The sequence below is a fragment of the Aythya fuligula genome, chromosome 14, assembly GCF_009819795.1.
Source record: "Aythya fuligula isolate bAytFul2 chromosome 14, bAytFul2.pri, whole genome shotgun sequence".
In the NCBI taxonomy this organism is placed as follows: domain Eukaryota; kingdom Metazoa; phylum Chordata; class Aves; order Anseriformes; family Anatidae; genus Aythya; species Aythya fuligula.
Genome location: NC_045572.1, coordinates 10,031,409 through 10,103,497, shown reverse-complemented (window position 1 = coordinate 10,103,497; position 72,089 = coordinate 10,031,409). Strand labels below are relative to the sequence as shown.

Here is a 72,089-nt window from a genome sequence, read left to right as displayed (position 1 = left end):
TATAACTTAATATGTGTATGTGGAAAACTTCTGCCAACATGAATGTAAACTAAGCAGAAGCACTGCACGTGAATATGCCATTTTTAACTTACCTGGTAACTCTTCACAGATTAGTATATTCTCTTTCCTAAAAACTCATCAGACTGTGAGGCCAGAAATTCTGATTACATTTGTAAGCATACACTGTATTATCTCAAATTGTGTAGCAACTACAATGTCTCTAATTGAAGTTGTCTCAGTACAGAGCACCACTTTTAATTCCTTAGTCATTTTCCAGTAATGAAATAGCGGCATTCGGGGCACAGTGTGAGGACATGTTTGATGGTTATGTTAAATTGTATTACAGTTACCTTTGGGGAGCATCTAATTTATTTATTGTCAGTATGAAACCAACCACTATTTTCCAATTTTCCAATGTGAAGGAATAAATTATTATTCATCCAAGTACAGCCTTAGACCTGTCTGTGAATAACAGTTTAATTACATGTATATACTTAACATGTTCAGGAAAACTTGCACATATTTTATGTTCGTATTTTTAATGTTAAAGACTGCAGAAAACACTTCTGATGTCCTTTCTCCCAAGTAATACACTTTTCATAAGACCCTCAATGAAAAATAAGAGTTGTTCAAATTTGGCTTGAAGAGCATGAAGTATGCAATGAGTTCTATAATTTCTGAGTTGTAAAGCATATTACAAAACAAACAGCTTAGTGGACCTTAAACCTCGAGATCTTAAACCTTGAGGACTTGCATTATTAACTTGTTTTCTCTAGGATAGCAAATACACTTAGTTCATTACCTACCTTCTCCATTAAACTGACTACAAGCAGACAGTCGACTTCTGAACTTTTCATTTTCTTCAAGCATTTTTGAAATTACTTTCCAGACTTTAATCCAGACTTTGTACTGAAAGACAAAATTGATTTTTTCTCGATGAAGCATATAAAAAGTTTGTGTCAAAACATCTCCTATATGGCAGACTTCTCCAGCATGACTACGAAGTCAGAGGATTAGAGGCGTTGATGTCAAGGAGTGGCGGAAGGATATATACATGGGATATACTGGAAGTCATCTCTTATTTAAAAGTAAAAAAACCTTTGAATTATACCATAATTTTTCCACATGAGATACCACCCTACTTTCTGGCCTAGCACTCTTGTTTATCCAGGACTTGCGGACTTCTAGATAAGAAGAACTTATGCAAACTTGCACAGAGCCATTAAATTATCTTCAAAGTCATCCAAAATGGGAGGAAAAAAAAAAAAAAAAAAAAAAGAGAGAGAGAGAGAATAAGACAAGATTGCTCATTTTTACCAGGACAAAAAGCTTTTCTGCTTAATCCCTCAGCAACAGCATAATTCAGACCCCATGCCAAATCCCAGCACAGCAATGGCCTGGACTATTTGATATCAAGTCAGTATTTATCTGTTTTATAGATGTTGATGACCTTTATTTTAGAGACATAAAACTCCAGCTATAGTGGGCATATTTCAAGTGTGCATTAAGAATATTAAACTGGAACTGTTGACAATGGCATTCAGAAAGAGAAACAGACTAAGAAATATAAATGGCTGTTAACATGCTAACGTTATGACTTTTGCTGGACCCCATCCGTGAAACTAGTTTAAATCTAAAGATAATTCCTTTCTCATGGACGTTTATTGCTAAAACATAATACATTTTCCTCATTCTTTTTGAAGACTATTTAATGTACTAGAAGAGTGATATTATAGTATGTTATTAGCTGTTCCTCTGAAGTCAGTAGTATTTTTCTGGTTTTAAATCAAGTGTCTGTGACATTACTATATTATAGTCTAGCTGATTACTTGTACCTCACACATTACAAAATCTCATAATGGGTTACTGTTTTAATAAATGTGCCTTTTTAAATTTCAAGCATTTGTTGAACTACTGAACAGGAACAGAAATACATCTGTGAAACAGAAAGTAATTTCATATTGCTACTATTATAGTATTAGTACCTATTGTTCTCGACTTTTTTTTTTTTTTTTTTTTTTTTTTTTTTTAACCTGTGGAATTTCTTTGCTTAAAACAAAAGAGGAAGAGAAGGTGCAGAAGTTTTTTCCTGCCAGGTTTCACCAAGCAAGGTGTACAGCACCCTGGCCCCAATCCAAGAAAGCATTTCAGTACATGTTTCAAGTCAACAGAATACTCTCATTCTTCAAGGTAAGCACATACTTAAAAGCTTTATTGAATAAGAGCCAGAATTTTAAAGCCCTGAAAGAGAGAAAATAATTCCAATTTTCTTTTCTGTGAGTAAGGCTTTCAGAAACAGACTACCAATTCAATCTTTTAATCTCCCTTATGCTCTCACATAGACATATATGGAGCAAGCAGGAAGCTATTTTCTCAAATGCAAAGGCAGCTAATCAGCTCCCACATTTCATACCTTTTTCTTCTTTCGTTTAATTACTTTTTCAACGTTTCTTGATGGGCAGGGAAAGTCAAAGGTGTCAGGCTTCTCCTTTTGAAGGTCATCTAAGAAGAGAGTTTAGATAGCATATCCTGAGTGTTTACAGTAAATTCTTGAGGAAGCTGTAGCATCCCATCCTTCCAGAGGTGCTTATTTCTGGTCCCAGTAGGTTACAGAACATCAGTCCTCACATCATGCCATCATCTTGCCCATTTTTACAGTATAACCATGTGGCAAGTGGGTGTCTCACAAACTTCACAAAACAGATTTCAAAACAGTACAGCAACCACAAATGAAGACAACATGTTTCTGGGCAATACAACTAGCTTTTAATTCCCTTTTTATCTCCTCAGTATGGCAGCTACAAAAGTTTCAGCTGAAGGAGGAAATGGTGAGTACACTGAGGCAAGAAATCACAATAATCACCTCTGCTAGTGCTAAAAAAACAGAAGCAAGGAGAAGCAAGGCTGGGCTCTTGGAGTTGAGACACACAGCCACAAGGAGGAAGGACTGAGATGAGTTCCCAGCAGGGTGAGGACAGCAGGCTTCCCAGGAGCTGCTGGACAGGCAGGCGAGGTGTGCAGATGAGTGAAAGGGTACATCCATGTGGGGTTGTTGAACATAGTCACAGCTGCGGGCTCATCCCCTCCTGCAGCATGGCTTTAGGGTAAGCCAGCATTCTCCAGGCCACCACAGCCCCATTGCCAGTCACATCATTGCAGTAGGACTTCCAATTGCCAGTAGTCACAGGCTGTCTCCGAGCCACTGGGTGCCATCACTCAGATAAAAAAACAGCAGAACTGGTGATATTAATGACAGCCTAATATAGCATCTCCCTTTGTCATCTTCAGAAAAAATGGCTTTTAAAAAGGAGAGGAAAAAAAAAAAAAAAAAAAAAAAAAAAAAGGAAAGAAAATAAAACATCTGAAGATCAACAAGTTAACAACACTCAGGACCACCCTATCTCTGTCACCCAGCATTTCCAACCCCCAGCCCTGGATTCTTCTCTAGAAGCCAGGTCACGCTCTCCATTTTCTCTCCATTTCATCTTGTGCAGCAGAGCTATGTTTCATAACAGACTGAAAACAGTGGGAAACTGCCTAATCTTTCTTGTGTGCTTTAAATAAATAAAAGGCACCCACACCCATGCCCATCCCAACTTTCTTTGGTCCCAGCCACAAAGAAAAAAAATTAAGAAACATCTTTAGGCTGTTACAGCAAGGAAGGAGCAAGCAGCACAGTGACACACTGGTTAGAGGGGAATCTCCTCAGAAAAGGCAGAAAGGGCACAGAACTACAAGGTGTAACAGAGCAGCTCCACAGATGCTGGTTATTTTTGGCCTCATCCCAGGAAAAGACAAGGTAGGCTGTGCTGCATTGCAGCCACCTCACCTTGCAGGCTGAAGACACTGCAGCTCAACAGAATAAGAGTTTGGGGCAAAAAGACTGAATTTTTCACTCACGTTGAGTTTAATACCACAATCCAATCCCTCCCTAAATACCCAGTCTACCTGTCCACAGCATGTCAAAAAAACCTTTGTGCCACATTCACCTCCCAGTATGCACAGTCTGATTGGGACAACGCGCCAGCCCAAAGCACCACACAGAAATGGTGTCCCCTGAGAAGAGAAGGACATGGCAAGGGCCTGACCTCAGCCCATGCTCTCCCAAGGCATGGAGGTCCCCAGGCCCAGCAACACGTACCACGGCACAGGCTGGTGTCCTTCAACCCACCACAGCTCTCCACCGCCTGCACCCTGCCAGCAGCGGCCGATGGCTTGGGGTCAGCCTTGTCCCAACGCGCCTTGGCTGCCCCATGCCCCCTGCTCCTGTCCACGGGGCTCTGCTCAGAAAGCAGGATCCTAGACTGGCCCACATCAGCCCACTTGTAGCCCCTGCCACAGCGGATGAGGGAACCGCAGCGGTGGGAGCCAAAGCTGTTGACATAAATGTGTGGCACAAGCGGCCTCCCCTGGCTGCAGCCAGGCTCCATCTTTGGCGGACAGGCCGGGAGGGCGCTGAGGAGAGCCTGGGGAGGCGGGGGCTGAGGGAGTGGGTGCCCAGCCACTGTGCTCTGGGGTACATGGGCATGGTGTGGGGGCCCGGCAGAACACCCCTCCTGTCACGTACACAGAAAAATGGTTTATCACAAAATTCCAGCTGTCCAGGAAGCATCCCCCTGGTTTGATGAGCCCACTACGAGCTGGTTATAACTCACTCCTCAGATGAGATAGCAACCTATTCCACAGGGATGCCTTTGGCCACCATTATAGAATCACAGAGTGGTTTGGATTGGCAGAAACCTTAAGGATTATTTTGTCCAACCCTGCTGCCGTGGGCAGGGTCACCTTCCATTAGATCAGGTTGCCCAGGGCCCCATCAAACCTGGCCCTGAACATGTCCAGGGATGGGGCATTCACAGCTTCTCTGGGCAACCCGGTCCACTGCCTCACAACCCTCAGAGTAGAGAATTTCTTTATGTCTAATCTCAATCTACCCTCTTTCAGTAAAGGTTTAGCACAAAGGACACAGCCTGAAGTCATTTATTGATGTATTTGATGCAAATTATTGACAATCCAGGCTGAAGGCAGTCCATCTTTGGTGCAATTTCCAGAAGAAGAATAATTGGCACCCCTTTCATGTGGGCCCTTCTATGGTCCTGTGTTAATACCGTGAGTTTTCACACCAGTATATCCCAAACTAACAGCCTACCTGCCAGTGCATGGGTCACGGGTGGGTGGGTTTCCAGCCACCAGCATTTATGGAATATTAATTAACTGTTGTCATTTTGTCCTTCTAGCAACAGCTGATGAGCATTGTGTGACACCACTACAGCAAGACGTTCCTTGTCAGGCTCTAATGAGATGAGTCCCACTGCAGCACCGTGGTTAGGACGTATTGTCAGTGATGACAAGCAGGATTTCTCAAACAACAGCACACCTCTCATCCTCTCATTGATTTTTGCTTTAGCATTGAAATACTGCTCTGTATTATTTTTCAGCATTTCAGCAACCTTAGCTCTCAGGAGGGAAAGCATTACAAATTAAAGTCCGTGAGAAGACTTGTTCTGACTCACCAACAGGAGCACATGAATGGCACCAGCAACTTGTCACCCTGGAATCTTCCCCAGCTTTCAGAGACCATAATGCTGAGAGCCCTCAAGGTCTCCAGAGCTGCTGTCCCCTTGTCCCCTTGGCAAGGCAGGGTGCTGTGCAGAAGGACCCCACGAGATGGCAGCCTTACCTTCCAAACAAGAGCCTCCCGTGTCCCCGCAGGAACCTGAGATGTAGGCAGGGGAGCCAAGGGGAAGGAAAAACCCACAGCACTCTTCTGCGAAGTATCCCAGGATTTTCAGTTATTTTATACACTGTCGGAAAAAGGCATCTTGTGTATGCAGTTGAAAAAGAGGGAAATAACTTCCAGAAGCTCAGCCTGACAGTTTGCCAGAGTAATTTGTTATGTCCGAATGATAAAAGGACATCTACTACAGGATCCAAAGCACATGGAATGAAAAAGAGGTTGAAGTTATATAATATAACCACCGAGACTGTGTGTGTGTTGTCCCCCCTCTCCCCCCGCCACACACACACACACAGGGGAAAAAAAAAAAAAAAAAAAAAAAAATAAAAAAAAAAAAAAAAGAGAGAGAGAGAAAAAAATGAGAGAGAAAAAGAAGGCACCAGAGCCTCACGCCTCACTCCTTTCTTTTCAAAGACCTGAGCTGACAGCTTAGCCTAGAGAGGTAGCCAGTGTGTTCAGCTTGGGGGAATGAAGCTCAGAGGGAAACAAACAAATAACTTCATTAAAAACTGATCCCAGCATACAAAGTTTGTCATGTCCATTAATCACAAAGACTTGGTTAAGAAAGTGCTTCTTTTGCTGAAATACACAGGTCTCAGTCCACAACCACCCAGAGAACATAAATCCACGCACATAAATCTAAACAGCACCCATTTTCAGTACATGACTCTTCACACTTTGCATGACCACTTGCTGCTGCATGATCCTGACCAGGAGTTCGCTTTGCCACCTGGCTGCTCCTGTCCTGTGGCCCTTTCAGGGCATCGGGGCTGCCACATCAGTGGGTTTTCTCAGCACCTGTATTTATGGCATATTCTTCCACACAATTTGTGTTTTGTAATACAAATACACATCCCTTTTGTGACGCATTTTGTCTACGTTCCTCAATAGCACATTGCCAGGACTTTGATTCCAAAAGCAAATTCATCTCAGATCCCATGTAGAATCTGTTACTGCTGACAAAAACAAAAAACAAACAAACAAACAAACAAAAACAAACACGAAAGTCTCTGAGAAATCTGCAGAACTGGACACTTCTTCGCGCTCCTTTCCACATGTGAACTGACTACCAGCTACTTCTGTGTTTGCTATTTTGAACAAACCTCTCAGTTTTTCACCACATCTTTGTCTAGTTAAAAATACACCCGACTGTAGCTTTCAGTCTGCACCTCGTCATAGTTTGTTTTGTATTCAGATGTCAGCTTCTCCAGCTCAGAACGTGCATTGTTTCCCGCATTCTCTTGTTTCAGTTTTACTTGGTCAAGTATGCATCATCTTCTGTTAACCTCAAATACCATTTTAAAATAACAAAGGTTTGGTGGTAGCATGCCTACAATTTATGCCAAGGAGGAAGGAAAGAGCCAACAGGCCATTGCTGCATGCACATTTGGTGATTTATCTCATGTCACTCCCCAGCAAAAAAGAAACCCATTCTCATTTGAGATTTGTTTCTCTGTGAGGATTGTTTGCTGTGGACTGCAAAGAATTACTCAACATAATACTGGCAAGGCAGATTGCTTATTAAATACTACATTACCGTTATCAAGTTCAAATTGTGAATCCATCTAAAATATGAATTTTAACACTCTTAACCAAGATTTTAATGTAGAAAGTATGCTAATTCCGAGAACAGCTACAGACAAACCTTGTTAATTATATCCTCACCAGTAGGACAAACAATTATGGTATCTGTCGTCCTCAAAGAAGACTTAATAAGAGTCGCTGGAGTGAGGTATTTTATTAGAAGGTGGTTACTTTACAGAACACACTGGAGACCATTTATTAGTATAACTAGGAATCATTATGAAAACAAAACCCACCACTTCTGGTAAATCTAAGCAATGCATTATGCCTTCAGTTTTTGCTTACTTGTAACTTTTCATAATTTACAATAGATCTCAGTTAATTATGTAAGCAACAACACAGTGCAGCAGAGGCATAAAATGGCCAGCTGCCATTTTAACACACCTGCATTTCATATTAATGAACCTGCATATCTCAGATTGCCTTACAAACCATGCATGTGGGAATCACTTCATCCGCACCACTCATAAGGAGAGGCATATTTTCCCATTTATCCATGCTGCACATAAAAATATTTAGCACATTATAAACCAAGTTTGTTACACAAAAGCCTGAGCACCCCCTTGAGAGATTTTCAAGTCACTGGGAAGAACCACGGACTTTATAACTAAAACCCAAGTCAATGAGACTGAAACCCTTGGTTTGGAAGAACTTCATGTTACGGTATTTAAATAAAGATTCCCAATCTGAAATATAAACTATAGTGACTCAAAAAAAGGCAAAATGATCACTGCAGTAATGCCAGAATACAACAGCCTTCTTACTGGAAAAAAACTCGTCATGGGAATATCACAAAAGTCAGGTAAGGACTTCAGTTTCTCTGATTTATCTTTTCCATGTCAATGTGCAAACTGCTTTTATTTAACGGTGACACCCTTTGTTTCCAAGTTGGTGATAAGAATACTTTACCTTGTCTCTTTCAAAAGTTAGGCTGCAGGGATTATAATACTGAATGTTACTATTGTAATTCTTGGAAATGTGTACTCAGACCTTCCATGAACAAGCAGATGGAGAAGGTCAGGCCTACCTGATATAAAACTCCAGATTGTCTTCTAAAAGTGTGGAAGAATATGTAACCACCAATGCACCTGTCTGCGTAAGAGAGACAGTTCTGTGTAAGTACAGTATAAATAGCACTGAACATACTCTTTCCTCAGCAGCGGGTGCACTCTGTGATGGCACTGGGACCTTAGCACAACTGTTCCAGTCCCCGAACATTCATTCCCTTCCCTAACTCCAGAGACAAAAGGATGCTGCCAGGAAAGGAACAGAGCAGGGCTTCTGTCTCCAGGGATTGCCAGTTCTGCAGAGAAAATTGAAGCAGTCCCTGCTTTGTTCTGCCATTAAATTCCTCCAAACACATCCTCCTGTGAAAGCAACCCTTGAGCAAATTTCCTCACTACTGACTGAAGAACTGAGTTGATTCTGCCAGTGTGTACAGAGCAGCATCTGCCTGTGAACAGCTGGCCTGCTGAAGCAAAGCTGGGGGCTACTGCCTGCTGCTTACGATGAGAATGTTCTTCAAAAACCTAAAAATCACATTTAACTCGCTGAAAGAAAATTCAGAATGTACTCCATACACAAACCAATACCAGGAAAGTGCTTAAAGCGACAAGCACTGTCTTGAAAAATGGCACTTTGCTAAACTGACAACTTAATGCTTTCACATGCATAGCAAGGCAAAAACAATCACTAAGCAAACTGATCTTGGTTCATGAGTCAGCAGCAGTGTGAGATGGCGATTTAGATCAAGCAAACAATTTCTCAAACATTAGGTTGGAGAAGGTTGGCGGACTTTTTTTTTTTTTAATGTTTTGCTCTATGTGTGAATTGATATCCCCCACAGATTACAAAATTGTGTTAAGAGTTACTAAGGCACACAGCATGTGAGAACTGCATCTACACCATCAGTCTGCCATTTAAGTGAAACCAATGTTCTTTGCTCGCATGAAAAGCAAACCAACTCACTCTGCTATGCAGATTTGGAATCAAAAAAATGCCACATCACCAAGAGCAACAAAACTAAGTCCATTTTAAACATCAACATTCATGCAAAATCAAAAACCTGTTCTCACAGTTCCCCGGTACCTGTGTTGTGTTCAGAGGATTTACTCTCAGCTTTCATGACTCACTAAAATTAAATTTCAGGAAGAAAAAAAAACAATCAAACACAAACTTTATATATTTCCATATTTTATGTACACAAAGAGAACTGAGAACTTTTGACTAGCAAATTTTTGGAAAGGAACCTGAACAGAGTAGTAATACACTGGTTTCCCAAGCTCAGTAAATAAGATGAGTGAGGGGGCTTTCCTTAATAATAGCTACACTCAAATAAATTAATATTTATAATTCCAAAGCCCCTCTCCGACAAGACCTACAAAAAGTCAGCGAATTCTAGTTTGGGCGTCATGAAAGGAGGTGGTATCTGATAGCACTAACAAGAGCATCACGTTTCGGAAAGACTCTCCATCTTAAACAGGGAGCTCAGTAACGTATTTAGAGCACCGATTCAGCCCCTCTACCCCCTTCAATTTCTATGACTGGGAGGACAGCTGCAAGTATATTCTTATCCCAGAGGCTGTTTTTCATGCCGGCGGACTGAATCAGCTTATTTTATACAGAGGAAGAGATGTCAGTGTTTTTTCCTCATCTGTCCTTTCTGAGGCTATTATTTGTCTTAGATTTCCTGTAGGCAAGCAATGTGCATTTTGGACTGCGCCTGAGCAGGCTTTCATAGCACTGAATAAACAGCAGCTGGAGAATCAGGACAGACAGTAGAAACTGTCCAACAACAACTTGACAGCTAAGAGACTCTCTTTAAAATATACCTTCGCCTTTAACTCCGAACTAGATGGGTTTTATCCATCTCCACCCAAACTGAGTTTCTTCACTGATGTGGAATGTAGCAGTTCATTTAGTGAAAGTAGCACCCAAGAGAAAGCTGGTGGCTGACTGTGCTCAGCGAGCAGTTTGTGCTGAAAGAAAATAGTTGAGATTCATGTACTGTGGAAATTCTGAAATTCTACCCCGCAGGCATATCTCCACCTTCTGGAGTCTGCCCCTAGCATTTATTTATAGTTTCTGGACAAACTGAAACCCAAAAGGGATTCGTTATATCAGCTTTCCTAGAAAGTTACTCCTCAGCAATTCAGAATCGGCCGAAGCCCTCACTACGAAGTGTGGTTATTTTCAGTTTTGAACGCTCCAGACTTGTGATATTTCACCTTTTCTGAGGTGAATTTTTTAGACTCTGCCTCTGTAATGAGATTTCATTTATTAAACATTCACAAAGTATTTTGCAGTCTTCAGACGGGAAAAAGTTTAGCATTAGTTTACACACCCCCGGATGTAAATCAGATGATTTATCCTGATAAACCACCTCTCAGTTTATATCATTTGTGAACTAAAATCACTCTGGGAGTGCCTTGTTTGTGGAAGACATCACTGTGCCACCATCAGGGAAAAGCTCATACCAACGAGACAAATTTCAGGCCTATCATATTTGTTAGAAACCATTATCAGATAAAACACTGATGAGTACATGCTTTCTGAAAGACCACTCTGCACTTGAAAGTAATATCAAGAACTTGTTATCACTCTGGGAGAGGCCAAACTACAACTATTTCCTAACAATGCCAACACAGAGAATAGGGAGAGAAGACTTCTATTACCAGCCAAGTAACTGGTCAGTACCGTTTATATATTGTCATTATTTGCTAGGCAGACATCCCATATCTAGCCTCTTAAATTTTTGATCCAAAGCTTACCAGCATTTTATGCTTATTTTTAAATAGCCATTTCAAGGGACTGAAAATCTATGCATGGAGTTACCAGCAGTTTTTTGATTCTTGTTAAAAAGGCATTAGCTTCTAAGTTTACATCATCCGAAGCCAATGGGAATTCAAGTGATTAGCATCTTGCAGAACTAATCCCATTATAGCTCAATTCTGTAAGATCTGCATTTCCTGAAGCACCCATGGAAAAGAATTATACTCAATATCTATCAAACATTTACAACACCATCCCTCAGATGATGGCACAAGAGATTAGTAGCTCAGATGCCAATAACAAAGTGCTGGCCACTGCAGCAATATACCAATTTTGACTCCAGTATTTTATTTGGGGCAGGAGTTTGTCTCACAAGGTACACATGCACGTTTCAACTCACAGTTCCACTTGGAGCAGCTACCAGACCAATCAAAATTATTCTACACTGAAGCTTAGCTATTTGTACCAAAATATGGAAACTGAAAATAAATAAATAAATAAATAAATACTGGGGGAATTGGCAGCCACTGAGGATGAAAAACTCTTTTGAATAGTCCCCAAAGGGCAGATCCATAAGGTGGCAACACTTCACAAGACACTTCAGACATTTCAAGATGAGATACTTTAAATGAAAGGCTGCCACCAGCAAGCTCATCTAAGAACATTCTTGAAAATTCCAGACTTTTTCCTTCTGGGAGTATCAGATTACAACTGCAAGACAAGTAAAAAAGAATCCTTGTCTGTCCATGCCATGCTTGGCCTTCACGGGCCCTGGCTTAGTTATCTTTTTGTCCCAGCTGCACAATGGTTTCTGACTTACGTCAAGTCATGCATTGCATGTGCCTCACTGGTATTCTTCTCATTAAATATGTCACCTGCACGGTTAGCTTGACTTCTTTGCTGTGTAGTGGTTTTCATCTTTGTCCCTATGAATTAGCACCAGAGAGCACAGAGTAGAAGAAATTGATCAAACTATAATTCTTGGCTAGGCCGATACACTTCAGAGGCAGAGGAAAAAACAGAAACAGCAGTGCTGAAACTGCTGAAAGGCTTTTCCAGAGCTTCACAAAGATTTCTCAACAAGCACCAAATTCACAAAATTAAGTAGATAGGGTTCAGCATTCCCTAAAGACATCTGGACCTAAGCAGTAAAGATGTTTCTTACGGCCTGATTCAACAGACAACAGTTCTACAGTCCTCTAGACATTGCCCTTTCCAGTTCTGCAGCACTGCACATTTATTTTTGTGGCAATTTAATGCAGTGTACAGGGCACTCGACATCTCTCAAGTGGTTACAACCTCCCTCACACGTCTCCTACAAAACCATGCCCTAGGTTTTGACCAGAACAGGGCCACGGAGCTCAGCCTTAGGCACTTTAGACATCGCATATCGTGTGCCATACACTTCATCAAAATCACTTCCCAAGGCCCATGAGCTTCAGCCACAAAGGAACATGTATCTACAGGAAGCTTAAAATAAAAAAGGTTAAGAAGAAGCATTGAGTTAAAAGTTTTATTCATTCAACATCTCACATTACAAATATTTAAAAATTATATGCATACTGGTATAAATAGTCATTTGCAAACTATTTAATAACATTAATTTTTCACTAGCACTTCAACAAATGAACTCTTTAAAAAAAGTAACTTGTGTTATATAACTTAGAGTAGAACATACAAAAATATGAACTTAAACGTGAAAATGACTTTAATAAAAAATGAATTACCCTTATTTAAAATGCTATAATAAATACTACAACCTCCCCATACACAGTAAAAACTATATGGAAATTCAGCCAAGTAGTACAATTAACTGACATACTTAAATAACTTTTCCTTCTGATAATATGAGCAATACATTGGGGGAAAAACATATTAGGGATTAGTAAAAACTAGACACCCACTTGCTAAAAGTTTCACTTCCAAAAAATATAACAAAAAAATCTGATGAAAATTATAAAAACTAATTATACTTTAAAATTTAAAAATATAAAAAATAAAACAGTTGAATACAATATTGTCCCAATTCTTACAATGCTATCACAGTAGCTTTAAAATAAGATAATAAAATAAAGCAAATGACCAAAACCTTTTATTCCATTTTTTTTAAAAATAATCTCAAATTTACATTAGTAGAAAGATTGATTTCTGATTCTTTTCTTTAGAAACACCAGCAAGAAAGAGGATTTACTAGAACAGTAGAAAATGACATTTTTAAATGTCTGCAATTAAAAACAAAGAATTACACTGCAAAGATCTTCCAGAAGTCTGAAATAGGTATTGCACATAACTTGAAGTTAACTTGCCACAATTCATCACATTCAAGTTTTAAATCACCTTATAACAGAAGGTTTTAACTCTTCTAAAAACAAAAGGGGTGAATTATCAAGTCTTTCCAACAGCATCCTTATAAAACGCTAAATTCATTCACTGCAAGTTTTAAATTTGCATTCTGCAGAGGTCTGTGTATGGAGAAGTATATACTATACCAAAAAGCACAGGGCAGTGGGGTTCCTTTACATATAAAATAATCAGAAACACTTTATTTTACATTGCAAAAATAACCATGTAATTACTCTGTAACTACATTGTAAATACATGGCCAGTGCCATGCTAGTGTGATAAAACTACATGCTTATTATTAACCCCTTTGCAAATTGAAGTGATACCCTAAGACTGGTAAACTAATTACATGTTAATTATGTTTGGAGCTACATGGTAACCCCAACTACAAATCCCATGTAATCAGAAGGACATGTAATCACTATTTAAGTACAGAGTAATGTATATAATTGTTTATGCCCTGTAAATCGAAGTGTAACCAAATAATCTGTAAACACGCTTGTCACACAATCACAAGTGAATATTAGTAGAATAACAATTTCTTACATTAGTCATGCATACTAACATTACATGCCTGCCACCTAGCAGGCTCTCTTTTATTCTTTAAATATAATTTAAAAGAGCAGACACATTTCTGCATCAAACACCTAACATCAATTTTTTATTAATATTAAAAATGGCTAAACATTCACCAAAAACGTCTGCATTTGTGTATAATTTTTAAAAACTTAGTAAGAAGCGGTAGACAATTCTGATGTTTCTTTACTTTTAAATTCTACACTATATTTATGCATTTAAATTTCAGGGTCTAAAGACAGTGTCATTTGTCACTTTCATGCTTTTCTTCTTTAATTCTCAACTTTACATATACTATTTCTTAAATTATATGTACACCAAATACCTGGTGCTGGGCTAAGATGTTTAAGCAACATGCTTTCTTTTCTCTGCAGATTCTAAAATAGCATTGCCAGTGCACAACATCCATAATTCAAAATGTATGCAGAGCACTGAAATGTATAAAAAGCAGAATATAAGAAAATAAAATTTATTAAAATTATTTATATTAAAAAATGAAGTATATGAAGATCTCTCAGTAATAAAAGTACAAAAAGCTACTCTTTGCAATATGAAAAATTGAGGTATTGCATAAAGAGATATCCCGTCAGTGAAAAGTGTGCCTAAAAATGCTCACTGTTGGAAAAACAAGATATACAAAAGTAGTGCATAACAAATATACATTATGTGCATGACAAAATAAGTTAGCTACAAAAACACTGTACCGAAATTCAGCAGGTCATGTACAAAGGGAAAATTATTATTCAAAGCTAGTTCTCAAACAGTGTTATTTCTTGTAATGGTAACCCATCTCACCTGTTTACTGGGTAGGATCGGCACAATAGCACACCCCAAGCCACCTACAAGCATTAAAAAAATTAAAGGAACATTCCAACTATAATTATGTACTTCAGAGAAAAAAAAGTCCCTGACAATCTACACAAGAGCACTCTGCATTTGCATTACTGTTGTCAATATTTTCAGGGATTTCATTAAAAGCAGCTCCCTTTCTATACTTGACTAGTAGACAGCAAATGTCTCCATTTTGACCTTTGGAACTCGATAAGGTATAGTTCATTAAAGCCTGTATTGAAAATAAAAACTACTTCTCATAAAGATAATCTGGGCTGGGGGAACAGGACGAGGGGGCTGACAAAGGCTTTCAACGGAGCAGATGTTTTCCGAGCAGTGCTGAGGCAAGTCTTTGGTCTGAGAGAATCTAGGATGGTACCATGCCGGTCAGGCAGCTTAGAAGATTGCCACTGAATTTGTTTGCACACTGCTAAATAATCATTTCAGAAGTTGGCCAGGGCATTAGTTCAAAAGTAATAAAAATAATTTTCAGAACTACTCCTTCATTCATCTATTTCAAACTAAACCCCTGCACCCACTCTTTATCATTCAATTAACATGTACTGTGTTAATGCTTCTCAAGGTAGAACTTATTTATAATAAAGCAGGCATTAACTTAGCAATCTTGGCACTTCAAATACCTGTGTTTCTTTATTTCTCCATATTAAGTTCTGAAGAGGAGGAACCTTAGCTGGAATTCTTTCTACAGGAAGAGTAAGAAAGGCATATGCATGCTCGCACTGTTTCATGCAATAATTCAGAAAACAGTGCAAAACAAAGCTTGGAAACTACTTAGGTTCATGCCTTCTGTTACAACTAAGTTAGAGGGTATTTAAAACTAACTTTACATCCAAGATGGGAAACCAATAAGCAGCCAATTTTACTTTGCGTGACATCTGAATATCAAAACTTCAGTAAAAATCAGCGATATCCTTGAGGTATCTTTAGGTTTTCTACTTTTTCATGTCAAAATGGAGAGCAAAGGCTGGCCCCTGATGAATGTTAGCATATTAGGATATAGAGTTATGTTATATATAGCCATCAAAAATAAAATCTATATATTTATCCTTCAGGAGAGGAAATGCCAGTTAACTAGTTGTCATTACTCTAGCTTTGGTAGGATTTCTAGGGCTGTAACCAGACAATTGAATTCTCTTAAAGGAAAAAAAAAAGTGCACTCCCCCCCCCCTCAGTAGTAACATTACTCAACTTTTACATTCAGGAATTCTTAAAATGTAATAATTTTGATGAAAATATAATAAGCTCTGCCTATCTCATCACTAATTTGGATGTGGGTGGTAGTCAGAGGCAAGGTCGGATATATACCGAGCAAAAATTTCAGCCTCAAAACCCTTAAAAGATTTACACCAAAAAAAAAAAAAAAAAAAAAAAAAAAAAAAAAAGAAAAAAAAAGAAAAAGAGAAAGAGAAAGAAAGGAAGAAAGAAAGAAAAAAACACATTACTATAATGCTGCTTCAACTTTGCTCATGCATTTTTGTTGCTTTAAACATGCTCTTTCCTGTTGATAGGTAAATGTTAACTTCATCTGTTGCTGGAAAAATGTGAAGTCAAAACAAAAAGAGAGGCAAAAACAGGCTTCCCTGGGGGAAAGTGTCAGAACAGACTGATAGTGTTATTGTTACATGGTTATTTTAATAAAAGTATTCTTATGTTCTTTATTAACAATAATTTAATTAAAAAAACAAAATACTCTATTGTTTCAATTCTCTTTTCTTAATATTTTTCTCTCCTCTAAGAAAATGTTGCATGAAATTAAGTGTTCTCTCCGTAGTAAAGACAAGAGAATGCAACTCACTTGCAACATGTTATCAATACGAAAAGGAGTTCCCAATACAGTTTTCAATGACAAGATTCTACAAAATACCCATATTATAGGTCATTCTTTCATTATACTATTGTTAAATTACAGACTACTACAAAAGGACATGCTATCTTGAATAAGAGAAAGGGCAGGGTGGGGTAGGGATAATCAGGATAACAGAAGAGTGCACTTAATTTGAGGCCTGCATATGAGCACTGCAGTGATCATTTAGTTCCAGCGGAATGAAATATGTCTTGGGCGATCTCCTCCCTCCTTCACCAGGGGCTTGTGGAATTCCCTGCCAGCGCGTGAATGGATAGCAGCCCAGCAATATTCACAGTAATACTGCAGACAGGTAACATTAGCACAGAAAAATGGAGCAAATTTTCCACCGCAACGGGCCCCCTGACATTCATCACAAAGCTGATCATCCAAGACATATGGCTTAACTTCCACCTGTATACAGAAAATGAGAAGAAAGTTTTACAATTCTTAATTACAATGTAGATGATGACAGTTCCACAACACATACTGTCTGTATTCTAGCAGGATTGCAATCACAGTCCTCTAGTGGGGAACAACACAGACGAGAATTATCCTCCTCATTACACTTGATCATAGCCCTTAATCACCAAAAACCCTGGGCACTTAACTTGAGAACAATCCTGCTCCCACCATCTTCCTCAACGAAAAAAAACAACAGAAACCAATGCTTAGCATCAGTTTCACACATGTTGTCATTTATTTACAGAAAGGAACAACAAACGTGTTGTTACAGAGCTGATATATACAGATTCACATCAAACTACTGGAAAATTCTGGGGGTTTATTGTTGAGTATGGTGATGCACAGTTAAGCTCCTACCCATTCAGGTAGGAATGTAAACTGTTTACACAACACTGTAACTACAGATTAAATATGCATATAGTCTGCAAATTGCAATGCCTGAATTCTCAACTTAGAAAAAATAAATCATTAACATATTTTTCTGTTTTCTTTTTTTTTCTGTGGCTTAGTCCACTCAGCAAAAAGAGACCCATCTAATCTTGCTGGTGTCAAATATGAAGCTTAAAATGGGACTGATGACTACCTAATGCAGTTGGCATTAAGAGCCAGATGAGCAGAAGTAATTCAGCACAGCAAAAGAAAAAGGAGAAGAAAAATTTCTTCAAGTTCTTAACTGATAATGACTCACAGGAACTTACCAGCTGGTGCTCCAAGGATACATCCACGCTGCAACATCTGCAGGCTACTAGCTTTTAATCTAGACATTTGCATACCAAAAACAAGCCTGCTGTACTGTGGGCTACAAAACCCTGCCCACAGCACTCCAGAATGCTTACTGTGTGACAGGAAGGCAATGCTCGCTGCTCTCGGTATACAAGCTGGCTAGAGCACAGCTCGTTTAGACATGCCTACGTGTTTAAATCACAGCTGCAGCACTGCCATCCCCTAAAGGCTCCGTTTCACCTCATAACCAGTAATCACCTCCACTCCCACTCCTCTGCTCCCTAGGACTATGAGAGGTCTATGTGACATTTCAGAAGCGCAACACAAAACCTCCCCTTAAAAAAGCATACATACAAGTTCCTGTTCTAGAAGTGCCTGTGAACCTTCTCTGAAGCTTGTGCCATTACGTATTTTCACAACCATGTTCAAATATACAGACTGTGACTGGTGTCTCTATGTTATCCTGCTATTTCTGCATCTGGCTTAGGAATGGGCCCTTCTACATCTCACAGATCTCAGTGGCGTGCCAGCTCATTCAAGTAAGGGCATTCACAAGCTCCCATATTTTTAAACTTACCCAGTTTTATCACAATCCAGGCAGGGCACTGCAGTAGTTTGATGGCATTTGTGCTAACAGTACAAACAAACTGCTTGGAGACAATACAGCAGCCTTCCTCTCCCTATTCCATTGCTAGAATTCTGTTTCTCAAACACCCCTCCGTGCCAGCTCAGCAGAATGAATATGTAAAAGAGCAGAGGCAAAGATTCCGAATCTTATCGCTTTCTCTCTTCATCACCTAGTTTGCTAAGCAGTTTGAGGTCAGGTACTCAATAACGAGCATCTTCTCCAAGTGCTAAGAGGAGAAACTACAGCTATGCTGCGCAGGCCTCCTTAACATGGCAACTTCATTACATCTGTACCTGTGTATTCAGAGGCTGGTCTAGGCTGTAACCTAAAGGCCAAACTACAGTACAGGTAATTAAATTACATCTCTGCTTGCTTTAGCCTGTTACTACACCACTGTTTTCAGTGCAAGTTTACAAAGCATGGGTATTAGTCAGAGTCTTCAACACATTCAGTTGGTGTGTGCTGAAGTGCATATTCACAATATGGCTCGCAACTGTTACCTGTGCTACATATATGGAGGCTTCCCAAGAAGTAGCTTAAATTACAGCAACTTCATCCAGCACTGTTAGGATGGTGGCATGCATCAGAAGCTCTGTAGTGGTGGGTGCTGCAGGCCACTGAGCGTTTAGCTTGCATTACCTCTTTGAAGAGCATACCCTCTAGCAGCATTTCCTTGCCTAAATATACAGGAAATCCCTTCTTGTTACTACTTTCATTTTTATTTCTAAAAAAAAAAAACTTTATTAGAAAAAAATTAATAAATAGCATCTTAGTAAAAAGTAGCATTGCAACTGTTGCATTTTTATGTTTTATGCAACCAACTACTCTTATAATGAACCCTCTAAGCACTTATCTCCCCACATTTCTTCTGAACTACAAACAGAATGGGGAAATAAGGAGTGGGAGGCGAGAAGGAAGAGGAAACAGATTGCAAAATCTTTGTCAGAGTTCACAAGTACTTACTTCAATTTCTAGTCCCAACAGCTTCAATGGACCTATTCACCCAAGTGTCTTCTTATGCAAGCAGAAGTTGCACAAGGGCAGCGCAAATTATTTGTTCAAAGCCATACAGAAGTTATTTCAGAGCCAAGACTGGAACAAAGACATTCCAATTCGCGGGCCCTGAGTCAAACTGTTGTTATAATTCTTCTACCCAAGCTTTATAGCCAAAGGAGAAGTGAAATGATAATCAGATCATCAGCAAAGTGTGTGTGGGGGGGTTCCTTTGTAGTAATAATCAAATTAAAATCAATAATGAGTCAGGTAAGGAAAAGCCAAAGACCAAGCATGTGAGTTAGAAAGAATGCTAGATGTAAGGATCCCAATTTATCAAAATTGTGGCCCAAAGATCACTCTAATTGGCATAGTCACATTTTATATAGAAGGGAGGGCAGATGCAAGCAAATGGCAGATATATTTGGCATATCCCATTAATTTATATTAACAAATTAATAAAATCAAGCAAGAAATAATTATAGTAGATTATCATTGAAACAATTAACTGAGCACAGTCTTTACATAAGCTGTGCAGGATGGCTGTGAAGCTGTAATGCACACTAAGGAGTTCACAATGCATTACCATGGTGTTCTTTAGGACCATTCAGCACACAATGTGTAACGCTAGAGTTAGATTCTGCCCTCTCTCTAAAAAGATGCAGAACAGGAGTAAGAATTGCTCCACCCTTGGCAGATACTTTCCTCCCTAACGTTCTACAAATACTACAAGTACAAATACTTGCAATGGGAGTATATGACGAATGCGATATTCTTATAAAAGGGGAAGGCAGCTGACATGCTTCCCATTATGCTAAGCAATTTGAGAAAGTCTGCTTCACAGTTGCCTCCCACGTTCCAGAAGCAATAGCTTTGCACCACTCCTTCATTTTTATTCTGTGTTGTATCTAAGTGGCACAATCTAGCCCTAAATATGCAATGAATCTGATATAACATTTACAGTCTTCACAATGACACACATTTACATGGAAAACCGTTTCTAGAGAAGGCACTGAACAAAAATAGAATATGCTTGAAGACCTTACCCGTTTATCTATCTCTCCATGCTGCAGCTGAACAAAGCGAGCACTGATAGCAGCTATGTAACTCTGTTGATTAGAAAACGCAACCCGCCCAGCTCCTTTTGGGTACTTCAGCTCAGGGTCTGTGTCAATTCCAGCATAGCACACCCCTCCATAAAGCCGATCCATTATCATTGCAAGTTCCACTAAACCAGAAAGGAAAATGAAACAGTGTAGACTTGGTAAAATTTTCTCCACTTTAAAAAGCATCAAATACAACAGTCCATTTGTATTCATGTTCCCCACTGTGAGCATCAAGAACATGTAATAGTTCCTTTGCTGAACCAACTTCTCTCCCCCCTTGCTCCCCATATCAGACTGCATATTCAACATGCCCAGTGCTGCGGAACACTCAGTGTACCTGCTCGTAAAGGCCGAGGAACACCACCAACAAAAATGGTTTTTCGTGGGTCAAGAGGCTGTGAACCATCCATAACAAAATCACTATCACTAAGGTTCCAAGGCCGGATCTGAACCTATGGACAAAAAGCCTTTTTTTTTTAACCATTCACAATTCAAAGTATCTTAGTAATATAAATTAGAACAGTATCCTACACAGAAGAAAACCTCTTAATTCACACTATTTTTTTTAACTTGCTTTCTACTTGTTCAGCAATCGTTTCTCAGAATGAAATGGCAATAAGCTCTGTTAAAGACAGACTACTTGATCGTACCAAATTTCACCACTTCCCTGTTACCCAAATTTCTGGGAAGAAACTCACCCTCTACTTACGCACTTACTTAATCATGACTGAACTGTGCTGTACGAACCACACTACTGCATACATATCTAGACTATTTGTGTTGGTCTAGCCAAGTGTAAGCACTAGACTACCGTTATCTCAATGGAACAGGCTCCAATGTGCAAAGTTGTATGTTTATTTACTATGCAAAACTAGCTGCTGTACATTTGCTTACAGCTGGCCAAATTTGAAGCACAGGAATATAGCTGAAGCCTCTGCAACTATTAACAGACTTGCATTGTCCACAAAACTGTTTGTACTAACAACTTGTAGTTCCATGTATTATGTTTTTTGGATTTGTCTCTGTAAAAACAAGTTACAAACAACACTATAGACAATATGAACTCTACATTTTATTCAATAAGCCTAAAGCACCTGTCTGAAAATATATTTATTATAAAAAAAAAAGTGAAATTTAGCAAACCCTTTTTTAACAGAAGTGTGAATTGTAACTAGACGTAAAAACTTGCTGATGCCTACTTTAAAAATATGTAACTTGATCTTCGTTTTGAGAACTTAATTTGATTTAAGGAAATGTAAACATTAGCACTCTGAAGACTGAAAAATAGGCATCTGAAGAGAATGATTTCTGGTTATCATACAGGAATTGTGCAGGCCCTGAAAATTCTACCTACCGGTTTGTCTTTGATAGTGGGGCTGGAAACACAAAGATAGAGCTTTCCATCTTCTTCAATACATGCATCAATCAGTGCCTGTACAGAGCTTTCATCTTGGAACAGCAAAAATGCATATCCTACAAAAGGAAAACAAACACAATTTATTTCTTCTATTCACCTATAGCACAGTAATTTAACCCAAAATTATGCTTGGCACCATGTCATCATGCTACCATATACAAGCCCTCTGCAGTCACGACGGAAAGCAGGGAGATTGCTGATCGGCATATCCTCTCCCCATTTCCTTTGAGAAGGATAAGCCAGTAGCAAGAACTGAACAAAAGCCACAGCTGCGGAGGCACACTTCCCACAACAGTTGTTAATACAAAGTATAAGTCTTCCCTGGCTACTGTGGACAGCATTTAGCCCCTTTACAGAGGACTAGCTTTGTCTATTCTTATAAAAATGAGTAAAGCAGAACAAGTAACAACACACCAAAAAAAAAAAAGGGGGGGGGGGGAACCAAATAAAGTCAAAACGGAAAGTTACGGAAGAATCATTTTAGTGGAGAATAATTGCAAAGCCACATTCTAAAATCCATCAGTTTATAATCCCAAGGATTCAACTGTTTTTCCCTTAAACACTGGGTCATCATCACAAGAAAAAAAAAGAAAAAGAAAAAGAAAAAAAAAAAAAAGCTTAACATGGAAACTTTTTAAGGAAAATGAATTCTAGAATTCTCATATGATATTAATTATCAGATATTTACCCTTAGGAGGAAAATAAGATTTGCTTTCTGCCTTGTGTGGCCAGTCTACAATCAAAGGTCCGAAGCGACGAAAACTAGCAGTGATCTCATCTATAATGAAAGTATAAAAAAAGCATCAACTGAAATTAAAATCAATCAAATGCAAGACACTTGAAGAACACAGACTTCAGGTAGCTTCATCCTACAAATAAATATTCTATGACTCTTAACGGTTTACCAATTTAGAGCAACGTTCATTGCTGATGGGAAATCTTTATGACAATTCAGAATAAATGTTAGAAAACAAAACAGTTCAAAGATCAAGCTTTTGTTTACTGAGGATTATACACAAAAGTTTGTAACCCACTAATTCAGAGAAATCGAGTCACTGCATCTACACAGCGATTATAACCCCCTGTTCAACTATTCTTCCACAAAGAGCAGAAAGACAACTTGCTGACTTGCTAGTAAGCAATCAGCTCTCCCAATATGTCTTATAATTGCAGAAAGACTGGAGAAAAATGAAGGGACTATCACAGGACTCAGCCACGCCTGTTCATGTCACATGCCAGTGCCACATCAGCAAATACTATCTGAGGTTGACCTCCAACTAACACATAGTAAACTTACATGACATCGTTATGTAATGCTATAGGAGACATGGCAAGTAATGTATTACTATTTCAAGAAGCAATTTTTGCATCCATTTCAAAACTGCCTGTCACCTAAAATTGCTGGTAAACATTTTTATATCCTAGTCCCATAGAAGTCCACTAGATATAATTCTGTTCTTGTTGAAATTAAGTGATTATGCCCTTCTCCACAAAAACATTTCAACCACCACTAGTTAAAAGCTCTCTTAACAAGAATTTTTCATTAAATATGGAAACAAAATGAACAAACTTCCCCTTGCTGTAGCACTATCTAAATTGAACACTGCTTAGCTGTGTTCTGCTTAAGGTACTACAGGGCCTTCCACAATGGGGGTTCCTAATAAACAATTTCGAGAATTTTTCCATCCTCTGACTCTGAGTTCGAAATTTGAGAAAGTGCTACTGGTTATGTTCTTCTCAGTCTGTTTACACTCTCTGATGACATTGCTAATGAAACAGCAACTGACAAGCCACTGTACTGACAGCCACTTTGTGCACTACAGATCATCAGGAATGTACCCAGCAGTGGCGGTGTGTCAAGGTTACACGCTGATGAGGATCTAAACCAAGGAAAACAATACTTACTACACACCTCTGAACATAAACCTTCATTTAGAACAGCTCTTTAAACAAATTTCATGTTAAAACACATACATAAAATGCTTTCTAGAAATACTTTCAGAAAAACCTTATTACATATCCATTATACATGTAAGTGATTCGCACTTGTGCATTTAACAAAAGTGCTGACAGAAGCAACTCTGAAAAATTCAAGCTACCCTCCTAGCACAGGTTTAGCAATGTTATAATGAAGTCTTATGTTTCAATGTTTATGAAGTTTATGAAGTCTTACGTTTCAATAACTAGGGTCTGAACAGACAAAACTACTCTTGTGCTCATCTGCTTTTGAAAGAACAAAGGTGATAAACAAAAACAACCACCACCACCCAAAAAATGTAATAAGATTTTCCATCTTGTAAACACTGTGTTATATTTGACCTTTTAAGTGCTGAAAGCATAAACCATGGTAAACAGCATAAAAGTAATGCTTATGCTTGACATGTAAGACAGGCTGTCATGTTGCAGGAATATACGCTGCAGCGTATCACAGTCACTCTCCCTGATGTAAAAAGTGGGTATTAAAACAATTCTGTAATTAAGGAAAAGCAGCTTTGCAGATTTACAGTTGTTGTAGTTCTTTTAACCATTATCCCACCATACTTGACAGATAAAAATACAGAACTTTCTGGTGAAAAGAAGCTTCATAAATGTGGCCTTCACCATGCATCCATTAGAAACTGCCACAGGATGTGATCACGGCTAAAAATCACATCTAAGAAACTACACATAAACCTACAAACATGAATTACTGGTTTGTATAAACTTTATAAATCTACTAGCGATACTTTTCCTACTAATAGCCTCTGGTCACTATAAAATGTTTGCAATGTATTTGTGAGTTTCAACAGGAGATATTTACTTGTTTATTTTTGCACCTCCTTCTTGTAACATTTATACTGTAAAAGTCAGATAAATGTGTGATAACATGTACTTTTGTTCTTCAGCAGCAAAACGCTGCTATAGCCAAAACTAGTTTGAATTATCTCACATTTGCCATGAACTGAAAGTGGTGGTATACAAAGATCCATTTACACATCAAAGCTTTTCTGTAGAGTTCGAAAAACAATCATTCAGTAGTTAACAGACAAAAGTTTTCACACCACATTTTTGTCATTAAGCCAAAAGGAGCTTTTCTGAATAAGACTTTCTGAGCATACCTTCATCAATATCTGGTGGCAGTCCGCCAACAAAGACTTTACGGGAATACCGTTCCACTCTCTCTCCATTCTGATGGGAGAAGCAGTGAGGTGATCCTAAACCACTGTGAAGAGTCTGATCCCCACGTCCATCATCCAAGAACCCATCTTCCATTGGAAACAGTGAAGACTGACCTGAATAGGGGGAGGTTAAAGAAAAAAGAAAGAAAACAAACATACTAACAGAACAAAGCACACACTGTTTAAATAAAAAAATAAATATGCACTAGCTGCTGCATTGGCAATAGAACTGTTTGCAGTCTTCCCTTTTAAAGAGCAGTTATGTTCTCAATTTTACATGACCCTTCTAGTTTTCAGTATCATTTAGTAACTCAAATGTACTATTTCAGAGAAAAAGGTCACTACCTTCTTTATAACTGCACCATAACTAATGAAAATTTGAAACAAAAAGGTATTTTGAATGGATGCTCAGATGGACTATTTTCCATGAATTCCACATTCCTAATTAGATTCCTTTTAAAAATATTTCAAAACAGAAGAGAATATAAGCCCTTTTTAGGGAGTTTCCCACTAGCAGACACTAAAACCTAAGCCATATATATCATTTCCCAATGAACAGCTTCTTACAAGGAACAGATAAAATTTCATGGTGCAGATGGGAAAACAAGACTTCTACCAGCTAGATATATTACACATGTAAATCACCTGATAACAAAACATATCCTAAGCCACCCACTTGTAAATAACTAAAATATCCTGATAAGAACAGGAAGGGCCACTGTAATTTACCACAAGTGAAGACTGAAAGCTAGGCAATACTGTGCTATTCCAAGAAGGAAGTTTACTCAGATATTACAAAAGAGTTTCGTTAATGGACTCACTCTAAGAGAAAATGTTGTAAGCATGCTTCCCCTCCAATATTCTTCTGTGATAATCCTTTATCATAGATTTCATTAATAAAATTACCTTTTAATAAGATACTCTAATTTATAAATGCAACTATGTAATATCATAAATAGAGCACACAAACTGATCTTATCCATGAATTCTCTCTTTAGTTACACTATTCAATAGCTGGACAACAAATTGAACAGATTTTTACTCATTTAATGAGCTTTTTAGGAATAAATATACATCAAGTAAGCAATAAATGAGGTGTGCTACAAGTTTTAGGGTAGATTTTCTTACATAGCCTATGCTATGCTATAGTATGTCTGCTTTTTCAGAGTTCATTACAATCTATCACAGTAGTGTATTACTAAGGTTAATTTATACTGCTCTTTTTTCTTTCTTTGAAAATAAATTACTATCATGTACTTAATTTTTTAAAATGAAAAAACATCTTGAAAACTGAAAATTTGACCGGTTCCAATATCCAGACATTTTCCATGCAAAAATCAAACAGTTCACAGGTTGAAAGCAAAAATAAAATAAAATCAACAGTCCACAGAATTTATATGAATAAAAATATGGAAGACTTGGTCAGCTTTCTTTATTGGAAATTTCAGGAACCTTTTTACACCTTTGATTAAAATAGCAGTCATCTATAAGGCCTACTTGTGCAACTAGGCAAAACAGGCTTCGGATTATGATAACGATGTTGGAATATAGACTTCAATGCTATTTTGTTTTCCCCTAATGAACTGATGCATATGCCATTTGTTTCATCTCTTAAGACCCCAGTCCTGCAGGCATTGTTGGAAGGGAGCAGTTCTCCATACCTAAACATATCTTTTTTTAGGTTCATTAGCATTCCCACTGCTGTGAGATAACTCAACGTGCATGCTTGCAGCATCTGGTTCTTCAAGCTAACAGGCCAGGACAAATATTTGCTATAGTCTATGCTGCGTCGAGAAAGCCATCAGCACCCAAAGAACCAAAATAAGCTTCTCCAGCATTCATAACGTACACACAAACAGCAACATAGCTCTGCAGTGTAACAAATCATATGGATGATGCCCACTGAAAGGACTGTGATCATTTCAGCCCCCATAGCACTACTGTGGAGTACTACCTAATTCAGTAAAAATGTTTATTTACGGCATGCAAACTACATAAACGTATGTGAAACTGATGGTTTATAATCTTATATTTTGGAGTTTGCCTTCTAGTAACAACTTAATGTTTTTCTCCCATGAGACATTGTCAACATTAGAAAATTAAATAGGAATATTGTTACCTCGCCTTCTCCCATATGTCCTTGCTGCATGTTAAATGAGAAAGAAAACAGCCTATCAAACATTGTTATAAGGACCAAAAGACCTCGTTTTATACTAACTCAGTGATTCTCAAGCCTGGTTATTTCAGATGGTGTTCACGAGCTAGCCTCCCATCCCACCCATAATACCATGCCTTCCTTGCACCAACTCTCTTACTTCTTGATGAAGCATGTTGATTTGAAGCTGACAAAATATACTCAAGGAGACTTTCTGAAAACAGTTTTAGTTCTTAATTTGCACATTTCTTGTAGTATCTAATCCTTCCTCCTCTGCTGGATATAAGTAAACTGATCTTTCCTCATGCACCAGGTCTGCTAACATTCATCCTGCAATGCCCCATGCTCCGTGCCTGGCCAAGATCAAGCATAGTCTAACACTGATCTTGATCTGAAATCCGGGAAAAGCCCTAACACAAGGAACGTGGAAGACAATTGTGTTTATTTCTGTTTTGAAAGTAGGTTGCAACAAATGTTTTGTACAACCCACAGAATCCTTGGTTGAAATTATTACTGGCAGCTGAAAAACCTAAAGTCAAAGCAAAAACGTCCGGGCCACTAAAGCTGCCTGTCAGACCTCCCGCAGCCTGGTACAGAATCTCTCCTAGTAACTTCGTACTTCACTGGAATTATGCAACAGCTCCCCACTGCTTCCTACTTTTCATTTTCCAAAACAAATCAATTCTACCACCAGTAAATACAGCATTTTTTCGGTGCTGGCTTCCAGTACCTGTTGTCAGAGCATGGTTAAACTTTGTAATCAAACTTGCACATTCTTTCTGTTTCAATCTCATTAAAATCCATATCTGAAAGGAGGCCAACTGTTTTCAGAACTTGGATTCTGCTGGCAAGTACTACGAGCAACTCTGAGCACATCGCACATTTTATTTTGCTTCCTCATTCAAAATTGAGGCTGACAATTAGTTTAAGCATTTAAATATTTGTAAACCACAACAAAACACGAGCAGTTTCCTCTTTCAAAATAAAAATCATATCAATCTAATTTACTTCATGATTATTTAGCATCTGTAAGATCATTTGCGTCTCTGATGTCTTGCTGATAAGCTCGCAATTAACATCAAGAATCAAAAATAACAAAGCCTTAGTCTTCAGACTGGAGCATACCCTCGAGTGTTCACACAGATACTAGCTTCGTGGGGGAAGTTTAAAGGGCTTTACAAGCATAGTTTTTCCACAGTAATTTCTAATTTAGGGATCCAAGACACTCATTCAGTCCTCAAAGTAGAAAGTTTGAAGAAACTCGCCTTTCGTGGAAAGCAATCAGCAACCTTCCAGCTTTTCTGACAGAGCTCAGAAGCATTTGCACGTTTTAGAAAACGTCAAGCACTTTCAAAAACAGCCCTGCCCATAAAGCCATAAAAATCTTGCCTGTGGTTTCTAAATTACTAACAAAACCGCACATCTCCCTCACTTGGAACACCCACTCTTGGCAGCAAAGCGTTCGGCACAGCCGCGATTCTCGCTGCGGATCTGTGACCACAATTTAGGTCAGCGGACTCCTCACTGCTTTGCCACCTGTGTCACTCAAGACAATAGGATTTTGTTCTCCTTTCCCAGCATGGAAAACAAACAACAAAAAAAAAAGCTCTTCACCAGCTATGAAGTATTTCCAGTGCCAAATACTACTGAAGAGATTTTGAGAACTAAGTACTAACGTTTTTGTTTTGTTTTGTTCTTCTTAATTTCCTTATTTTCTGCATTTGCTTCATCTAGCCCACAAATCCCAACATCTGACATTTCAAAGCATCTCTCAGGAGCCACAGCTTACAAACTACCCCAGTGCACGACAGATACAAACTTTCCCTGCTCATTGAATTGAGAGCTCATCACATGCCACTAATTTTGCACAATGTAATACAGCACTGAAAGAAAAGAATGCTCTCTTGGCAGCGCAGGGAGGCAGCTAACTGTGATTTACCAGTTCTGTTTCTGGCTTTCATAATTGCATATTAAGAGACATCTTACCCCAGCTAGCTGCAACACAAATGAAGCCTTAAGGTAACTTTACCAACAGGAGAAAAAGATTTAATGTTCAGCATCCCATGCTGAGAAATGAGACAACTGCAATGCTGGATTCCTCAAATCTATCTTTTTTTCTCCATTTCTTTAGCATTTCAGATAAATGCATCAAGGGTCTATGACAGATTTATTAAACTCACAGGATATTTGAGCAAGAATTACTTTATAAACCTGAGAAAGATAAAGTGTTTATGCAACCAGTTCAACTGTTTATTAATAACCATGGAGTAAAATCAGTCCCAAATCTGAAATGCTATTAGCAGCTGCTACATATATTCTGCCACCTCAGCACTCCTTGCCACACTTCTTTCTTTCTTCTAAGAAAAAAGCCTCTGATATTTTTGCAAAAATCTGTTGCTTTTACAGTCTTTTATATAAAAAACTTAATGAATAAGCAACCCTCTCAATTTTTTGTCTCTTCACCTGAGACACTTAATGGGTTCCTGACCATCTCCCTCTCCGTCTCTCTTAAAATAACAATTTTTTGTACCTAACAAATGTGCTTAATAAATGTGTTCAGCTTTTTCTCTCTATAGGAAGCACCAGCAAGACTGCCAGCATGTTGTGAGTAACCAGAGGTGCAATTCTGCATGAAGTACACCATTCCTGGTGGCAAAGACATCCTGCTGAGGAAGCATGGATGCATGCAGGAGCCCTAAGTCACTTGAACCCCAACCTTACTACAAGCTTGTCCTGCAACATGTGTGCCCAGGCTGAGTAGCTAGTGCTCTACAGGCTCCTGCTGCCTTCCACCCTTCAGACTGGGAACCCTTACAGGTGTATTTTGTTCCATTAATTGTGCAGGATTTACACAAAAAGGCCAGCTCAAGAGACAGACTGCTTCAAGCAAAGGGATCAGCAAGCAGGAGGCTCTGGATCTTGTGTCTCATCCCAACTTGCTAAGGCCACACCACGACTATGAGAACCAAGCAAGCATCCAAACAAAGCATCCCTAATTAGTATTAATAAACATAACAATACCCTGGAATGAGCAGCCCAGCTGAATGCTCAAAGCTAAATTATGCCTGTATCGTTTTTGACATTTCGACAGCACAGACTTATTTCTAAAACATTCTGTACTGACCTATATTTTGAAATTGTAGCAAGCTTGACAGTGCTACGAACAAGACCGTTAAATACAAGCTAGGGTAGTTTATTATCTTTTTTCCCTACTACTCCCTGTGGGCAGCCGGGGTTGATCACAGTTCAACAGAAAGTGGATAGAGTCATAAAGTGTTGCATGACTGTCAAGTGAAGGAAAAGTACTGCTTGTTATGCAGTCCTTGGTTTTAGTTCTACAACGTTAAGGAAAAAATAATTAGGCCATGCTTCCATGACATAAGACATGCATATGAGTAAAAAATTTTTACTCAGTTCAAGCACATAATCTCACTTCTGTCAAATCATCCAGAGGACATGATATAGTTTATGTTGGCTGTAGAACAAAACAGATGATGGATGCATGATCTAAGCTCTGTCAATGCAGAATATAATGAGCAGGGTTTTTTTTTTTTTAGCAAGTCTAAGCTGACAGTGAATTTGTTCGGTATCAGAACTTTGTACCTTACAGTCACAGACATCTTTATCATATTGTCAGATGTGATCCCTGTTCTAAAAACTTTTGTCAAAAGCAAGGTACTAAAAAGGGACATAAGAGAGATTCCAAATGATGTAGATTTCAAACACTACTGAACATCAAAGCATGAAAAACATTCAAACATTATTTTCTTTACCTAAGATAACCTTAGAAAAATTAAAACACCCCTATGTATCTGGAGATTGCATATCTGTCACACTTTTAGCAGGGTCAAAGTCAGCATGAAAACAGAAAAGCAGATTACATTTGGGTAAACTGTAAAATCAAGAAAGCACTTTGGATGCAGATCTGCAAAATTAAGCAGCAGAGATGCCAAAAAAAAAAAAAGAAGAAAAAATGTTATTTACTTTTTAAGACACTATGTATTTTAAAATATATATATAAAACACGATGAGAAATGTAGCATTACTTTATATCCAAACTGACCAAGCAAATGCTGAAAAACAAGAGTACTATGGTAGAGGCAAGTATTATGCTTTATTTCAAGTAAAACCAGATGCTTGAAGACAAATATTTACCCATTAATTCTGCCGAGACCACTAATGAAATGAAGTCTCTGGTGTTTGGTAGCACTAGAATACAAGTCTGACTAGAATCCTTCATTTTCAATTCCAGGTCACTGACACAAAACACAGCCAACACACAAAAGCTGAACACATTCCGTTTATTCCCAAACCTTAAAGAGAAGCCAGCTATAAAACCTTCTAGTGCTGGCTCTTCTGATCGTAACGATTCACCTGTGATAATGTTGAATTAATTGGGTTTACAATGCAAAAAGGCAGCACCTGGCTGCATAGCACAGAGTATCAGCATAATAACTTTGAATGGGTTGGTTGCAGGCAACTTTAGGCACCAAATAATGGGGAGGGCAGCAGGGAGAGAAGCTGAGAAAGACTGGAGTCAAAGCTACTGTTCCCAAGACCTGTCCCATACACTCCAAGCATTTGGGGCTTTAACATCCCTAAGCAGAACTACCTTTCCGAGGGGTCTGTGCAGTTACATTTGGGACAGAAGCTGCAGAGGTACCAGGAGTCACTGCCACTGCACCAGGCAGGACCAGAGGCTTCCCCAGCAGCCAGCCCAGCCCAACACGCATGCAAATCCACCTCCAGGAGAAGCTCAAGCTAATTCCCAGGCTGGGCAACTGGGAGAGAAAGTCCTAGACATGGCTCAAAAAAAAAAGAGGAAAAAAAAAGGTAACTATTAAAATGCCAGGATTAGGTTTGTGTGAGAGCTTTAAAAACTACCACCATTATTATCCTTTTAGGGCTGATGCTCTCAGGTAGTCTGCCAGACTAACACAGTGCCACGTGGGCTGAACCTCAAAAGATGATCTTTCACACATTTCAACAGCAACTTAACTCCTCGTGAAAGGTGACAAACCGAGTCTCGCTCATCTCAAAAATACAGAAGCTTCAAAGGTAACTTTGAAGTTTTTTTTGCCACCAAACGGAATAACACAGAGACATCTTTTCCAAAATAGACTTGCTTTAAACCCTGCACGTAGCTACAACTTTGTCTATAAGGTACCGATATTTCTCCATAATTCCCATTCTACTACACTGGGTTATAGCAAATCAATCCGGATGGAACCCATAAATATCACTCATATCTGAATGTATTTCTTCCCTTCCCTCCAGGAACCCCCACAGGGTCAGAGATAAAAAATCAAAAGCAGAAAAGCAAATCATGAGGCAGAACCCCCTGCTGCAAAATGGATGTTAGTTTGAATTATACGTGTATTTCAGAAAAACAGCCGCCCTACTGCTGCTGGCACTAAGCTTTATTTTATATTCATGTATGACTTCCAGGGAATAGATAAGAAGTTACAAAAACATCCAATCTTCTCCCTCACTACTCTCCCCGTTTACGATATGGAATAATTGGCAGCATTTATCTTTTGAACATGTAAGTTATTACTGTATTCGTTTCAAAAATAAAAAGTTAAAGGTAGAGTTTACAGCTGGGAGAAGGAGAAGCATGCCACAACTTCGCCAGTAAAGAGCAAATCAAGTTCTCTGCTACAGAACTACTTCAAATGTGACTTCCTGCAGGGCCCAAAATATATCGTAATGATGGACTTTCTGACAGCAGGAAGGAAACAATAGGATGCCATACGCTAAAAATTGGTAGGCAGGATTTATTTACTAAGCGACAATAACAAATGATTGGTAGCATCTAACAACTTATTACTGAATTTATCGAAACACGGTAAAGATGCAGAAACCTTCACAAAGTTCACAAACCTTCCATTTGTGGTCTTGGTTCACAGGCACCGTTCCTGGATGCTTTATATATAGCATACCCTCAAGAGATGCTGGTATCTGCCTATACCATCAGCCTAACAATTTATGTAAAAGAACAGGCTGAATTATGCCCAGGCTTTAATGAATAACTTGAAATGCGATTCCTGCATGTGATTCTCAAGAGCTCAATTTACATTGGCATATACTAACATGCTGCAAGATTTAAAACCGGAGTTCCTTAAGTACAATAAGAAGTTCAAAGCAACTTATTTTTGTCTGTGGAAGGAATGATCACAAGGCAGCCTGGAATGCAACGTGACGGCTTTGTTCCTTTTTTAAGCATCCTCTTACTTCACTCCCAAACAATAAGGAAACAGTAACACAAGCAAGTCCCTATCACGCACGCTCAAGGCTCTGCAACAAACCATTTCCCCAGTTTTTGTTTTCACAATAGCAGTGTAAACAAGACACTGATTTTTCCAGGAATATATTTGAAAAAAACCTGTACTACACACTTCCCCACTCCTAATGGGAAAATTAACAGAAAACTGCATTTTGAAATGTGTCAGCACTTTATTTCCTCTGTCTAGATTCAATATGGTATACAGGACCGGACAGCAATACTATTTATTACGACAATTTAAAATCACACGTGAACAACCAAGGCATTTTTAGAATGCTTTCAGAAAGTTGACTCCATCTCCCTAGCCATTTGTGCACTAACACGAGTGCCAAGATAAATATTATTATGTAACATTACTATAAAAAACTTCAAATTAAATAATTTATTATGAATAATGTTATATACTTTGTCTACCACAAGTGTCCCCACATGCCACAAGCCAAATTCATCCTTTTCTCCCACCTATATGCAATCTGACTGCAGAGCTAGGATCCCTGTTTACAGGATTCCTAAGAAAGTAAAAGTGAAAGAACTTGGCTCTGCGTGCCTGTGAGGACACTCACCTCTTGCTTATCTAGAAATATGCAAATGACTGAGCCACTCATCTGAAAATCCAACTGTTTTATATATTGAAAGCAAACCCCAAACCTCCTAGCATCACAGCTCCAACAAATAATAAATAAATTAGGATAAGTAAGGATAAATCTACTGTAAGATGTATTTTCAGATTCCCCTCTCCAGAAGTTCTTACTGTTATACCTAATGCTTAAGTACTAAGGTAAATAAAGAATACACAAATCTATATACATCACAATTGTCTCTCAAAATATCTTAAGTAACCAGATTTCAGTCTGCTGCATTGTCATTCACATATATGCAGTGACTGCACGCTATGAAAAAATGCTTCTGGATTACTTGATTTAGTATGATATTCCTAGGAGGCTACTAAAATTAATTGAAATACTTTGAGTTTATTTTTTAGGTAGAGCAGCTGGTGGTTTTAGGACACACAATATAAATCCTAAAAGAATTAGATAATTTGTTTTGAATTCCAAACAAAAATGGGAAAAATAAATCTTATGGGCTCTTAATATCTCTTCAAAAAGCAAAATCTAGACACAAAAGTTAAGCAGGGGTTTATCTGAATCACTATTTCTATTCCCAGAAAAATAAACCACATTTAAAACTTAGTTCTACCTTTTCCTCTTTAATCCTCCAATAAAAAGCATTTCAGAATGCTTAAGAAACACAACCAGACGTCTCAAATGTGGGAAATGCTGTACTTGTTTGTATGTGCACTTTTCATTTGCTCTTCCTAGACAAGCACTCCCCACTATCGCAGCCAATATTTCAGGCAAGCTAAAGTCTTCTGTATTCAAGCATTCAAGAATCAACTCCTTTATTATATTATATATATATGATTATATATCACCCAGGCTTTCAAGACAAAGAAACCAAATTTTATTTGTTGCAGGTATGCAGAACCCTAGCCAGAAAACCACTAACAGAAAACCACTGACATACTAGTAGCTGCGAGGAAGAAGCTGTATCACAGAAATTTTGCTGCTTTGCAAGTGAAAATGTTTCACAGAGTTTGCAAGCCTTTAGCAGGTAATCCAAATGATCTCACATGCTCTGATCATCTTCTGTAATAGCAAAGATACTTTCAGAAGAGCCTGTCCCAAAAGACAACCATATATCTAACCGGTGTTACCTGACTTTCTTCTCTAGAAGAGTGCATGTAACAGACCACAGAAATTGAAGTGTGGTGCTGTTACAGTCTTGTTCCCATTTATACTTATGCCTCATTTGTTGCTTGCTTTCTTTAAAACCCATCTCCCTTTTCATTATATTTCCCATTTCTTCTTTATCTTCACATTTAGGAAAAGCACATCGGGCTTTTCATTCTGCTCCTTTCATGCCATTTCTAACTTGATAAACATGATGGTAGACAGTATGCAAAACGTGGCTAACAAAGGACTCAAAGAGCTAACAATTCAACATCAAGGAAAAAAAGTGAACAAAGCAAAAAGACCAAAGACAGGTAGTTGCAGCAGTTTGGGGAGAGAGGCAGGGCGAACTCTCTGTCTTCTAAAACAAAGCACAGAAACTACTCATGAAATACAGCTCCAAATTAAAGGCTTCCTTTGAAGATGATCCAGAATGGCCAGAGACTATCAAAGAATTCAAAATGAAAAAGAAAAAAAAAACTTAAAGCATTTGGTGGACAGTAATATTGAACAAGACAGAAGATTAAACTCTAAAAGATGACAAAAATATAAAAAAGAAACCAAGAAAACCTTAGAAAAGATTTTACTCAGATTAGCAAGGCTGCTGACATGGTATTCTGCACAACTCTGTTGGCTTTAACGCTTTTCAAGATGAAATCACTGATTTAGATATTGGAACTTTTGGCAATATTTTTGACGTTTTGTAGTGTTTTAAAAATCAGTAACTGCCCCACCACTTGCAGGACATATATTTCTAGGAAACATCTTGTTTAAGGAATATGAAAGGTGTTTAATTTTCCATGCAGACCCCAGAGGTGGGATGGCATGGCAAGGGGCCTATGAGAAATGTTTTTCAAGATTGGATAAAAACAACATAGGCCTCATACTCTAATGAAAGTTAACAGGAATCTTCACATTGATTTCAAAGCTGGACCAGGATCAGAAAACCCTGGGATATTTGTACTGCTCTGTGGTGGCAGGGGAAGGAATTTCCTGGCCTCAAAGGGTGGTTACATTAATACCCTCTAGCTCATTACTCAATGCCTCACTTTTTGACAGCATAAATCGAGGTGTTACTTTCGCTTAGCTGAATTAATACCTTACCTCGAAATCCTGAAGGACTGACGTATAAACATCTAATTCTTTGCCACCTGCATCATCAAGACCTATACTTCTGTAGAAATGCAGATGTTATCACTAGCAAATAAATTCTGAAAAAATCCCCAAGCTCTGAGCAGCACCATAAGCTACATACGACTTTTGAGATACATACAATTGAGAGTGTCAATAAATCCAGAGGAATTAATTTATTATAAACAGTAATTCACCTCTTCCAACAGTTATGTTCTGTAATTGAAAACAAATAATAATCCAGCACATTTCAGTACATTTCCCAAATAATTCTGGATAACTGCAAAGACATTTATTATAACATCTTAAATACTGCATCCCTGTCCTGGGATTTTTGCAGTGTTCACAGTAGGATGAAGATTTATAGCAGGCAGAAAGGAAAGCAGCAGTACCCTGCCTACTGCTTTATCCCTTAAATCATATGCATCATGGCACATGGATATGGTGTAAATTATTTATTAGGCAATGCACAGTATTTTCAGGGAGAGTAGAATGGGGCTTGGCTTTTTGCTGTTGATAGCAGAGAATTAAGATGCCAGAGCCAAGGAATAATCCAAGGCAAAATCCCAAACACCTTGACCCCGATGACACAGTGCGGCCTTGGGGCAGGCTGCAATACCTGCACGGGGCTGCCAAGGGAAGGGCAGGCTGTGGTTGCATTTCCATCAGCCTCAACACTGCCAATTTCAGAGTACCATAAATTAGAAACCCTGCAGGCACTGCCCCGTTGGCTCACTGCAGACACCAAACCCAATGCCTGCTCCCACTCAAGCACCATTTCAATACTTCAGCGGAGGGGCCGAAGCACCCGGTGCTCCCCACCCCACTACCCCTTGTTGACCCAGGACTCGGCCACCTCAGGAACCCTCCAGAAGGGGGCTGGCAAAAGGGGGCTTTCAGAAGGGGTCTGCCAGAAGCTGTCCAGGCCCCAGCCGGTGGCAGCCCCCAGCCCACAGGACAACCGCTAAACCTTGGGTCCTGCTGAGGGCCGCCTCTGGGCCCACAGCCTGCCCAGAGTTGGCAGCTTGAGGCACTGCTCTGCCTCCCAAATCAAGTTTTCCCTTCCTAAATCCCACCAGATTCAGCCTCTCTTACAGAGGGGCATTTGGTTCAGGGCACAAAAACAAATCTCGTAAATGAGACAGTTGGAAGATCGGGAATAGGCAGCACATGTAAAATCAGAGCCTTATGGACATTGCGACCGCTGCTGCACAAGGTTAGAGGCCAGTCTATGGCCTGACCTCGATATTTACTAATGGAAGATTTCTGCTAATTCTGGCTGCCCTGGGGATTTCACCTCCCTACCGCCTCGCTGGGTGTTTATAAGTGAAGGCTCTGGTAAAGTCCCATCGTTGGAAAGGCTGACCTAAATCAACATACACTTCAGCTACGAGCAAAGGAACTGGAAAAAAAAAGCATAGCAAAAGACTTAAAAATGAACATATTGAATATTGCCCCCAAATTATGAGTATTTGGTATATATGGAAAGAAAGCACACCCCTATTTAATAGCAATGCTAGAGTTTCCATTCTAACTCAACTGAAAGTGGATTATAACATAGTTGGGAGCTGCTGATTACAAATAAAACTCACCCAGATTCTGTCCCCTATCACAGCCCCTTTAGCAAAGGTTGGAAGCTATTGCTTCCAGATCCAGTTCAGCAGCACTCTGAGATAATGCTACAATTGGTTTTACTCTTAATTCATATGCACTCCAGCCTGAAAATCCCATTAGCCTTTCCTGGTTACTAATGTCGCCAGCAAAATTCAGGAAGACCCCGAGCAAGAAACACCTGATACAGTAAGTCATCCCAGAGACAATTGCAGCAAACCCTGTTGGCGTTCAGTGCTGTCGAGTGAAAGTTTCTGCACATTTTACAGTAAGGTGGATACGTCCAAGTTGCAGGTGAGTAATGCTTTGTTAAGACTGTTGATGTAAGGCACACAAACGAGACCAACTGTGATTCTGTTCGCGTGGTCTGAGGTGAGGCCACCACAGGTCCTGTGTGGAACCCGCTCCCATACAAGGGGCAGCAGAGGCCATAAAGACACCTGCAGCGTCAGGCCGCGGAGGCACAGATCTGCCAGAGGCCTCTGCCTTGCAGGACTCAATAAACAGATGGCGTACCTCTTCGCACAGAACAACCGTAGGGAAGAAACATTCATCTCAGCTGCCAACTTAAAGCTTTCCTCATTGCTATGAAAACATAAAGATGGTTTGGAAACAAAACAGAACCTCAAAATGTATTGTTTTAACTTGTAAAATAGCTCAGTTTGTTCTGTGCGAGCATAGAGGACCACTTACCCAAACAGAATCCTAGCCTTTGTTATTGAGAACCCTGGAAAAAAATGGGCCATATTCTCACCAGTATCACTGATTTTCTGGGTCATTTAGGAAACCAAATGGCCTATTTTACTCAATTAATACAAACATGTTGCATAATCCATAGAACAAGAAAAGAAACAACTAGTTCACTTTCTTCCCCAATACTCTGAAAATGCCGTCAAAACAGTTTTCATCCCTTTGATCAAAGAACACTTCATAAGGTTCATTGTGGAATCCTCACCTACTTTCTTCACATCTGAAATAGCTTTTCAAATCAACATGAAGGGGCTGATGATTGCTTAAAATATACAGTTAGGTAGATGTCATGTCACTCAGAAAAATCCTGAAGGGTGTCAGTTCTCATCGCTCTGGCTTTCTCATCTCTAAAATGTAGAGCTGCTGTTTGACTTGCTCTACCAGTGTCTGCATGTATATTCTGACCTTAAGCTACCTCTAAAGCCTCTCTTTTTGTGCATGAGAATCCTTAGCCTCATTTTTCACCACACAGCTTTCAGACAGATACTGAGCTATTCACACCCCAATTTTAGAGCGCTTCACAGTGCTAGAAGCGGATTTGCTGGTCTGGTTCAATCCATTTCATTTTGCACAATTTCCAGGCAACAACCTTATATCCTGAACTGAACTATAGGATATTTCAGTAATAAAGCAGCCTGCTGCCATAAAGTATTTAAAGACATTCAGTGTCATTTAACAAGGAAATATTTAGCCAACCTACTACTATTAAAGTAATGCTCAAATTGCCATCTGGAAGACCCAGATTCAAAAATCAGTCTCTGGATCCCGGGCTCAGCTCACGAAGGCCGAATACATTGTGAAGAAGATGCAATTAGTCTCCAGGGAAGGGCTTCTGCAGATTGTCATTGGCTATGCAGAATGCAGCACACTTGCTCGTGTGGATAAAAATAACATATTGAAATGGCAGCTGCTCCGCAAAGGAAAAGGATTCGCGCAGGGGTAAAAATATACATTAGAACGAGGAAAAAATGGTAAAACACCTATCATAAGTGCTAAATGGTAATATTGAGTATAGTACATCAATGGTAATTAATATTTATCTTCGAACCTCAAGCAGGAAACACTATTTCATATAGCAAGACAACACAAGAACATAATTATTAGGCTCCTAAATAAGCCCAAGGCCAGGACAGCTAATCACCTCAGTCAAGAGGTACACACTGTGAATGGAATTTTTAAGAATTTCTACTTGTAATTTTTACATTATCCCAAACCTGCTACTCTGAACATAGCAATTAAAGATAAAAAGGATTTCTTTAAAGGTCTAAAAGCCAGCGGATTTCAAACTGTGACCTTGTCCACATTCTTGTTTTGAAGGTGTATTTTAACACAGTACCTTTTTCTCTTGAAGTCCACTACAGCACGAAAGGGATGGTGTTAGTGCTATATACTAAACTCATATTAAGTCAATATTAAAGCCTCTCAAGGACTTGGAAGATAGCAGTGAGACCTATTAGATCATCTAAATTATTTCCATGCCATTCTGAGATTGCTCTCTACAGCATGCTTTATTAGTGTCTTGCCCAGGCTATTTTTAAAGTCTCAAACCCAGCAGCTTTTCCCTTATGAGAGTAGCCAACTTCAGTTTAAAAGCATTATATGCACAGATTAACCTAGTTAAAACACAGAACAAAAAACTTCATATGAATCTGCTTATCTAACTGCAGGTGTTTGAAATGGAAAGTAAGATTTTGAACTGACAGTCCTAATTTGTGATATTTTAAGAGTTTTAGATCCAAAGTTTCAAAAGATTCCTTTCAATCAGTTTAAATAAAGGTGATGCAAGACAAAGAGAGAAAACAGAATAGACAGAATCTGTTAAGATATAATCTTACACCAACTGATGTTGATGGGAAAAAAAGGCGACACAAAAGGTTTGTGGTCACACAAGCCCTTCTTCAGACGTGACTTGAAAAATGTTTTGTACCAGCAAGTTTCAATTTTTTTCCCAGCTGTATCAGTTGGTTTAACTAAAGGTATTTCTTCTCCTTTCAAATCCTGCCTTGCCTACAGAGAATCACTGCAGCATTACCACAACACAGGAGATGAGAGCTTGAATAAAGATCCATTCCTAACTGCATTACAGCAAATACGTTACTGCATTAAGTCTGCTATGCCAGATAAGCAGCAGTCCAGTTCAGTGTACTGCATGTTTCACCACATGCAAACTTAATGCTTTTGCTGAGGAGGCTCTCGAAAAATGAAGAGACTTCTCAACAATGAAGTACTTCACGTAGGCACTTAAATTTTTCATCTTAGTGTTTTATAACAACTAAGCATGAAACAGAAAGATGTGTAAAGAACTCAAGAAACAATACCAATAACAAAACCAGACTGGTATCACTGTGTTCCCATCAGTACAACGCAATGCCCACAAAACCCGAGACAAAGCGCAGATGACTCTGCAGAGGGGATTAACAACCAAGCTCAAGCAGGAAATTAACGTCTATCAGAACTATGTGTTCTTTGCTGATACACTTACTCCATCATCCTTAAAACACTGAAAGCACTCAAAAAAATAAAAGATTGCAATTGCAAAGAATCTTTTCAAAGCATTTGATCTAAAAATCACACTACCCTGGTTTAGTTGCTGAATATAAATACGTATCAATCTGACTTTGTTAAATTCAAATTTAAAGGGAGATTGTATTTGTCACCTTGGGTTGCTACCTTGCTAGATTTGAGTAGCTAAAACCTTGGTTGGGCCTGTCCGACAGTTGAACAGAAGGTGTCAGAGCGAATCCCAGGTGCTGCAGTCAAGGAAGAGCACCTGACTTTTAGTTCAGTGCACAGTGCTGGGGCATAGGATAATGCCATTTCCAGGCAGATCATAAAACAGACAAAAGCCTTTACTACTTGTCATTAATGAAAGCCTGACCCCCAACCACATAAATAGGGATTATTTTATTTTATTTTTTTTAATTTTTAGTTCATCCAGCATTGCTTTCTGTACACATTGAGCTCCCCTTGTCATTTCCATAGCAAAGTATTTCTTGGTATTTCTCATACTGGATTAATAATCAACCCTGTATTACTGCACAGTACTGGGGATGTGAAACGCAAACTGCGTTTCAGACCAAAGAGAATGCAACAAACAAGTTATTGCCAATTAATCAAAGGTCAGTCTTCTGAGTAAGAGTCACTATTAGAACATGCCAGATTTCATTAACACCACAGGCCTTGATATCAAAAGAAATTTACTTTTAGAAACCACAAGTCCAGCTTTGTTTTTTAGTGGTCTCATGACTGGTAACAAAACTGAATCATTGGAGTACAAATGAGTAGAAATAAGAGTTTGACTACTTTCACTTACACAATTAACCCTCAAACTGATGTAGATTCCTCATTTTACAGAATAAGAAACTAAACTTCTGAATTTTAACCCATAAGTAGTTTCTACTCAGGTTTAGATAAGGATGTAGACATTACTTTGAGTATTTTGTAAGTTGAGGTATTTTCAAAGAAATACTACCTTTGCTAAAAAAAAAAAAAAAAAAAAAAAAGGTAAGTCCCAACTACAAGTCAGTTTAACATACCCCCCTTTCTTTCCCAATGTCAAAAAGAATTCTGAATTCAAGGTGGCAAAAATGAAAAGAAAGGCAAAGGGATTAAAAAGTCAGAAATGCTCGGTGTTCTCAAAATGACGTACTTAAAACTCACTCTTCCCCAGGACTGAAAGAACTATGACTTCAAGCAGGAAAGCACTACAAAGCAGAAAGTTATGTCTCACTGATCTGCTTAAGATCCCGAAGCTGATCATTTTTACAGGCTGCACACATTGTATCTATTAAAAACAACACTGGCAACTTACACAAAAGATCAGCTTATGTTTGTGTTTCGCATTGTTTTACATAAAGACAGAACACACTCCAGTGCTCATGTGCTGCAATCGCTTCATCTAGGGACAACTGCAAAAAGGAGGCCTATCCGAGCTGACCCACATGCACTCGGTGCACATTATAACTTTATTTTTCCTAACCAAAACTGAAGTTTCTTATCCTAAGTAAGCATGTCTTCCCAATTATTTACTGCAGGAAATAGTCTCTTGCTAAATTTACCTTTCAGTGAATCATTTTCAGCTCTCATTATGTCAATTAGTGAATTCTCCAGTGAATGCATGTCGAAAGTCCTTGTACGATCCTGCAAGCAAATAAAAACAAACACAGTTTAGGAAACACAGTGTTAAAAAAACAAAAACAACAACAAAAACTACCCAAAACATAAAAACTTCAGATTTTTTCGATATCACTACAACAGACTTAAGCTAAAGCACATGCTTATATGCCCCTGAAGTCAAATACAAAAAAAATAGAATATTCTGAATATAAATCCAATCCATATTTATCATAACCAATTATTTCTTTAATAATATCCAATTCAATATTTTTTTTTCTTTTTTTTTTTTTGCTCTGCAGTTCAACTTTGTTAAAAAATAATTTAAGTTCACAGGTAGGAGGTGAAGATAGATCCTGGGAGAGAGAATTGCAAAGAGAAGTCATAAAACAGGCATTTCAGCCTGAACTAGAGAAAATCTGAATTCCAGAAACACATAGCTTTACCTTCACCTAAACTACTACCCCATAAAATTAAATAATCTATTTCTGCACAGTCAAATCAAATTCTGCATAATTATAAAGTATTTCACACAAGGAGTAGTGCCACCTAGTAAACCGGTCTACTTGACCAAGTTACCTCTGGTTTTTAATTCCCTGAATTCACAAGTTTGATATTCCAAGCATTACTCAAACTGAAGGCTTCAGAAAATATGAGGCAAGATGTCTGATGTGCCTAACCATTTCATTATATCAATCCATTTGAAGTGTATTTACCACATATTTCTTCATATTAACCAAAGACACAGATATGTCTCAGGTTTTCCCAACTAAAACAACACATTCTGCATCTCGCAAATCTGATGTTATATTGACATAACACAAAATATCCTGGCACTGCATTTTAATTAGTAAATTCAGGATAACCAAACTTTGAAATCTTTACACTATCACCAAAGGTCACTAACGGAAACAAAAAATCCCCCATTCACAGAATTATTCACTTATCCCTGTTATCCATTTATTTATTGATTTAGAGATTTGTAGAAACACTCTGCTGGAATTTTGTATGTTAATCAACCTCACATTTAATTTTCCTGAGTCCAAGGACTCCAATATTGTTTCCAAAGGTTTTATTTCATGCATCTTTTAAGAGATTCATCTCCGAACTGAAATCAAGCATGGAAAGTATCTGTTGACATAAGGAGGCAGGAGATTACAACATTATTTGGTCTAACCTGCTTCTCTGCAACTACCATTATTAATGCAGTGAAAATGCATTTCTTGTCCTTAACTCTAGCTGTGAAGCTGAAACTTCTCCAAAGCAAACAGATCCAGATTTGATCATGTTTCAAACTAGTGAATTCAGAAAGGGAATGCCCCTCTGATATACAGCTGAACACCACAATGCCCCTACTGCCAGTAATGGAGTGCTAAAGCAGTATCGATGGCAGTGCTGTGAGAGGCATTCTTTATATCAGACAATGATCAGTCACCTTGGACTTTAACCACTTAATACTATTTTAAGAGCAGGAATCCACTAGCTAATTGAGTCCTGATCCATTTTCAGATTTGTAAGTTACATTCCAACTGCTAAAAAATCCTGTTTTCTAACTAAATTTTCGGACAGTTTTCCTTTCCTTGGAACAGCGTGTTACTGACGCAGGACTGGCGAAGTATTTCTACCCGGATGTGCTGAATTTCAAACAGCATCAGAAAGATCAGAGTTGGGAACCATTTGCTTGATTAGTCTAGACCAAAATTAAATTTGCTATGAAAAGCATAGCGTGGCCCTGTCTCCCCACAGCGCTTATTTCCTTGGTCATCTACATTACATTGATGCGTCTTAGAGAAACTATTGCAAGCATTTGGATTCTTTAGTTTCACAAGTTTCCTACTGGTTTCTTAGTAATATGGCGATATTCTGGTAATATTTAGTTTATTGTTTTGGTTTATACATTACTAGTTCTGGAATATTTCAAACTTCAGTTACACTAAAATACCTGAGAAGAAGTGGGTCCTGTGGTCTGCATGCTGGACCCACTGGGATCCAGCAGCTGTATAACTGGGGAATGGATACTGGAAGAGTCTCTACATTTTCAGCAGTCTTCCTAAAGTGACAAAAATAGCCTAAGACACAGATGAGAACATTTTCTGAAAACCCAACATGCTTCAGAAGGTCCTCTTTTGCTTCCTTTCTGCTATTCTGCCTTTCATATTGCCTTGTGTTCCTTTGTGTGGAATTAACTTCATCTCCAACCTATGAACAGCTGTAAAATTCATACGGGGTGCGGAAACTGGGCAGTCTCAAGTCTCTGCTGAATTTGTGGCACTTAGCATTTCAGTTGTCTGAGAGAAACGAAGGGTAAAACCAAAGCCAAATGACTTCTGATGTACTGTGCTGCATATGTGCTGCACTGCATGAGCCCTAAGACAGTCTCCGGTCTCTAAAATATCTGTGTTATGCTGGATTGAGCTATAGTAACAAACAGAGGGTTTTGCTGCAGTAGGTAGTATTTAACATTGAGAACAGAGCTTAAACATTTGAGGAGGAAAAAGTAAAATGGAATTGAAGTGGTTAGCTGATAGGAACACCATATTCTCCAATGGAAGCAGCGTGGTGAGGAGGTTACAGTTTTCCCCTTTTAGCATAAAGTCCATACGCTTCTAACCATACTGCAGATACTTTAAAACATGGCGCTGTGCACCAACACAAAGATTAATTGGTTGTATTCCTACCTGCAGCCATTAACAATGACATAAAAAGAGGGACTGGCTAGGGAACACACCTGAAATACGGCCTGCATTCAAATTCCCCCTCTCCAGTGGTCCCAGCAACCTGTCACAGTAACCAACAAAGCTGTCACAGGCTAGAGTGCTCTCAAGATGCTGATCCAGTACTATTTTGTGGGAAGATGAGTCTCATTCCTCAGCTGTTTGAAACAGTTTGCTCCTCCGTGTCTCCACTCATTGATTAGATAGCAAACCACATTAAACACAACACTAGGAACCACTATGAACTGTTAAACTGAGTTTGGGTATGTTCCTGAAATGAATGCAGTGCTCCACCTCTCTGGGAATGCAGAGTAATTTCAAGAACTTGGCATATAAGTAAACCTGTACACATTTATCCCGTGAAAAGATGTCTCTCTTATAAATGACCTAAATAAAAACTAGCCGAAATGAAATCAGCAGTTTGCACACTTCTTATTATAAAAGAACTCCACGAATCTTATTATAAAAGAACTCCACTAATTTAGCTGACTACCTACCAAGCTACTGAAAGGATCCATGCTACCAGGGAAAGTCAGCATTGGTAGTATTTTTTTTAGATTTTTTGTAAAATTTAAATACATTTTATTCTGAGACTGCTTTGAAAATAGTAGTGTGAGTTTTGCCAATCTTAATTTCCAAGATGATCAGCACATTCTATCAGTATTTACACATATATCGAAATACACGTGTACCTTACACACAATATATCTAAGGGCTGAATATATTTAAGGACTGAAGCCATGTTAGCGGTGGTGGCTGTACTGCTGGATACATGTATAACTCTACATTTAATTCCATGACATCAAAAAGCTGCAACAATCAAAATATTGATCACTGGCTGGTATCTAAATCTGGGAAAGAGCTATTCTCAGATACACATTAATTACAAGTTATAAAGCAAGTGAGTCACGCTGTGCTCAGTAGAAAAAAGTGATGTTTTCTTCAAGATACTTCTTGTAAAGAAAATTAATAACAGTGTAATGATGTTTTTAATGGATTGATTCACAAAGTCACAATGCTTTCCTTGGAGCTGGACTGCTTACTGTACTCTTATTTACTTACTTATTTGTAAGGAAAAGATATAGGGATAATGACTACCCTCGAAGAAAGCAAAGTGTATAAACTCCAGTAACAAAGTAAGTTAACTACAATCTGATGTTATTTACACAGATTGATCACAAAACCTTAGCTTTGCAACAGTGTGTTTTACTATATCTAAAAGTTTGTTTTATCAGAGAGCTCAACGGGCACTCACATTTGCCCTTGGGAAACTGGAAGAGAGGTAGACAGACATCAGGTTGAACGCAAGACCAAGAAAAAAAATTAAGCTGCAGTCTTAATACATTACTACATTTAAAATGTCATCCAATATTTTGTAAGACATTCATTAAATATCATTTTGAAAAAGTGGCATTGTTTTCACAAAATATACAAGGTGGCAGCTAGCAGATCTGGTTAAGGGAAAGCATCGAAATGGTCAATATTCTACAGCAGCAAACATTCCAATTTTGAACTAAACCCTGTCCAACTTTGTCTACAGAAAAAGCAAAAATATCCTGATTCTTCTAGTGGCTAGAAAGTATTTATAACTAGAAGAGTGCTCATAACAATGCAATCTCCTTGTTAAAGCACAGTCAGTAGAACCCAGGACTTCAGAGCCACAACTCCATCATGGGATTCATGCAGTATGGGCAAACCACTCCACCTCTCTGACCACAAGCTTTTCCCCACTGACATCCAGACAGGTTATTTTACCTTTAGAGGTCTTGTGAAAAATGGAGCCACTTGTAAACAGGAATTTTAATTGCTATTCCATTTATATTTTTCTAAGTTCAAAGACATTTTGTTCCAAAAAGTCCTGTGGTACCAAGCACGTACAAGGATGTGCTGCTATAAAAAATATATTAAAAATGATTTTTTGATGAACAGGAAGATCATGCTTGACACTCAGAAATCCCATACCTGAGGTCTCCTATACATCAGAAAAAAACATAGGTCTAAATTTAGTAATTAAAGTGCAGACCCATTGTATTTAATCTGCACCCATGGCACTATCATCACCTGAACAATTAATATTCAACAAGTTCAGAGTTTCTATTGAGTGTTTCCCAAGATGAGCCCACCAAGGCTAAAACCCCAAACGGCACAAAAAGTAAAGCCTGGCGAGGTATGAGCACCTGCTGGTAGCTGAGGCTGTACCTAATCTTAGGAAATCTGGTTTCTCTGAAGACTGAAGAATCAATAATAACACAAAGTCTGCCACTGAGTTAGGCAATTTATTGAAGGTGATTAAGCAGGATTTACAAAGCAGGTGTAATTAGAAAACTGGGGCTTGCTTTATTTATTTAAATCTTTGTCAAATCAGAATACTTGTGAAAAGTAGAAAACTGACAGCTGCATTTGCTACCCTTATTATAGCCCAGGCAGCCTGAAACTTTTGGAAACCTCGTACCCATTTCCCACAATTAAAGAGCCTGATGTCTCAGGCAAAGTACAGCGTGCTGGGAGAGGTAGATTGTAGGCACTAACAGCAGTTTGACATCTTTCTATTAATTGCAAAGCAAATTTGGACTTGATTATACTTCTGGGTAGGCTTCTCCTCCTTCCCACCGCCTTGCAAAGGCCCTGTTCCAGCTTCCCATCCAGTCTGCAGTGAATTAAAGGCTTGGAGTAAACAGGTTTTTCCTGAAAGGATGTTGCTGGATGCTGCCCTGAGCATCTCTTAGAGCTTCACCAGGGAACAATATGAAAAAGCTGGAAAAGTTAAGTGGCGGATGGATGACACAGGAGCTTTTTTGGGAGGGAGCACTTCTGCTTTTGTCAAACTTGAAGTTTTTTTTAAGTGTTAGAAATTACAGACCTCCATAAAAATTTCCAGTAACATGCCTGATTCTATTTTAGCCACATATTAAGGTTTTTTTTATGTACCTTCTATAAATTATGTTCCACAGTATCTTGTGTTCTCGGTCTTTGTGCTGGGCTGCTAAGTATGCAATTCATTTTCAAAGCAAAATGCTTAATAAGAGTACTCCTTTTAATCTTTGGAAAATACAAACATAATTCAAATAGCTTTTCACAAAAGCTCCCTTTAAAAAGAAACCCTGAGGTCAAAAACGCACAGGAGGGCCAAAGCCGGCGTATTAACGTCAGTAGTAAGTTTATAAAACAAGAACAGTGTTAACTTCCACAGTACTTAACTTGTGCATGTCATACCACATTAGAGTGCTCCTCATTCCACAGGCCAATAGCTGTGGGGAACAGCACACAAAACACTAATTACTGCACAGCTGATGGAGTCATAGAAAAAAGGGGTGAACAGACATTTAAAAACCCAGCTTCGAGTATTTACTCTAAAATGATAGCTTGAAATTTCTCGGCACGGTTGCTGCGGCAAGAAAGGAGAAGAAAAGCCTGCAAAACTTTCTGCAAAAGCAGCAGCCTCACTTTCTGCAACCAGCCCTATGGAAAGGCTCCTCAGCAACAAAGAACAGATATTAAAATAAAAAGGCATGGTAAAGAAATTTCCTTGCAAAATTCTTCCAAGAGGAAAGCTTGGCAAATGCACTCAAGAGGGCTTTTTTTTTTAATTCCAAATTCCTGGGAATTTGTTTGTTTTAACATGCTTATTAAATCAGCCCATTTCTATGGGCAAACAAATCATGACGTATAGCTCAGAATTAAAACACAGTCTGTAATCATGGATGTGTTTTCTCAAACCTTCCATATCTGCCTGAGGGAGAGAAAGTCCCTCTGGCACAGCCCCTCGGTGGATTTGGAAGGGGTTATATACCTGGAAGCTAGCCACTGAAGAAGAAAGGAAAAAACATTTTTGAACAAGTGGATATAATGAACTGCTCTCCAGTACAAAATTCTTTGAAATGAGCAGTTATTGTCAAGCCTGATTCCAGGAAGAAACGCAAATTATTTTGAATTATTTTTACAGAAAGCTGAACACTATTGCTTAATCTGCTAGTGCCTTCAAAAGACCGATTTAAAAAACAGCACCACACATGTGAAGATGAGATCTGGAAACCTGGAAATGCCTATCAAAGCAAGATTTATGCATTGCATAACAGGCAGGATGTTCCACTCTCATGAGGAAGTGCAAGTACATAGCAAAAGGAAAGCCAAAACAATCTTGAGGGCAACGCTGCAGTAAAATGCAATTACTGAACACTCAGTTTGCCAGTGCTGCAAGGAGGGAATAGAGGGAATAATTTTAAAAATCTGTAGCTTTGTAAGATGTAACAGTCACAGTCAAGATATTTCCTTTTATTAACTCCCAGGGAAGGCTGTTGTATCCAAAAACACATTATTATTTTTTTTAATTTTTATTCAGGAACCATTCTTTCATTTGGAGACCATTTCCTTTTAAAATGAATACACAAAGAACAATGGCTTTTCTCTTTTCAAAATATCTTTGAAGGGGGAAGGCTGCCCAGTGAGTGGTTAAAACACAGTATCGAAACTTAATTTCATTAACAGATTTGGTAATAGTCTTCCCTGACCTCACCTCAAGTTCCATCTCTGCAACGTGAGGATCCTACCGACGTGCTGCTTCTGAAGTGTTACGAGACCGAATTCCAAATGAAAAATAGTTGTGACAAACACCACAATGTTTTGCATGAAGCTCTCAAATACCAGCCAGGCCACCACCAAATTGTAAGATTATCAAGCATCTCAAGGCAGCATTTTCCTTTTATCTGCGCCGTTTGGAATGCCCATTTCATCTCAAGCGTCCCAGGGCCAGGGGCAGAAGTATTTGAAGTGAGCAGCAGCTCCCATTAGTGGCTCATGGGGACATTATGCAATGTTGTCCTCTCCAAAGAGGAAATTAGCACTTACGCTTGGTTACCCTAAGATTTCCATCAAAACACAGACTTCTGTTTCACCAGGCTTTAGAGTAAAGATAACCTTTGGGGGAAAAAAGAAAAAGAAGCGATCCCCAAATATCTGCAATTACTGGTTTACATCTTGCTTTATAAAGGTACTAATTTTCACTAGACTGCTGCAACACTTGTTAATGATTTAAGCAGCAAAACATAAATATTGCATGAAAGGGATAGTTGTATCAAATTACCCCATTATGTTGCTGCAGCAAAGACAGCTTTCAGTTATTTCCTAAATAGGAATCTAAGAAGATTCCAGTAACAAAATAGCCTTGTCCAGCACATGATTGCATCAAGGAGGATAGTGCATGTAATATATACATATATATATATCCATAAACACAAAAATACAATAAGCAAAACTCCTTATTTCTGCTTTGAATCAGTAATATAATCAGCATAATCAAGAAAAAAATAAAAAATACATCAATGGTTAAATTTTACATCATTTGTTTCCAGTGATTCAAAAATCCAGTATGCTTTCCAAATACAAAGGACCAAGTAACCAAAGGAGATTTAAAAAAAAAAAAAAAAAAAAAAGTTATAAAAAGCAGTCATCCAAGATGGCTTCAAAATTAATCAGCATCTTTCTAGGTCTGCAGTGCTGAAGTCCTGTTTTGCTGCCCTGCCCTTTTCTTCACAGAAGTGATAGTAACAGACTGGAAAGCACTTCACTCCAACACTTTCCTTTTCTTGGCATGAAGAAGTGTCAGACTTGGTCTTGACATGTACAGCTTCATCTCAGCGTTTAAGTAAACAGATACCAACATGCTACACAAAAATTATTTCTTTACCACGACCAAAATAAGCATGTCTGATATTTTATGTTTGGAACACAACCCAAAAGCCAAGGTTGACGTTGTTGATTTCCTCAAATTTCCTTGATATCGGACCAAGCACGTTTCTATTGGAGCACATACATTTGGGCCTTACGCACAGCAGCAAGAACATGCTCGATCTCATTCTGTCACTCTGTACATCAGCTACGTGTCAGGGTACAGAATGAATTAAACTGCGAGCCAAGTATTGCTGCAGTGAGGCTGAAAAAAGACTGACTCCAGCTGTGTCCCTTTTTCGACTGGTTTCAGTGAATAAATTGGGTTTGCTGGACACAGGTTCGTTATATTAATTAGAAATCCCCATATTAACATCAATTATGCGATGCATTGTGAATTTGCATGGGCTCTACCTGATACCAAACCAGCTAGCAGCTCTGCAGTAGGAAAAAAAGGTCTCTAATGGAAAGTTAGTGCCAGCAGCTGCCCTGATGTCTGAAGGCTGCATATGCTGGCCCTGCAAACCCAGCAGAAACTGAACAGGTTACACTCAGGAGAACTAAACCTTTCCTACGTCCGAATCCACTGTGCCATTCTTACACATATTTATATTTCTCTAGGGTGGTTGATAACATGAGGCATATTGCACAGTTCTTATCTCCTGATCTCTCAAATTATTTTAAAGTAGGTCACCCTGCTTCTTACACCATGGCTAGAAATACTGCAGTCATTTTGAAATTTTCACTTTTGCCCTCATTTGAAGATGTTTAAAAAAAAAAACACTAAATGTCAAAGAATTCTTGGGCTTATGAATCCACATTAAAGGACTTCACAAAAGTCATACACACACATAAAACAAGTTTTAACTAATGGTCAGGTGAAGAGTTTTAATTTTTACTGCCAGTGAGGATCAGCAGTATACAGTTCTTTTCAGATTCCTAAAAAGTTAGCCTAGAAGGAGAGAGCAAAATGTCAGACAAGCTATCCCCTATCAGGATGAGGCCATGTGAAAACACAGGAGACCACCATCTGACATTCGTCCAGATCTATTTCTGGTTGTGATTTAATGGCCTGTACCCAGAATTTGCTACGGAAAGCAAAATGTTTTGATTACCACCATATAAAAAAAAAAAAAAGAAAAAAACAGTTTCCAAAAAATGCTACAAAAATTCTGTTGCACTACAAGTCCATATGGTACTGCAAAGCAAAATACAATCGCTTAATACTTTTCTCAGATGTGGTGTGTTTTCAAATACTTCAGAAGGCCTCAGATCTCTCACACTTCATCAGGCAGCACTTTTTTCCTTATTCCTTTTTGTAGGTGTACTTGCTACTTGCAACTACATTTGTTCTTTGGTTATTTCTTCGTGTGAATAAATATTAAGCTGAAAGAAACGGGCTAATTATAGATGCCTGGTGGGATATAGATATTTATATGACCACTGCTGTTAAAAAAAAGCAACAACCAAGAAACACATGATTCACAGCTCTGAGTGTAATTACTATGACATTTCAAGTTAGCCGTGTGGCTTTTTTTAGTTGCAAACACAGAAGTCATACAATCACACCATGCCTTCAAATCCCCATCCCACCCCCTCTATGGCATTTTAATGCACTCCTGTTACTTTTATTATGGATATAACAGAGAATACTCACCTGAAAAGGAAAAATGTTGTCAGCTCTATTCAGGCTGTCTTCCATCCACGATTTCGGAGCAAAGGTCGAGCTGGGTCGAGCATATTTCTGCAACTGGATATGATTACTTGCAAAATTCTTCTTTAAGGGCGAGATGGAGTTCAGGGGTGTTATCCCTCCGTTCAGTCCCCGGCGGTGGTCTCGACCTTGGGACCCACCCCACCCACCATATCCACCGCCCCCGGGGCTCCATGAAGATGGTGTCGGCGATGGGCTTTGGTAGCTGCTCCATGGAGAAGGCGGCTTGTTTAGATTATTAGCCAAATGAGGCAACTGATTAAAAGCAGCATTTCTGTGTGTAAATGGAGGCGGATGAGGGCTTGCAGGAGACCTCCTCTGTTGCTGATGCTGATTGTGATGATGCTGAAAATGGGGGTGATGAGGGTGGTGCTGAGAGAGGGGTCCGATTTGAGGGGAAAAGCTACCACCAAAGCCAGGGCTGACGTGATGTGGAAAATTCTGAAACAGCAGAGCACCATTATTAGCCGAGGCAGTAGGGACCCCTCCCTGGTGAAAAAAACTTGCATCTTCATTGATTATTGTAGAGGAAGAAGGAGCGATAGCTGCAGACCAGTTACTAAAACCAGTCAGAGAAGATGCAGTGGATGTCAAGGGCTGTGTCGAAGTGCCTAGCCCCGAAGCCTCTTGATAATCAAATCCTGTTAACACCGGCGACTCTATTCTTATTTTCTCCTTTCCATTGCCGTTCTCCGAAGAATTATCACCCTGATTTTCTTCAGTTTTAGCTTTCTCAGGTTCAGAGAGCATGCCTGCTTCCTGACTTTGACTAGGGGAAAGCTGCTGTTTTTCTAGGGACTCTTGCTTTTCCTGTTGCTGAGTTTTAGATTTTTCTGACCCCAGAATCTCATCCTGAATATTATGGGCAGCTGGAGCAGGAAAGAGCCAAGCTGACCCAGCACTACTGCCATTGGCAGCTGTGTTATTATTTATAAAAGCAGCAGGGCTGGGGGTTGCATTTTGATGATGGTGTGGAGGCTGCAGATGTGGATGAAATCTGACTGGAAAAGCTGACTTATTTCCAGTGTTGTTTTGCACTAACACTCCAAACCCGTAATCCCCCATTTATTATATTTAGGGTTTGAATCCTCTGTGTAAGAACAAGTCGATGTTTAGTGTTTACCTCTTCCTCTTCCGAGGAGAGATTATTAAGTATCCTGGTTTTAGCTAGATATTCCAGTTTCTCCCTCCACGCTATTTATTTCAGATTTGGATATAGATTTCTGTTTCTGCAAAAGATAGATTTCTTCAACTATTTAAATGTGTCAATTGGTGCCCGTTTCCTCCCTTCAGCCAGGAGAAAGGGAAAAATAAATCTTTGGTTCACAAAATAAGAGGTTTCCTTTTTCTAAACGAAATGCACAGCAATGAGAGAAAAAGCTTCTGGGGAATAAGGATAAAGAGATTCTAACTATCCTGTTTTTTTCCTCCTCAGCAGCCTTGACTCGCCCATAAATGAGTTAAGAGGAAAAAAAATATACAATGACGTCTGGTCCCCCGACCCCTTGGCAGCAAAAAAATAGATTTAAATCTGGAATAATTTAATACATCTCTATAATCTAATATATATTTGTCCTGTTCAAAAAGAGTCTTTGCTGTGGGTAAGAAAAAAATTTACCTCAGGATTTCAGCATTCAGAGGGGTGAAAAAGAGGCGTGAGTTGCAGAGGAGGCTTTTTACCGTGCTGCTGTGTTTAACATATTATGTGTAGCAATAATATACACTCCGTGTGTGTGTGTGTGCGCGTGTGGTTGTTTAGAAGGGGTAAGATCTTATCTCAGGAAATTAGTATTCTGTGTGTGTTGGGTGGGGAGTGAGTTGTGCAGGAGAAGGGTGGATTCTTGATGCTGCTCCTTTTGGGCTGGGTTTCTGAGCTCGCCAGACTCGCTTCTTATTTATGATCCAATATTTGCGTGTCCTTCACATGAGCCCTGGCCGTCCGCGGAGGAAGATTTTCATCTCAGAAATCAGCATTCAGCGTTCGGGAAAAGGGAAGGGAGGGGACAGCGAGCTGTGCGGGAGGAAGGGGAAGGCGATTTTCTTTGCTCTCTCTCTCTGCAGCTGGGAGGGTGCTCCTGGTGCCGGATCCGTGGGTTCCCTCCGTGCAGGCTGGATGTGCGTGGACGTGGTGAATTTTTATTTTTTTTCCCCCCCTTCAGGGTCTCCTCATCCAGCCGGGCAGGCTGGGCTGGGTGCAGGCAGGCTGGGCTCTCCAGGCCCCGGCTCACTGTGGGGTTCCCCCCGCGGTGTCCCCCCCCACCCTCACGAGTGTCCTGCAGTGGGGGTAGCCTTTTTTTTTTTTTTTTTTTTTTTTTTTTTTCTTCCTTTTTTCCTTTTTGTTTCTTTTACCTCAGCAGAGGAGCAGCCTCCGGCGAGGAGGGGAAGGTGCAGGCGGCGGGGGGCCGGGCTCCTCTCTCCCCCATGGAAGGCGTTTAAGCGGCTCTCCCGCAGATCTCAGGGCAAGGGGCTCGGCCGCCGGCTTTCTCGGGGAGCGGAGGAGGCGGCGGTGGCGGCTCCTGGGAGCAGTCCTTCCCCTGCTGAGCGTCTTCTGGGCTCCAGGCGGGCTTCCTTCCCCCTCATGTAAACCAGCCGGGCTCCGGGCGGGGGGACGCTGCCTCCTGAGGGTGAGGGGGGGGAAGGCGACGGCAGCAGGGCAGCGCCCCACGCACCCACAGCAGCGCTCCAGCAGCCGGCGAGCCTGGCCGCGACGGGTCCCGGGCTGCAGCTCGCCTCGCCGTGCTGCTTATTATGATTATGATTATTTTTTTTTTCTCTCTCTCCTCAAACCCCCTCTCCTCCCCTTTTTCTCCTTCCCTTCCCCTCCCTCCCCCCCCCCAGCCGCTTCCTGCCTCGGTGCCGCAGCCGGTGCCTCCCTCCTTCCTCCTTCCTTTCTCCTCCTCCTTTCTCCTTCTTCTCCTTCTTCTTCTCGTTCTCCTGCCGCCGCCGCCGCTCCCCGCCCGGCCGCCGCCGAGCCCGGTCTCCTCAGGAGCGAGCCGCCGCACGAAATGACAACCAGCTGGAGGAGGCACCGCGCCACTTCCGCTCCGCCGCCGGGCGCTGCCCCCGCCCCGCCCCGACCCCGCCTCCCCGCCCCGACCCCGCCCCTCCCCGGCTTCGCGCCGCCATTTTGGGTAAGGGCGCTGCCCCCTCCCCTCTCCCCTCTCCCCTCGGTCTCCGCCCACTGCCGCGGCGCGAGCAGCCATCTTTGTTGCGGGCGGGTTGAGGCGGTGGGTGGTGGCGCGGCGGCCATCTTGGGCTGAGCGAGGTTGCCGTGCCCGTGCGGCCATCTTTGTGGAGGGCAGGGTGTCCTCCCTGCTGCAGGACTGGAGCGGAGAGGGCCCGGTCGGGCCATTCTGATATCCGCTGACGCTGCTTCCTCCTCTGTTATCACGTCTAATATCTAAGCATTAAATCACATCCGAAATGCTGCCTGTTTTTAACAATTAAGATCCGAGTCCCCTCAACTAGACCTTGCCCTCCCTATACTACCCTGCACTAGGCTGCTGCTCCAAGCCATCTCCCAGGTGGAAGGGAAAGTCAGTGAAATAACGTAACAGCATCCAAAGCTACTGACCTGAAGAATACCACAGAACCTGACTTCTACTTGTTATCTTAGGTTTTGAAATATGGGAATGGGATACAAAGAGTTATGATAAAAAGATGTGGGGAAAAAAAATTAAAAAAAAAATCTGAGATGGTTGATCTAAAAGTCTGTTTTCAAACTCTATCTCACATATCGTAAAGGATTTTCCAAGAAAGTTCTATTTTAAAAGAGGCAAAGAATCTAGTGAAAGATATGTACAGAAGCAAATAAATATGCAATAAATTGGAGTTACCCCTGAAAAAGCTTATATTGAATGTAGATATTTTTAAATATTCACTATTCTCACTGAAGGCAACTGCTTTACAGACAGACAAAAACACCGTGCCAGAAGAAAGAAAGCCAAAGGAAGACATGTCAGTGTAAGGCAGGCGAGGAGAAGGCATGGGATGAGGCCTGCAGAGAAGCCCCTTTGTCACACTCCTCAACACTGGGCTGAGTATGATATACTTTAAAAGGTTTTGGACTGAAAATCAGTGTGTATTCATAGAATCATAGAATCATTTAGGCTGGAAAAGACCTTCACATCATCAGGTCCACCCATCAACCTGACCTATTGAGTCCCATCACAAAAGCACGTCCCTGAGTGCCATGGCCACACGTCTCTTAAATACCCCTAGGGATGAGGACCGTACTACTTCCCTAGGCTGCCTGTTCTAATGCTTGAAAAAGCTTACAGCAAGCTGTGCAGTCTGAAATATCAATTAGGTGTGTATTTTATACAGCTATGGTATTTACTAAATAGTGATTATTATTTCACCTTGCTTAGCAAATCAGTATAAAAGCAATGGTCTTGGTTGTTTCTGCCTGCCAAGAACACGTAGTGAAATTCCAGTTTTCAACTGTGGTTACCATAGGGATAACACCATCTATTGCACATCTGATTGGCTTCTATGGGCACAATCGTAGGTCCAAAACTGACATGCACTTGTTTTCTTTAAAATTGATTCTTGCACAGGAATGGGGATTATTCAAGCACAGACATCAAAACTTTTGTCTACTACATATCAGTTCTGCAAAATAGCTCATTTCTAGAGATGGGTGCCCTTTTTGCACATCTACAAATTAAAATAGCTAAATGTAGATAATACCAGTAGAAAAATCAACATAGAATAGAAACAGTCCTGAAAAATTTTCATTTAGTAGTGGAGGTGCTCACTACCACTTTCTCCAAGACTCCTTCCAACTTGAGCAGTCACCTGCTTGTCAGTTTGGATGGTACAGACATTTTTACCAAACCCAGTATATCTCAAACATTTTTTTTTAATGATCTTTTTTCTTTGCAGTCATTTATACCTTGTTTCCACATGTGAAAATGGCCTTCTTTACATACCATGAAAACATCATTGTGAATGCATAATTACTGGGTTATAACTTCCCCTTTTGTTTACTGTTTGCAACCTATGTGAACCCATGTATAAATAAGTACTATTTTCTTCTGTACTTTTCTAGTCATAGTGTTGTTATTATCATCATCATCAGGTTGAGACTTAACAAGCACTTGTGTCAAGAAGCTATGAACCTGGCTCCAGGAGTACAGTGCTATTACATGAATAGTTTGGGAAAGACTGAGTGGATGGCCTTAATTTCAGGCACACCCTTGCAATGCATTAGGGTAGATGCAGATCCCTTGGAGTGATAGGAGCAGAACTTCCAAAATCTGACTTTAATCACTTCACTTGACAAACATGGTTTGCTGAAAACATGGGAGGTTTCTTAACAGCTGACATTTTGATGGTATCAGCTGCCAGCAGGATTTGTGTCATTTTATTCAACCTCTTTGATGAAAAAATGCCAACAAAATGAACAATATAAAGGGATTGCAGTCACCACATTTAGTTGCAAAGAATAAATCACTAAAGAAAATGAGTAGTGTCTATAAATAACTGCATTTAACAACCTGTGAGAAAGTTGCCACTTTGATGAATTGATGATGTAATGAGAGTCTCAAATAATGCGTGAGTTTTTTTTGGAATGCATGAAAACCAAAAGGTCTTTTTTGAATTGCCACATAAGTCTTGCAGAAGCTAATCATCAAGTCAGCTACATGATTAGCTTATAAAATTGTCAAACATTTTAAGATTCTTTATTATTAATAGCATTAGAATTTCAGTTGCCACCTTCTTTTGGAGGGGAGAGTCTTTCACAGCTGCCTAACTGCAAAACCGAGCTAGTTTCCATGGTGTAACGGAGATATTATTATTGTTGTTTTTTGTTATAGACACACTAAAATAGTGGCAAGCATTCCTAAAAACTTCCTTCTTGCTGTACTTCAATATATAGCTAAAAGCGGAAGCTGTTGTTTATGTTGTTTTTTGTTGTTGTTGTTTTGTATTTTTAATCTCAAACCATATGCTCAAATTTTGCAGTCAGATTGATCCTTTTTCATTTAGTAGGTGACACACTGATTTTCCTGTAACTTATCATAGAATCACTTAGGTTAGAAAAGACCTTCAACATCATCGAGTCCAACCATCAACCTGACCTACCAGGTCCCATCACTAAACTCCACCACTTCCCTGGGCAGCCTGTTCCAATGCTTGACCACCTTCTTCATGAATAAAATGTTCCTAAAATCCAATCTACACCCCCTCTAGCATATCTTGGAACCATTTCCTTCTATTCTAAGAAGGAAAGAGACTAACTAAGAAAACAGACCGACACTCTCCACACTAAAACCTCCTTTCAAGGAGCTGCAGAGAGCAATGAAGGCTTCTCTCTGCTTCCTCTTCTCCAGAGTAAACAACTCCAGTTCCCCAGCTGCTCCTCATGCGAGCTTGGTTGCTCTTCTCTGCCTAACTTTTGGGTGAAACTTTAAACATAAGATCCATAATTAAAAAATAAAAATCTTGGCCAACTAAATAATTAAAACAAAATAATAATAATTATATTGAGTTTCCCTTTGCCTCAACAATAAAAATGTTTTCAAAAATGTTCTCAAAAGAAAGGAAAGGGTAAAGTTTTTCTAGCAGCCATTGCTCATGTACAACTTAAATTCAGTATCCAGATTTACTGCCACATCTTCCAAGTAGACCCCTGCAGTTTGGCTGCCGTGTATTGTACACCTCTCACCTCCAAGGGTTTTCAAACTGACTTACCTTTGCAGTACTTTTAGTCATTATGGTAACTCACACTAATCTCAAGCAACACGTAATGGATTCATTTCTGGAAGCAACACAACTCTTCCAGTGACCTTACAGCAGAGGATTCCCAGGCCACTGTGGCATCATCAGGCATTTGTGGCTGATGATTGCTATAGGGGCACCACGCAAGCTCCTACCAGAACCAATCTCCAGGATCCCAAAGCCCTTGGGAGACTACCTTACAAGTGGGAACATACAGGTCTCTGCCAAAGATTGTATTTCTTTGTCCACTTTTATTCTGACAGTAACGCATCACCTGATAAACTTTCAGTTGGGATATAGGTCACAGCAAAAATTGAGGATGGCAGAATTGGTGTAGAAAAATCTATTTGCTCACTTTTAGTCAGAAACAAGAATGATATCTATGGTTTGCTTGGATCTAATATAGTGCCCATCTGAATTTTCAGTATTACTCACAATAAAACACAGCAAAGGGTTAATATCTTCAGTGCACAACAGAACAACTTTGTCAGCTGGGCTGCACAGCCTTGGAAAGATAATATGAGCCATAACAATTGGAATCATTAGCGATAATTTCATAGAATTAGCTCAAAGATAAACTAAACCTGAAAAAGAGGATTCCCCAACAAGAATGCTCTCCGTGGGAGACTCTGGGAGAGCAGATGTGCGGTGTGTGATACACCCCAGTGTTAGCAAATCAGGGCTCTATTGAGCTGAGAGAAATGAGTTGCAGAGCTTAGAAGGAACTCCTTATGGAAAACGCCTTGCCAGCAAAGCTCTTTTTTTTTTTTTTTTTTTTTTTTAAATCAAAGGAGTGTCAACTCTCATGCATCTGCTGATTGCAGCTGTCATGGTGTCATCTGGAAAGAAAGGTGAACCCGCAGTGACTCAACATGTGAACTTCAGGCGTTCGCACTGCACACACTGCCCATTACAGAAACATCAGGCTGAGGCACCTACTGAACACTGCTGGTGGGGAAACAGAATTCAAATCTCAATGCTGTAAATTTAAAGTCATCTTCTACATTAAAAAACAAACAAACAAACAAACAAAAAAAAAAAAAAAGAGAAAGAAAGTCGTTTTTCTAGGAACAGAATTATCAACTGGATCTTGTGCAGCAAAAGCTGTATCGAGGCCTGATGTTTTCTTGAATGCCAAAAGCCCTCTCAGGATGTCCAAGTCTCCAGTTCTATTTTAATATACATTGGCGTGTCATGTCCATACAACACTCTACAGCACAGGGAGACAATTTACTAAATTAAATCAAAATTCAAAATTAACACTACACTTAGAAAATAAGGACTTTAGGATGAGTGCACTGCGCTGTAATAAAATGTAGAGGAATCATTTATGGTATTATTAGTCACGCAGGTGTTCCTCCACATTACCTTAGGTCTAATGTGTCACACAAGACACAGAACTTGCTCATGTTCAATGGTAATAAAGATAACCAACAGGCCCAAAAAGCTGCATCAACACTTTATCCTCAACAGTCGTTCCAGAAAGGCTGAGCTACAAACTCCGAGCAAGCTGTCAGTAGCTAATATTAGCCTGCACATAAAGAAAATTTTTATTTCAGGGCAATTTTCAAAGACTGCAGAAAGTGTTCTCTAGGCCTCAGAGAAAATCCAACTGCTCATTTTTGTGCTGATGCAGCTGCAACTGCTGTTTGCTAGATCATATCTCAGCTTGGTCACTGCAATATCAAAGTATGATTTTATAAACCCAGTAAACCATTTAAGTCTTGTGTAAAACACATTATACATGCTAATAGCTTCATTTGGCTAAGCTGGCTTTGTCATATTTCTGCATCTGGATGAAGGTACCACGTATACTACTGATATAGTCTCATACATTAAGCAACCCCTTAATGGCATACATTGCCTTGGAGTCTTTATTCTTTATGAAGAAAATCCTTATCACTGCCCAGAGAACTATTCTGTGTGCGGTAATTATGTAATATTAATGAACAATATTATGTACAACTGTACTTTCCAGCCCTATTCTTTGTATGGAATGTACTTTAGAATGACCTGACTCTGCAAAAATGCCTCTAGCCTCCACGACTCATGTAAAATACAATAAATACATAAATAATTTAAAAGAGGAAATAGTGTTGTGACAGCAGTGGTGTTCTTATTGCTGTACTTCAGCATCTGGTGATGTGGCCTTTGAAAATTCTTTTTTTTTTTTTTTTCTTTTCGCTTGAGAACACCACTCCCTTAAGCTGGACAAAAGAGTTTTCTACAGGAAGAGAGGTCTACAATGCAAATCTGAAAGCTAATTTTCTTTCTGAAATTGTAGGAGGAATAAAAGGAGACAAGGGTATCAGTCTGCTCACCGTGGGCTTTTGCAGAGCACTTTGATATCATGGTACTAAAATGGGATTTCTGAAGCTGAAAGTTCCTAAATGTTAATCACAACTGCATCCCGGCATTGAGCCCAGGGGGAAGCAAGAGGCGGACACCTCTCTGGTGCCCAGTCTGCACACCAAGGGCTGCCCCAAGCCCTTTTCAAGACCGGCCGGGCTGCCATCAACCACCACCAGCCCACAGGCAGGGCCCTGGGCACAGCCAGGGGGCCCTTTCCCAAATTTATGGGAGTGGGAGAGGTGTCTGGTGGCAGGAGCAAAGCAGTAGCTTTACTGGGAAAGGAGCTGCTCGTATGAAGGAGGCAGCTTCTAATCTCTTTGTTGTTTTCCTTTTTTTTTTTTTTCCCACTTCTAAAATAAAATAACTGGCTACTTAATTCCTATTAATAAAGGAGGAATGCATTAGGGTAGTTGCAAGGGCCAATTAGTCAGGGCTTACAAAGTGCACTGGTGCTGAGTGTAATTTTTACAGCAACTCGGTGACACCTTCATTTCTCAAAATAAGATTTCATAGCCTATTCATTTACAAAGTGGGCTAGTGCCTTTGGGTATTTGGGAAGGGCAAAAAGACAAATTGAAAAGCACCAAATCATTTAATTTCAAAGTGCATTAAGCACACACTTTCCAATTTTCTGACTAAAATGTTCATCAGCTTTTTCCAAAGAGGTTTGTATCCAGGGCACAGAAATAGTTTGTGGATTTCTGATTCCTGAAATACTTAACAATGCTATTCAGGGAAAAATGAAGAAAGAAAGAAAAAAAAAAAGTGTCTTTTTGTCCTAAAAAGCAGAGATTCACGTGTGAAGTGGTAATGATTGCAAGTGACAGCTTAAGGATAAAAATAGCACTAATAATACAAATGGTAACTAATCAAACACTTTCAGGAACTGAATTTTCCCCCACTTCTGAAAAGTGGGGGCTGTTGTAATAGAAAGAGTAAGGAAAACAATATTAAGAGTCCAACCCGGAGTGACCCAAATGCAAGGGGTCCCAAGGGGACCCAGATGCAAACTCTTTTCCCCCTGGAGCCACCGCACAGCGTAAGGCAGCCCCGCAGGACCTAGCCCGGCCGCCCAGCTCGCTGTGCAGCGCTGCTGGCTGAAATCTGGAGTCTCCAGGCTGCAGCTCCATTATTGAAAAGGAGTGGTAATCTGCTCCATTTTAGGCAAATTAAGTGCAGCTCTTCGGCTCCTGGCACATTCCCAGTGCAGCTCTGAGATGAGCATAATTCCACAAAATCCATAAAATTCAGAGTCTGAGGCCGCTACCGTTCCCCCTTCCCCTCGCAGATGGAGTCCTCTGCCGGGGTACTTCACAGGGGAGAGACAGATTCTGTGTGTATCTAATGAATGCTGGTGCTGTGTGCGAGGGCGATGAGTTAAGAGGAGAGTTTCAGTCTCACCTTTGAGTTCTCTACCTTACGGGTTTCACGTTATATTCTCCTGGCAAGGGAGGGGGGACGTTGCATCTGCAGTGTTCCCCTCCTTCTGCCTTGCAGGGGAAAGAGGGTGTGTTTCCACCGACAGCAGAATGAACTCATGCTTTCCAGTCTTTCCCCATGTTAGGAAATAGGTCCTGTCTCATTACTGGTGACAGCACATATTGGTAGGTCATAGAGCAAAGGGAGAGCCTTGCGTAGAACAGCTGGGGCCCAGAGCCAGAAATCTCATTAAAGTAAGCTGCTGCTATTTCCAGCCTGTAATAGAGCTTTGGAGCTTGATTATATTCAGTGAAAGCAGGTCATTACAAACACAGAGCTTTTTGCATATTATCTAAATTGAAATAATAATATGTTCTCCCCTTTCATGTGCTATATTGATAAATCCCAACTTATGAATGAAACATGTTGATTAGTTAGTTAAAAATAATTAGATCCATATTATGCCTTCAAGTTTAAGGCTTGATTAGTGCAAACAAATAACTTTTCTTGATAATAAGTCATTTACAGATTATTCTTTTAAATGGAGCACCCAGGCATAAAAATAATCTGCAGCAATAAATTGTGTTATTTATTCTCTCTTTCTTTGCTCTTTGACTTGAAATATCACAGCACTTTCAGAACTTGATAGACAGAATATCTATATGCAGTTTCTGATCTCCACAGCAGCTACCACCACACAGCTCTGGTGTTATTTGATTGAGACAGCGGTGTAGCAGATAAAAATGTGACCCATAAGTGTTCTTTGATTCAATCTTTCTAGCCATGTAGTCCCCAAAGAACAACAGATATTGCTTACGGTGACTGAGGATATTGCTCTGCTTGGCTTCTTGTTATTTAACTTGCATTTAAATACTCTGATATTTACATCAGATCTGAGCTAATGAGTGGTTGGTTGGTGGTGGTTTCAGCACTAACATTTTCAGTTCTTTGGAAGGAAAACAAAACCCGGCAGGAACATTATTTTTCTAGTCATCAGTTCACTGAGGCCAAGAGGATTTAGCAATGTCCATAAAGCTTAAGTGCTGTCCTGAATAAGAACATTTTTCTGAACCAGAGCTTAGGGCAGCTGTAAGGACAAAGTCTTTTTCTCAGCTCCCCAAGACTTCTGACACTGGCAAAAGGTGGGCCCCTGAACACGTACGGGAGACATCCAGCAAAGAAAGGCTATATGTTGATAGGATTGTGGCATATGTACTGTAATAAAGTTAGATAACATCCTGGTAAAAAGCCCTGACTGCGTTGATACTGCTGTCTCTGCTGCTGCTTCCACCTACAGAGCCTGCCTGGTGGAAAGTTATGGCTCTCAATTATCACTGTGAAAATCCAGCCCTATTTTGGGAGTGCTTATAACTTCCAGCAGTCATCCACAGTGTGGGAGTTTGACGGGGTTCTGAGAGAATATCAGCCTGTGTATTTAGCTGCTGGAGCATGACAATTCTGCAGGAGGCAAATAATGCAATTTCGTAAAGCATTTTTATAGAATGCTTTCCATATGGTTGACAGGAAAACTTGCAAAGGCTGGGAAAAGAACCAACCCCGTGCCCCATTCACCACCCTCTTTCCAGACGGCCAGCAAGGGACCTAATTCAAGAGCTATGGTTGGTGTGGACACTTGTCCACTTGGACCTGGTGAGACCACCAGCTTACCACAATCACCAGATAGCCAGTATCGAGAAATTACATCTCTACTGTTCTCCAAAAGACCTGGAGTGACTTGTTGGTTAAAAACCCCTCAATCCTTCCCAATCCTCTCAGAGGGCACTTGCAGAGAAATGGTAATGGTTTACAGTCTCAGAGTGCTTTTAAAGCACTCAATGTCAGGAAAAAATGGCATTAACCCACCCTCCTCCCCATACTTCAGACCTGATTCTGAATGCTAATCGGGAGTAATTTCACTGAAGTGAAGGGAGTTATGCAAGTATAAGCCCTGTGTAAAAGTGGAATCAGATCCATGCATCATACATTTAAGGCTCCTGGCAAAATATGCTCTATTTACTTGAGGAAATTAAAGCATTTCAAAGAGTCTGGATGATTTAAGAGCTATGTTCTTACTTCCTAGAAATTAGAATAGTACATCAGGTAATCAATAAATGTATAAAACTGTCTGAAATACAAGCAGTGCAGAGGTCAAGAATGGAAGAACTGCAGCTGAAATCACTTTACATGATATACTGGAAAAGCAACATTATTTTACCAACAGCACTTAGAAGCCATTGCAAAAGGCAAGAAATTGATTTAATGGTATAGCAAACAACATTTGTTTCGTACAGCCAATTTTTTACCACTCCCTTCACAAATAAAAGTAAACACCAAGTGATACTGTTCAGTTAATTGATTTGGCTCCGACCTCCCTTTAACTTCAAAAAAATCATGGAAAGATGCAAAGATGCACCCACATTGGGCTCATCTGCATCTGAAACACAGCACTGCATTCAAACCACGTTATCAGATTTTTTTTTTCCCCTCCAATTACAAGCAGCAGGCACCGTGGGGTATATCTCCTCAATGGTCTGTAATAGAAACTCCTCAGCTACGCGCAAAGCCTCTCCAGTGTCTTCCACACAAAGAGGCTCCACTGAAACCAAGGCAAGTGGTAATTCTGCACAACGTGTCCCAGCTCCTGCCAGAGTGCTGCAGGAAAGAAACGGCCTCTTAAGCAGGTGGGAGTCACTCAGCCTCTACCCTCAACTCTAAAAGAGCTGCTTGACGAGCCTTGCTTTCAGCTGGGGGCTGACAGAAAGCAAGACATTCAAGACGGAAATACCCAGGGCTCTGAAAGTATAAATCAGCTGTGCATAGTCTCCTGACTTCTAATAGCTCACCGATCAACTGTGTCAGCTCCTGGGCTACTGCAGGAACATAGCGAGGCTGCTAGAAAGAGGAACAAACATTTCTCTCTGCTGTTCCTTCCCCCAGCATTGCAATACAGCCAGGGCTTGTGATGTTTGGCCAAAGAATGGGGAAACCTAGGAGTGACTTTGGACAATACATGCTGGTGATCATGAGTCACCAGCTAATGTTAAAGACAGATCTAAGGTCAGATGTGGCGTGGATAACAGTGACTTTAGTGGAGTTTTAGTGGAGTTTCCGTTTGCTTATGCCTGACCTGAATTTTGCTTCATGTATACTCCTAATGGCATTAAAAGGAATTTTTGTTGTGAATGTACAGTGAGGGGAATAGGCCCCTATGGTGTCAGCCTCAGTTCTGAATGGGTTGGCTTTTTTGGCTTGTCACATCTTTCCAGTGTCTAAAGCTGTGCCTTTGTATTGTAATATGGCGTGCCGTAAATATCTGTAATGGAAGGGATTACATCAGCTAACTCAGCGCTGCCAATCTCAATATTAAACTCTGCAGCAGTAAGGAGCCCTGCCCAGAGGACTATGACAAGCATTCAGCTCCATTTGTATTGCAATACAAAGTACGGAATAAAGCCACATTGTTGCTGGAAGTGATACTACTCGTCGGGTTAAAATGGCACATGGGAAAACAATAGCAGAGCACTGAAGTTCCTTCTCGGAATTAAGGGCTGTGGAGTACCTGATACATGCCCTGCCTGAATTTGCTGTAGGTTAGTGATCATTAGGGGGAAAAAAATAAATAAGTAGCTCCCCGTCCCCAGTAACCGTGCAACAGCAGAAGGTAGATTCCTATTTCTACATCCACTGACTCTGCTCTGGTCAGGGCATGTTGACTACAACAAGAGAGGGAGATCTGGTGGAATTCTGCCTATTTCCACCCCATTTCAGATACACCAACAGCACTGGCTAAAATGCTTTAAAATATGTTCAACATTTTCTTGTGGTTTCTGTACACCCAGTCAGCTGCACATTAACTGCACTGTTCTCGCTGCCATTTGAAGTTTGCTTGAAGTTGTTTGGTGCCAAATAAAATCCCATTCCTATGAGATAAGTCATCGTTAGGTTCCAGTGAAGTTTGACCAGAACTATTGTCCCAATGTTAGACTCCTCGTCAGAACTTTCTGTTTCAGCCGTCACCACGAATATTCTTGGAAGAGGCTGCTCAAAGATTTATGTAGCGAGTGTGAAATAATTAGGCTCAGTGGAACACGAGTTTTGAAGCGTGGGAGGCATGATGCAGCACTTTTTGGAGATTTTCAAGGGAAAGCTGGACTAACTACTCTGCATGGGGCTTAAAGGTTCTGTAGCTGGAAGGATAAAGATGTTGGCAAGAGCTTCCTATATCCACTGTGCTTTTTTCTGACTGCTGCAAGCCACGCAGTGATGGCTCCATTTCTTCAGTACTTACTGCATGTGAATTGAAAGCAGCAGACTGAGATCCTCCAAGGAAAGAAGCGACAAAGGCACAAAAAATAGGAATGCTCAGAAATTGCACTGTATGTTGTACAACCATGGACCCAGATCCTGTGGTCCTGTGCCTTTATCTCAGCGAAGGAGCCGGCCTATTGTTTCTATGTAAAATTGGTTGCCATGGTGGTATCATCCGGGCTTTCACCCCGATGAAAATTGTTTGCATCTGTGACGCAGTAGTGCTGGCAACCCAATGTTTGCATCTCCCTCTAACACAGGACTAATTGTGGAAATGGAACCTGGCTGTTTACCTTTGCACGGTGAGCAGGTTGCTTAAGCACACACAGAGCACTTGCTGTGAAAACGGAATGGAAGTGGAAAAGCAGGTGGGTTGAGAGCTTCTGAGGCTTCATGAACCTCAGATGAAATGGAAGAGCAGAAGTAAAGCTCCATCACCAGGCTGCCCCTTCCCCAGGCACGGCACCGGTGTGCGGTTTTGATTTTGCAGCACTGGGTGAAATTTCCGGCAAGTAACAGGTCTCCTGTTTTCGCACTGATGGGAAGCCCTGCCTGACATCCAGATCTGCTGATAAGAGAGCGTATCTATTCCATTTGCTAATGAGCCTCAATCATTAGGCTCCTTACATCACAGGCGGCTAGCGATCCCATTAGCTGGGTGAATAGCAGCTGCCAGCAGAAGACTCAGAAATGTCACTGAAAAATGCAAACATTAAAAAAGGCACTCTTTGTATGCATTTATTTTTGGTGGCAGTTCAGCTTCTGGTCCAAGCTCGCTATGGGTTCAGGTTTATGAGTGCCAGAACCCCATGAAGGCCCTCTGAAACTTCACCTTGCTTCAGGCTTGGAGCTGATGCTGTAGGGCCATGTTCACATCGGTCCCAAATCCCAAAGGGACACCTAGGCTTAAAGCTTTATCTCCAGCTTAAGAAGTTTTCCTGGAATACTAGACCTAGCACAAGGAACTGATGGAGTTAATGCTCCTCCCTGCATAAGCTGTCAGCACTATACTTTGAACAAAACAGCAGCAGCTTTATGAGCTAGAATAGTGCTTGTTAAATTGAATTAGATCTGGAGCATTAGTATCAGCCTCTTCTCTTTACCTTTATTGGGAAATCCTCATTTCCAGCCTGTGTGATAAGTGGGGGAGGAGGAAGTCAAGAGCAGCTCTGAACAAAGCACAAGGACCAAATGTTATCAGCAGAAAAGAAAGCCTGGCAGTGCCAACCCCATAATGGCATTTAGGCTTTCGCAGAGCAGAATTGGCCTGGCCTGCCGTGTCCGTATCCCTTTCCAGTGTGCAAATAAAAGAGCTGGGCAGTCGCCTGTCTGCTGTTCCAGCATGCATATTGTATTTCGGCTGATGTGCCTGCAGTGCTGATTCTGCTGAGCTGTAAGCTGAAGATCTGCTGAGTAAGAAATTATTGAAGGGAAGCAAGAGCCCCATTGTCTTTGGGTGATGTCAGTACGACCCTTATCAATAATTGAGCGGCTTTTCCAGGAACCCAGTCTAGAGGGACCAGTCTGTGTTAACACCTTGCTGCCTTGCTCAAATGTTCCAGGAAAGGCTGCTCTCCACCGAGGCAACGTCGAGCCATTGCTTTATTCTGCAGGCTCACAAAGCTGGGAGTGAGACTGTGCTCCATATGATACACCGCTGCCCACCCACATGCTGTCAGATTTAAAAGCATCACAGGCTTGAAATAAGGATGGTTTTATAAGGGTCCAGCTCGTTTGCTGGGGCACGGAGCCCAGCGGGTTGTGAGGGCTGGGGAGGCTGCTTGTCCTTTGCCGTCCCTCGAACCTTCACCACCGACCTTCCTGTTAAAAAGAGGAAGGCTGGGGGGTAGAGCTTCCCCCCGTCACCATCTCAAGGACTTGGCATGTGGAGCAGTGGTCATCTCAGAGCACTTGGATACTAAAAAATGTATAAAAAGATGAGAAGGGAATTCCTGAATGCTCCCTGTTAAAATGCTAAGCCCCAGGGATGGCAGAAGCCAGGTGATTTTGCATTTCTATCATTCACGCAGAAGAACTCTTTAAGTCCTGCAAATCAATATACCTCACTTGCAATAAATGCAAGAAAGTACATATGAGGGGAGAAAAGTAGGTTGCATGTAATCAGGCCTTTTATGCCTATATATTCTAAGTGACACCAACTGATAGCCATGCTCTCCTGGTACCAGATTTTGTGGAACAGAATTTTATCCCTCACTCCAAACCTCATGGGCTACTCTGATGGCATATAGAGGCTAGAAATGGTGTCCTGCAAGGCTCTGCTACCCAGGCAGACTTTGGGTAAAGCACTGGCCCCTTCTCAAGGTCAGCCTTATCCTTACATTGCAACAGGGAAAGGCAAGAGAGGGATTTCCACAGCAAATAGTGGATCGGGCATTCTGGGCTGCTTCAAATGACAGCAGTGCATAAGAAGCAACTAAATATAAAATCATCCTCAGGGCAGCTCCAGTTTAAACCAGGGCATGGCAGCCCTAAGAGAAGTGCAGAATCTCCTAGATGTTCATAAAATAAAGGCAGGATGCAGAGAATTTGAACCTTACAGCTGAAACTCTTAAAAGCAAATGGCAGGTGAAGCATATAAAGGGAGAGAAGCACCAAAAGTATCAGAAATGTGAAATGTCTGGTGTCTGCGTCCTAGAGCTTGGGATCTCAAGCATCCTCCACCACAGTTCCCTTGCAGTAGTACGTGTCCTCCTCACCTTGATGTCCTCTCTCTGCCTTGGAGGAACTTTCAGCTCATTCTGACCCTTCTCTCCTGTCTGCTTTTTTTAGACCATTTCTTCCTCCACATTTGTACAGTACTCCACAAAATATGGGGGCCCTAAAAGCCACTCGCAATAAAAATAAATACAATAAGTAACTGAAATCTTACAGCAACGGAACTGAGACTTCCATTGCTGCAATCTGAAGTCCACTTACTAAAGTGGCAGAAGATGCTTTTTGTGGTTTTCCCATTTATGTCTCCAGTTCCATGGATGGTGGTGGCTCCACACCCAGTTCTGCACTTTACGCTGGTGGACCTTGATCTAATGTGCGTGGAAGCGTGCAAGAAAAGCAGATCTCCAAAATCCCTCAAACAGACTGTTTTTTTTTGTTGGGTCAGATTCCTGCTGGATAATACTGAACTAGATCACTGATGAAAACTGCAGGTGAACTTTGCTGCTCTAGCCTATATCTAACAGATAAAAGATTCTATCTTTATCCTCTGGGCCACACAGTCCCATTTTTGAGCCGTATTGTGTTTCCAGGTTATGTTAAAGCCAGCTGACTCTGCTGACTTTTTGCATCTGAAACATTCCTCCGCTTTTATCCATGTATTCAGCTGCAGAATATAGTTAATGCAACAATCTGTGGAAATGAACAATTAGTAGCTGTTGATGTTAAACAAGGTGACAGCAGCACTCACCAACTAGTACTTAATTATCCAAGCCAGACCATGCTGACAGGTTTACGTACACTTTTGCTGAGCTTCAGGATCAGCACAATTCTGTATGGTAAAGGCAGGTCCCCTCTTGCAGTGCACTTGCACCATCCCTGAGGTTGGTGTCCCAGGCCCATGGCACTGCGTGTAATTAATCTACATTCTGAAAATAATCTTTTAATCATAGCATTAAGAGCATAATTTTAAGAGAAAAAAATAAAGCAAATTAAACAGCACAAGACAACAAAAGGAAGGAGAAGTAGCTACCTCCTAATCTGCTATAAACTAGTCCAATCTAACCTGTGTTTTCGTGGTGTCCTCCTACATCACTTCATACTTATCAGAGAAAGTAGACACCTCTTCTAAATAGAGGTATGCATACTAGTGGTATATAATAGTGGTAAATAGTGGTATGCACCACTGAAACAGGTACCTCTTTTATCTGTGGCATCCTATGAGCAAGGAAATAGAGTACAACACATTTGACGAGTAGGAGTGGGAGCAGACTAAGTTGGGCATCTAAACAAGAACTGGGCATCTAATTTGCCTTGATATCAACAGCAATCAAGCACCTAAACATCTTCTAGCACCTCAGCCCAGTTGACTGGGATACATTCACCCAATAGATCCGTAGCAGAGCAATTTGGGTGTCCTCTACTATCACCTGAAATAATAAGCTATCTTTCCACTGTTATTGTTGGGCATCCTAATAGATGGTTCTTCAGGATAGTAAAAGTGGTAGATTTGACCTCTCAGGTCAGTTAAAAACCCACTGGTTTAC

At 40.1% G+C, this 72,089-nt stretch overlaps 1 protein-coding gene across 2 annotated transcripts; it reads right to left on the bottom strand.

Annotated features, from left to right (window-relative positions):
- Window positions 1–16,545: 16,545 nt before the first annotated feature.
- Window positions 16,546–55,394, bottom strand: CPEB4 (cytoplasmic polyadenylation element binding protein 4). Of its 2 annotated transcripts, XM_032196640.1 has the most exons (9): window positions 53,008–55,394; window positions 42,918–42,999; window positions 27,316–27,339; window positions 25,137–25,310; window positions 22,727–22,816; window positions 21,976–22,094; window positions 20,959–21,073; window positions 20,562–20,743; window positions 16,546–17,120 (listed from the first exon to the last, which is right to left on the bottom strand). In XM_032196640.1, exons 1-9 carry the CDS (start codon window positions 54,127–54,129, stop codon window positions 16,893–16,895), a joined length of 2,136 nt encoding a protein of 711 aa, XP_032052531.1. In that variant the 5' UTR covers window positions 54,130–55,394; the 3' UTR covers window positions 16,546–16,892. The 2 variants fall into 2 exon arrangements, with proteins under 2 accessions (XP_032052531.1, XP_032052532.1); XM_032196641.1 differs by lacking the exon at window positions 27,316–27,339.
- Between the last annotated feature and the right edge of the window lie 16,695 nt (window positions 55,395–72,089).

Coding starts and splice junctions, on each gene's coding strand:
- CPEB4 (XM_032196640.1), bottom strand. CDS start 54,129: ATGGGGGATTACGGGTTTGGAGTGTTAGTGCAAAACAACACTGGAAAT. Junction 43,000..53,007: donor ACAACATTTTTCCTTTTCAG/GTGAGTATTCTC, acceptor ATTTGCTTGCAG/GATCGTACAAGGACTTTCGA. Junction 22,095..22,726: donor ATCTTATTTTCCTCCTAAGG/GTAAATATCTGA, acceptor TTCCTTTTGTAG/GATATGCATTTTTGCTGTTC.